This window comes from Schistocerca cancellata, chromosome 4 (genome assembly GCF_023864275.1).
Source record: "Schistocerca cancellata isolate TAMUIC-IGC-003103 chromosome 4, iqSchCanc2.1, whole genome shotgun sequence".
NCBI classification, from domain to species: Eukaryota; Metazoa; Arthropoda; class Insecta; order Orthoptera; family Acrididae; genus Schistocerca; species Schistocerca cancellata.
In genome coordinates, this window is record NC_064629.1 from 733,539,038 (window position 1) to 733,611,126 (window position 72,089).

The window sequence follows — 72,089 nt, forward strand, 5'->3', positions numbered from 1 at the left end:
TGTTGACACCCACCTAAGTAGGGAGAAATGGTCATCATAATAAAATAAGAGAAATAAGAGCTCGATCGGAAAGATTTAGGTGTTCTTTTTTTCCACGCTCCATTAGAGAGTGGAATGGAAGAGAAGTAGTATGAAAATGTTTCGATGAACCCTCTGCCAGGCACTTAAGTGTGAATTGCAAACTAACCATGTAGATGTAAATGTAGATGTAGAAATGAAATTCATGGCACAACTTGGATCTGATGACAGCATACATCGTGAGGCACCCAGGAATGGTCAGTTGGGTGATGGATTAAGGATGGAGGAGAGAGAGGGATAAAATTATAGACCAAGCAGTTTCAAATGTTTATAGGTTGCAATTGTAACGCAAAGGTGAATAGCCCAGCACAGGATTGTCTAACGTAGTAAAACCAGTTTTCCAGTTGAAGGCCACTACCACAATAACACCGACAACATTAAATTAAAACTTTAGTCACGTTATCGCACAACTTGTTCAAAGATAAAAAGTTAAAATTTCGTTGATACGAACTTCATTTCTGTGCGAAGCCGACCCATTTTCCCATTTGATTTAATAATACCTTGTAGTATTAAATTCACTGACAGAAAAAAATCCCAACACCGAAGAATAATTAATGGAGAATACTGAAATTTCGGGAATACATATTCAAGCGATTATATTGCAAGATCACAGATTAATGAAACTTCCTGGAAGATTAAAAGTTTGTGTCGGACCGAGACTCAAACTCGGGACCTTTGTCTTTCGCGGGCAAGTGCTCTACCAACTGAGCTACCCAAGCTTGTGCTGTAGGGTGAAAACTTCATTCTAGTCACAGGTTAATGTAAGCGAGAGATAAGCCATTGCAAATGTGAAATGCTGACACATTAATAACCGGTGTAATCGCCCGATTGTTGAATGAAAACATGCAAACGTGCCAGCATTGTGCTGTCCAGGTGTCGGATGTTAGTTTGTGGACTGAAATTTCATGCCTGTTGCAATTCGTCGGTCAATATAAGGACGGTTAATGCTGTTTGTGGATGACGCTGGAGTTATCGTCCGATGTTGTCCAATATGTGCTCCATTGAAGACTGGTCTGGTGACCGAGCAGGCCAAGGCAATATGTCGACACTCTGGACAACATCTTGGGCTACAACAGCGGTATGTGGGCGAGCGTTATCCTATTGGAAAACATCCCCTAGAATGCTGTTCATGAATGGCACCACTACAAATCGAATCACCAGATTTACGTACAAATTTGCAGTCAGGGTGCCTGGGATAACCACGAGAGTGCTCCTGCTGTCATACAAAATCCCACCCCAGACTCCAGGTGTAGGTCCAGTGTGTCTATCACGCAGATAGGTTGATTGCAGGGTCTCTTCTGGGTTCCTCCTAACCAACACACAACCATCACTGGCATAAAGACAGAACGAGCTTTCATCAGAAAAGACACCAGATCTCCAATCTGTCCCCTGCACTCCAATGAGCTCTCACTTGACACCACTGAAGTCGCAAATGACGGTGGTTTGGCGTCAGTGGAACGCACGCTACAGGGTGTCTGGCTCTGGGCTGTGCTTGAAGTAACCGATTTGTAACAGTTCGCTGTGTCAATTTCGTACCAACTGCTTCTCACGTTGCTGCAGTAGATGCAGTACGGTGCACCAGGGCCATACGCCGAATACGATGATCTTCCCTCTCGGTAGTGCCGCATGGCAGTCTGGAGCCCGGTCTCCTTGGGACCGTAAATTCGCGTCATCACCGCTGCCAGCATTCATGTACAGTGGCTAAATTCTTACCAAATCTTTCTGCAGTATCGCTGAAGAATTATCCAGCATCTTGTGGCCCTATACACGACCTCGCTCAAACTCACTGAAGTGCTGATAATGACATCTTTGTCGCCTTAAAGGTATTCTTGTCTAACATCAATTCACCACGTCCAATCTCAAAGACAACCAATTCTCACGACCGTTACAGCATGTATTTATGGCAAACCTGATTTGCTTCCACCGGTTCCACTCTTACGCGACTAAAATGGTTCAAATGGCTCTAAGCACTATGGGACTTAACATTTGAGGTCATCAATCCCCTAGATATAGAACTACTTAAGGGAGGGGGGGGGGGGGGGGGGGGTAGGACGTCAAACGGGCCAACTTGCAGCAGGAGAGGCACCACAGGACATTTCAATTTCTACTGTCTATACTTTTACAAATAAATTCATAAAACTTTGTCAGCATGACCAGGAAGGATTCAGAATTTACACTCATAGCAGTGGGAGATCTAAAACATAACGAAGTATTTTTTTTTACGTGTGAAAATTCATCATTTTTTTTCACTTACTAATGGCAGCATTTGTTGCTATAGGTACACATTTCTTGATAAGTAAGAGAGATTCTTCGATGAATTTTACACAGCATACAAACCATACTGAAAGGTGTATTAAACTCTATATCTTTCCAAATCTATTAAAAATTGTGGTAAAAATTGAGGTAATTAACTATAAAATTTGTGTTTTTTTTTCTAAACATGAAGTTTAAAATATAACAGTTCATTAGTTTTTTCATAAATTAAATAAATTCTAGAGTTTCATACACCTGTGAGTATGGTATGTATGCTGTGCAAAATTCATCGAAGAATCTCTCTAACTTATGAAGAAAAGTGTACCTATAGCAACAAATGCAGCCATTAGTAAGTGAAAAAATGATGAATTTTCGCACGTAAAAAAAATTATTTTGTTATGTTTTGCGAACTTCCACTGCAATGAGTATGAGTCCTGAATCCTTCCTGGTGATGCTGACAAAGTTTTATGAATTTATTTGTAAAAGTATAGACACTGGAAATTAAAATGTCCTGAGATGCCTCTCTGCTCCAAGTCGACCCGTTTGACGTCCTGCCCCCTTAAACCTTACTAACCTAAGGACATCACACCATGCTCGCGGCAGGATTCGAACCTGCGACCGCAGCAGCAGCGCGGTTTCAGACTGAAACGCCTAGAACCGCTCGGCCACAGCAGCCGGCTTTACGCGCCTAGAGAGAAATTTGAATAGACATCACGTTTCGGATGTAGAAACACGCCTACCAACTTCAGTTCATGTCGCACAAATCTTTCTTGGTGTTACGATTTTTTTTCCGTCAGGGTATTTATTTCTATCGTACAACGCATAAGTAGTTGCAGTTTTTTAAGTGTTTGTGTAGCTTATTATTTTCATTTTAGGATTTATGTCCAGCGTCCAGCACCAGTGATTCGGCCCGGATCTACGCTTCCGGAACTACCGTCTGCGACACGTTTGGCTCTAAACTGTTGACTAGAAACGGAGACGCAGAATGCGTAGGCGAGCTGTCCCGAAAAACCTGTGTGACACTACGCCCCAACGGCCTCGTTTGTAAATAAACAGCGCCCTTGATCGACGGGTTCAACTGGATGGCATGCGGGAGATGTTTGTGGCGATAAGCGGTGACTACGTGCGTCCGGCCTCGGCGACGGCGCCTCACCGTCTCGATTCCGGCGCCTACGAGCAGAGACGCACATGTGATTTTGCAGTTGCACAATAGTTATCGGAGAATAAAGCACCGGCTTTATCTCTGTGGGGCTCAGTAGACGCGCCTCCAGAGAGCCGACAACATGGATGTTGCCCGCTGCCTGCTGTGGCTCCTCGCCGCCTTGCCGCGTGAGTGCCCGCGGTCGCGCCGCTAGCTGCTAACTTCCAATCGCTTCACCGTGCCTATATCGCACAGCTCGCCCGTCAGCAGCTGACTCGGCTATTTGCCGTCATTTCCGAGAGCCTTCGTTATTCAGTATTAAAGACTGCCTCGCACGTTAACCGCACTGGGAGGTATATTGTCAAGAAATAAGCAATGACTTAGTTTAAAAACTCATCTCGGTCCGCAATCTGCACCGACAGTAGATGCTATAGGGGCATTGTAGCAAAACTGGTTTCTTTTCTATATGCGGAAACATAACAAAACAGAACAGATTAACTGAAAAGGTTATCCTTCTCGCTGTAGATGATTCACAGAAAATGTAGAATCATACAAATTGTCTCATTATCAGGTATGTGTATTTCATGGGCTAAGACGACGACATCAAAGTGAATTGATTCCAGGTTTGAATCGAAGAAATTTCCTCCCGCTGCCTTCAACATTTTTACATTTATTTTCGGAGTCAAAATGTGGCCTTTACCGAAAGTAATTGTATATCTTATCAGACATTCTGCAACATCAGTTATTTCGTGTTTTTAAATTTTATTTTTCAACAAGTGCACTAAAAGTTTGAGGTGTGTTTGAGTACTTAACTGAACACAAGCTGGTCGAGTTCCCGAGTTCGAGTCTCGGTCCGGCACACAGTTTTAATCTGCGAGGAAGTTTCATATCAGCGCACATTCCACTGCAGAGTGAAAATCTCATTCTGAGGACATGTGGATTGTCTACGTTGACAGTAAAAGTTGTGGTCGAGCGGTTCTAGGCGCTTCAGTCCGGAACCACACGGCTGCTACGGTTGCAGGCTCGAATTCTGCCTCGGGCATGGATGTGTGTGATGTCCTTAGGTTATTTATGTTTAAGTAGTTCTAAGTCTAGGTGACTGATGACCTCAGATGTTAAGTCCCAGAGTGCTTAGAGCCATTTAAACCATTTGGAAAGTAAAAATTGTATTTGTTATCAATTCAATGTTTGTAAAGAATTTCCTCACTCATAGCTGTTACAGTCTGTGTTGCAAGAAACCGAGAGGCAAGACAGAAATGTCCTCACCATTCTATAACTTTTCTTATGATATTTGCAAAAGCACTAGTCTACTCAGATAATTTTTTAATATTATTTTGTGCACCTAAAAATATACGCTTAAGTATATGAATCTGTTTCATTATAATGCAACAGAATTTGCAAAATGATATGTCTCAAGCAGACTGCAGATTTTAGTTTCCACCGCGGCTAATAATTAGGCCATTATCTCATTGCAACAATTTCAGTAATCACTCTCTTATTTCCCCGATTTGTAACAGTGACTGTGTTAGTTCGTTGTGAATTTCATAATAATAATAATGTATAAAGTCGTTGACACATAAGAAACTCAGATGATTTGTTTAGTATCACCACTTTATCATCTACTTTCGCAAATTTACGGTGGGTTAAATATAAAGAAAGTAAAACGCCGTTCCTCTTGCCATTTTTTAAAATGTACTCAAAATTATCCTATGATTATCCATGTCTCAGCTTCTTGACGGCTCTTTTCGTTCTCTCAGGCAGGTTCGTCTCGTGGTTGCGAAGGCTTGATCTCATACTTTCTTTCACTCTCCCTGCCCTCGAATCAAAAGAAAACTCGGGACACTCCACATGCCGTAATTATTTTTTCCTGCTGTGTTGAGCCGCGCTGTGAGCAGTTTTGTTTTCTTGATGCTACCGTCATTTAGTTGACCTACAACCCTGAAAGTACCTAAAGAGCTTCCCTCGACTATTAATAACTTGACGCTCAGAGCGTGCTATATTAATCTGATGATTACTGTATCGCCGTCGTCTGCCCCAACTAATGAAATTCAATCATTGAAATATCCATGAATAACACCTATGGTGCATGTTGATGATACCCATAGACGGGTTGAAAGCAACAAATGAGGTCCCAAATGAGATTTTCACTCTGCAGCGGAGTGTGCGCTGATATGAAACTTCCTGGCAGATTAAAACTGTGTGCCGGACCGAGACTCGAACTCGGGACCTTTGCCTTTCGTGCTTGGATACCTCAGTTGGTAGAGCACTTGCCCGCGAAACGCAAAGGTCCCGAGTTCGAGTCTCGGCCCGGCACACAGTTTTAATCTGCCAGGAAGTTTCAACAAATGAGGTAATAATTTCTCAAGATTTAGTTGTGTTACAGACTAGTCATGAAATAATATAGAAACCACGTCGACCACTGCACAATTTCAGATCACCAACACAACGAAGCAGTCAAAAGCATCAGCGACATTCTAAAGAAACCACAGTTCAGTTTAATGTAATTGCTGTCATATGCGAAAATAATAAAAGCGGTGAAAGGGAAATCGAAGACACCTAAAATAACGATTATTCGGCTCGAGTCACAGTACATGTATGGTCGACGGTATATGCGGTTCCACCACTATTTTCCTATTTGAGTAACATACATGGACTGTAAGATTGTATATCAGTCCTAATTTCCCTGTTTTATAGCCGTGGCCCTGTGCGAAACATATGTAGCAAATGGGACACTGCGTTTCTACAAATTGTAACTGAAGTAACTTGCTGCACTTGAAAAAAATCAGTGATGAAATTACTTCCTTTTGTAATTATTCTCCTAAATTCTTGATGTGAAAGCCGGCCGCGGTGGTCTAGCGGTTCTGGCGCTGCAGTCTGGAACCGCGGGACTGCTACGGTCGCAGGTTCGAATCCTGCCTCGGGCATGGGTGTGTGTGATGTCCTTAGGTTAGTTAGGTTTAAGTAGTTCTAAGTTCTAGGGGACTTATGACCTAAGATGTTGAGTCCCATAGTGCTCAGAGCCATTTGAACCATTTGAATCTTGATGTGAAAACTGAGTGTTATACCTCTGATTTTTCGATCACGTTGAGTACAAGTGATATGCATTAGAATAAATCAAGATTTTCATCGCACCTTGCTACACACTTCCAGTTATCTTATCGGTTACGTTACCAACGGGTAATGCTGAATCGTGTAATTTCGCTGTGAGAGATAGAGGGATAGGAGCCTATAGGACAGGAAGTGGAGTAACAAAAACAGGCAAGAACGGACATCTAATACCACTGGAATCACAGCTTTAGATTGCTAAAAAACCGTCATAAAGACAGTAGGAAGCGTTCCTTTCGCGAAGTCTCTCAACTGTTATCGTGATTTGGGAGTACCCGTGATGACGTCCTCAGCATTTCTAGATACTAAGTAGCGCTGATTTCATGAGAGCCATTTGCGTCAAAGTCTGGACGACTTCCAGCTGTGGGGAAGGGCTCGAGCGACGACGGCCGCTCCGTCTTGTGCTGCTCATAAGGCTTCCACAGTATGATGAAAGAGCATCGGGAAATGAGAAACACTGCCATTACTTTGCTAGAAAGTAGATCCATGTTTATCGTTCATTATACATCCGGTCACATTTCCTGCTGGAAATGCAGCTGCGTTTGGCACTCGGCAGGCTGAATAAATAACGACCATTCTGTAAGGAATCTTTTTTTTTCTAAATATGTAGACCGGTATATCAAAAACAACAGACATCAGTGAATAGATAACGTATTTCCAGTAACAGTATTGAATACTTCGATTCGTTAGTACAAATGACGCGTTTGTTCGATTACAATAAGTGAAAGTGAGGTAATAGCGATCTACGCGTTTCCTCACGTTACAAGATTCCCGCGCTTTCAAAGAAAATTTTTCGTTGAGACAACATCGAAGTTGTTACTGACTATGTTCGAACTGAACAAGGACAGAAGAGAAATCTCTCGTGCTTAGAGAACTACCCTGGCATTAACGATGTGATGTGCGGAAACGATGAAAAACCAGAGTGACTGGAATGGAATTTGATCATTGGGGGGTAATAGTCCACTGAAGCACCTCACATGAAACAACCATTCCATCACTGAGATAAGTAACTTCCTGCAGGATCAAAAATTAATGGCCGACCAGTGTGGCCAAGCGGTTCTAGGCGCTTCAGTCTAGAACCGCGCGACCGCTATGGTCGCAGTTTCGAATCCTGCCTCGGGCATGGATGTGTGTGATGTCCTTAGGTTAGTTAGCTTTAAGTAGTTCTGAGTTCTAGGGGACTGATGACCTCAGATGTTAAGTCCCATAGTACTCGGAGCCATTTGAACCATCAAAAATTACTGTGATGTTGGTGAGAATAAAAGCTGAATGTGTTGCCAGCGCCTTGCTCTGCAATGAGGAGTTAATTGTAAGACAATAATCATAAGGAACATTTTTTCTTACTACTCTCACAAAGTAACAAAATGGTTCAAATGGCTCTGAGCACTATGGGACTTAACTCCTGTGGTCATCAGTCCCCAATAACTTAGAACTACTTAAACCTAACTAACCTAAGGACATGACACACATCCATGCCCCAGGCACGATTCGAACCTGCGACCGTCGCGGTCACGCGGTTCCAGACTGAAGCGCCTAGAACCGCACGGCCACACCGGTCGGCCCACAAAGTAACAATGCACAATGGTTTGTGCCTGTCGGGTATTGTGGGCAAGGGAATTAATAATTGTTTGCTAGGTATGGAAGACGGTCTCGTTTTCTTTGCCGATGTCATGTTAGGGCATGTCGAACAGAACCTCATGTATCCGTTACGTAACTAATAAAAGACAGTTAACCATGTCTAGTGTTTTACATGATCCCTTTACAACATAATTCCCGTTTTCGCAAAACCACAACTTTAAGCAAATATAAATACAACACACCAGCTCTGGTAGGCCGTTAGAAAGTGAAATATATATTGAAAAAAGACGGAATGCGGGGAGGGGGAGGAGGGGAGCTCAGGAAAGATATATAAATTTTATTCTTCCCACGATTCAGTTGTCACACATTACTCATGCTTGGATTTTTTGCCAAACGTACATTGGCACTTATCCTATATGTAATCTGAGGTGGAAAAACTAACGACCAACAGTGGACAATGATTACTCCTGTGTAACAGGCACCTTAATTCTATGCACTTCGAAAACAGCTAATGTTCTTTGCGTAGCTTTATGTCACTATATTAAAATAAAGTCCTTTAGAATGCATTCAAATAGCTCACATTTAAGTCTGCTAACAAAATTTTTAATTCGTGCTTTCTCTGTTGTCAGTTTTTTGCCGAAACGCTGAATGCCGATCGCTGCACAGGCATCGTCGCATAGTTGGCGGACTGCCGGCAAATATTACGGAAGTACCTTATTCCGTAAGTATGATACATAAACTTTTATAGACACCAGCCATAAGTGGCCAATAGATTTCACATTTGCACTTATGGTCACTTTACTGTAAACTTAGTGAATTTCCTAGACAGTGGACAATTACAATTAGCTCCGCTTGATACGACGTTATTTCTTCATTCAACTGAGTTAAATATTAACCTATGGATGACTGGTCTTACGGTGTTATTGTTGTGGTCTTCAGTCCTGAGACTGGTTTGATGTAGCTCTCCATGCTACTCTATCCTGTGCAAGCTTCTTCATCTCCCATTTACTCTCTCCATTTGTTTCTTCGTGGTAAAACAGGTAGAAAATGCAAACGATTCACTATTTCCCATTGTCATGTAAGAACCAGGACATAGGAAAGCATATGGACGTCTTCAATTCTTCTGTAAAGAAACAAGGCCAAGTAATCCAGACCGGTGCATCACGCTTGAAAGGAAAACACGACTGTGACGTATTTCCGGTCATCCGTTTACTGTCTTCGACTGCCTGCTTGCGATTAAAGTATATGAATGCTTTGTGCGAATACCCAAAATGTATTAATCCAATCGTAATTTGCTTCCGAACGACTAGAAAACAGAACATTACACAGTTTCAAACTATTGATCACTTCATATGTCCTTGTCAGAGTTTCATCTTGAAGCTTGTTTCATGGCACACATTTCGTGTCTCTTGTCGAGCTGTTCCTCGTTTACAATTCTTCTGTAAAGAAACAAGGCCAAGTAATCCAGACCGGTGCATCACGCTTGAAAGGAAAACACGACTGTGACGTATTTCCGGTCATCCGTTTACTGTCTTCGACTGCCTGCTTGCGATTAAAGTATATGAATGCTTTGTGCGAATACCCAAAATGTATTAATCCAATCGTAATTTGCTTCCGAACGACTAGAAAACAGAACATTACACAGTTTCAAACTATTGATCACTTCATATGTCCTTGTCAGAGTTTCATCTTGAAGCTTGTTTCATGGCACACATTTCGTGTCTCTTGTCGAGCTGTTCCTCGTTTACAAATTTCGAACTGTGAACGAGAGATTCTAAGTACCTTTCGCTAAACACGCGACAACCGCTTTTTGTCACTGAACGTGTTTGTTCCTTATCAGTCTTCTGTAAGCATCATTTACTTTTCAGTCAACTGCAATGACTATCAATTGCTAAAGCTTTTGGGATATCTTGGATGTAGTCTAATTTTAATGGTTTGCCCAAGAGGACGAAATAAATTTTGTTACGTCTGCAAAAAGAGGAGAATGTGCTATTACCTGAACGACGACGCAACAAGCGAAGAATGGATTGTGTAATGCCTAGCCCCTATCAAGATGTATTAATATGCGGAAAGAGAATGCTGATCACCATGAATCGCCACAACATTTTTAAACTAATCCTAGTCAAGGAATATTCAGTTCAATGTAAGAAATTATATACTTTGATGGAAGATTGTCGGAAACATTGGGTGTGCGGAAAGAAAAATTTACATTTTACCAATTCCATCCAGGAAAAGAAGCTAATAACGACTATACAGGTGAAATTACCTTTAGGAGTATAAAAAATGAACAGGAGTATTGAAAAAGAATGCCAGTGAAATATTACAGACAACGTATCAGTTGGCCTCGTTGACTAGAGATGTTCATACCCGAAGGGTAGAAATAAAGTGCAGTCTGAAGCAAAATAACCAAAAAAGGAAATCACATAGGATGGTAGATGGAGCACAATCCGTTGGGGATATCGAGTTAAGGGAAAATGGAACTGAGTACACCCGAAGAGAAATTGCTGAGAGATGGAGAAAGAAAGACAAATATTGGTAGAGTTCCGTATATCCATCTTATATTTCGAATGGAGAGTAGGATAACGGCCTGTTAGTATATGAGAATTAATGGTAATATCTTCAGCCGTGTGTTTGAATCTCTTTTTCGGTGACACACTGCACCGTCATCAGGCCCCTCTATTGACAATAATTGGTCCTATAACCAACTTTCCATGCTGGAATAACGGAGGATATAAATCAGACTTAGAGTCAGCAGAGCTACCCATGCGTGAAGTGCCCGCTACACACTGAATTTTGTGCCAATAAAGCGGCCTGATATCAGAGCGGTGTGTCCGAAACGGGTCGCATTGCAATAAAGAGATTCAAAAACATCGATGAAGGTGTTACCATGAATTCTCATATATTGGTACAAGGTTCTCAGAAGAAGAAGATTTAAACTGGAATTGAAAATGGTCAGATTACGAAAATTAAATTGGAGTTCCTATAAGGTTCTCTCTCCGGACCTATAAGGCCAACTGATAACTAGCGACAGTATGCGGAATATGAAACAACAAAAATTTTAGCAACGACACTCAAAGCCCTAAGGCGAAGAGGTACGTTTGCAGGTAGTCGCTCGTAGCCAGCAGGTGTGAAAGTGTACTGAGGCTAGACATTGCGAGAGTAACACTTTAGATCTCTATAACTCCACAATAGTTCTTTGGAACAGACCTTAAAAATTAGAATCCCATTGTGAGTGAAATCAGAGCCTGGATCCAGACTGTTGCTGACTAATGCATGTGGTGTAGAACGCCAGTAGCCCTGATCTTAACTCTCTTTTCTCAGATTAAAATAATACATTGAGCATAATTACGTATAACATACATCGCAGACGATTCACACATCTCTGGTAGGTTAAATAAAAGTGAAAATTGTATTTTACTACATTTCTTCTTGCTTTTGACTGCAAAACTACAAATTATTTCCTGGGTAAAAAATGTAGTGCAATATACAAAGCAGGCAAAATTGTAAAACTCACACAATTGCAGTGTGCAATGTTAAAAATCTCTGTATGTATCTGTACGTAATTTTACATTTAGAACAGTTTACTACATATATTTATTGACTGAAGAGAAGGTTTAAGAACTATTATCTCAGTATAAAGAACCTTAACATATTTTATTTGAAGTGTCATGTTACTGTATATTCGAATTCCTTGGTTAAAATTAGAGGTATTGAAACTGAAAGCTCCTGATCTTTCAAAGAAAGTCTATATTTTACCCACATACTAAAATGAGGAAAATGAAGGTTTATGTTAACGTTACTCTTGGTTCTCTACAAACGTAAGCTTTTATGAAGAATTAAGAAACGTAAATTTGAGGGACTGAAATTTTTTAAGTTAAGAGTATAAGTATAAATTAATTTTTCACCGTGGGTTATTCTAACAGTTCTTTGTTGGATGATAAAAATATTTTCTCATTCTCCTACGCCAAGTACTAACGTGATTTTTATTATGTCACTACGTAAAGTAAGTATTCTGTGACGAATTGTTCCAGAGAAAGCTTATGGCATCGCACACGGATTTGAATTTTTTTCTCTCACTTGTGTGATAATCGAGATTATTTCGAAGCCGGGAGCCAAATAAGAGCACCTCCAGTGACAGTAAGGCTTTCTTCGTTTCAGGACTTCCTGTCTCTAAATGAGACCTCAGAATTTGTTTTTATTCGTATTAATAAGCTATTCCTTTAAAAAACGTTGAATTAAATTTGCTTATTTCTCCATACGTAAGTTCTTCAGTCAAATGTTACCAATGAAACGCATTTTGGCTACAGAGTTAACGCTTATGGAGAGAAAGGAACTGGCTCGAGTATGAAATCCTGCGTAGCACTTGGCCAATGTTCCAATAACTCGAGAAGTGAATTCTAAGGTTCCTAGTCTTGCACCCATATTTTCCGTATTCAGGCTCTAGGTTACAGAGCAGTGATTTCCAACCTTTCTGAGACCGTTACCCTCACGTACAATCAGGTGTTAGCTATTAACCCCCCTCGTCCCCTCACCGCCATCGACAATATCGCCTCACTAACCTTTAAAATGAAAAAAAATTACTTTGTACACTTTCATTTTTAAAACGACGTAAGATAAATGATTTTTATGTGTTGTAGGTGTTTTATTAAATCACGAACTAATGAATCAATGAAACTATTGGTACTGCTATTTCTATCTTCTTGCTAAAGAACTATGAAGCAATTTCCAGTAAATCGTAGTGCTACCTACATCTCCTTCCGAGGAAATGAAGCTAATTATCCACATTGAGAGTAAAAACATGTCGCAAAACATGGTTCCTCCGCACCACTCATCTTCCTAGCGATACCTGCTTCAGCGGCAACCTGCACCCCTATCTAAAACAACCAAATTAAAATGTGGGCACTACACTTAGCCCTACTTTTGCTAAATCACTTGATTGCTGGACTGCTTGATTCTGAACTGGCAGAAATTGGAATACTTCAGGCTGCCAATGCTTTGTGTGTGTCGACTGCCTAATAATAATAATAATAGTAATACAGAGTAGTGCAACAGCAGTATAGTAGCCATTACTTACTGTTGTGTTGGGATGTAAATTAGTTGGTTTGTTGTTGAGAAATTAATAACGAATCAATTTCTGATAAAAATGTAGTTACTGGCAACTTATGTAATCAGTATTACAGTATTACGAAACAGTGATAATAATAAAGATCCTTTAAAAATAATTTACTTTCGTGACCGAAACATAATTGAACATCTTTTTTACGGTTCAGAAAATTAAAATTGACCTCTAACGGTGTTATTACCACCAGGTTTGGGACCACTGTGACAGAGTGATTAAATTTAATTAGAATGCCTTTGATGCCACACTACTCAGGATATACACGCGAAGTTTTGAAATCCATAATCATTTACATACTTCAGGAAAGAAGTCAACTGCTCTGCGAATATGGTAAAACTTATAAAAATAATTTTTAAAATAAAAATAAAATATATTACCTCCTTCATCCGTTTTCTCATTTAAAAATTCATTGATGGCATAAAAAAGATAATTCTTATTTTTTCTGTCAGAGCTTCCTGTTTCATCGTCTTCTTCCAAGTCGATGTTCGGTCCTTGCAGTGCAGTTTTATTTCTTGTCGTGAGCAGAAACGTTGTATAAAAGCTTACTTTAAGTTTCTATGCCGGCCTATGTGGCAGTGCGGTTCTAGGCGCTTCAGTCTGGAACCGCGTGACCGCTACTGTCGCAGGTTCGAATCCTGCCTCGGGCATGGATGTGTGTGATGTCCTTAGGTTAGTTAGATTTAAGTAGTTCTAAGTTATTGGGGACTGATGACCACAGATGTTAAGTCCCATAGTGCTCAGAGCAATTTGAACCATTTAAGTTTCTATGTCTTCCTTTTGTTTCAGTTGTCGCTACAGTTAGATGGAAAACACATGTGTGGTGCTGTTATTATAAACGAAAACTGGGCAGTTACTACAGGATACTGTTACAACTTGTAAGTAGCAAAAACATCTGCATGAATTTGTTTACCATTCTCAGTTAACTTCATTTCTGCTATGAAGCAGAGCTTCAGCCAGTTTCATGATTGTGATCGATGAAATCTAAACATTCATTATCTCTAGGTTATACTACACCAACAGTAACACTTTGCAAATGCATGTTTTACGGCGATGTGCGTTAAATGTCACGGTTTCTTGTATTGTTGTGTTTAGGGCTGTGCCAGCACAGAACGTGACCGTAAGGGCGGGCTCCAGTGTTCGAGAGACAGGTGGCAGCGTGCACACTGTTGAAAGATTTGTGCCACATAGTCACTACGTCCCCGCCTATTCGGACTACGACATAGCAGTACTTAAGGTATGAATTTATCACTACTTCTTGTGGAATAAAAATAATAGTACCGACCAATGAAAATGGAGTTACATTGCTTCTTAAACCTGCGCTCCGCTATTTAAGTGCGCTATATTATGGGTTTGAACTGACCTAACGTGGTGCACGGCAAGCGAGAAAAATTTTGGGATTCACCATACCGCGATTCGTTTCCATCAGTTAATAGGCATATTTAATAACAGGAAATCGGTAAATGTTTGTGAAATGAATATGCTTTTCGCACTGATTCATTCTTAGATAACTACGTCTGGGATACACTCTACTAATGATTTTAGAAAAGTTAAGACACCCAAAGAAAACTTTATAATAATAAGGAGACTCAGGAAAGAAATTAATTTTTGCACTCTTAAGCTTAGGGACGCTGTTTATCTCTGAGCAGTGAAAACTTACAGCGAAAGCAGTTCTCACAGTGATTTGTGTTCACCCATAAGATAAATTAGTGACACACAGGAATCACAGTCCAGTGCAAACGAGGGTGACTGCTAAAACCGTAGTGTAGTTGGCTACGGGTTCCAATCAAATCTTAACCAATCTTTCACAGTTCAATATGTTACCTCAAAACCATCCTCGTGAGCAAGTAGTCAATTACATGCAATAAAATAATCACACGCAAAACTAAACAAAAACGTATGGACATAACAGTGAAATACAATTCGAAAAGTGGTATTTTGGAGAGGCCCCAAAATGCTAGGCAGCTACCCAAGGTCCAAAAGGAAACTAAAAAAATTAAGAACTCAATGAAATATCGTAGATGTCATGCAAAATTGTTAATGCTGTCCGAAAACTGTGAAGAGAAAATATAAAAACAGTGGGCCAGGATAGGCTGCCAATGACAAAGGACGCGATCGGGAAATACATATAAAATGTTAGGAAGAAAATCACGAGAAAAATGGCTACACACTTGGATGGGACTGTCAACAGAATAATTGCTAATGTTGACCACGTCCTCTGCCGAAGACAATGTAATTACTGTTTTACAAAAGTTTTAGTGGCCTACAAACGCACGCAAATGTGAAAATAATGTGGTACTAACAAGATATTCAAATTAAAACATGGTACTGTGTGATTTGAATTTGACAGAGACAGAGTGTGCAAGGTCTGTCTGTGCAGCTCCCCTGGACGGCCATCGTAGATGAATATGTAAATGAATTTTAAGGACTGTTGATGCCGTGTATAACGGTCATGTAAGGTGAATGTATAATGTTTATCCAGGACCGTGGAAGTTGTGAATATCTGTGTGCTGGTGGAAAACATAACATCAGAAATCGCTAGGTCTCAACGAAGCACGAGACTGCGAAATGAGCAAGTAACAAAGTCTCAACAGGGACTCTATATGGTCGAGCCATAGCAGTTGAACGGGGTTCTTCGTGAATGTAGCTGATCGTATCGTGAAACTGCAGACCGCAAGGGGTACTATGCCAGTATATTTACATTTGTATATTTATCAGTACCACGCCAGCCATCATTCGATGTGTGTCAGAGGTTATTTGTGGTAGCACTACGATTTCCCAACTAACTTGTGACGATCGTCAAAAGTACGCTGGACCAGACACTGTCAGGAAGCCGTCGGCTTAAGGGCCGTGCATTCGAACGTCAACGTTGAGCATGCCGAGTTTCTGACGTCATGGTGTGGAAAAGCACGGTGAGGAGTCTTTCCGAACGCGTAGAGCAATATCAAGAACGGCAAATATTCTGAACGTACGTTTGAATGTAGACCAATAACGTGGAAAAACGACACCTTCGTCACAATCACGGAATCTCCTTTCCGGTACTGAGTCTGGGGGCGCCATATTAGCCTCAGTTGAACTCATATTTGGTGACTTTTATATTACAACTTACGTTCTATGAATATATGCCGTTTCGAAGCATCAGAAAACTGATCTTTCGAAAACCCGTCGTTTATTGCTACGATCTGTTGTGACAAAACGACAGGAAACGTCGTATTGGTGGTTAAATAATTTTCGAATTGTAATTTGCGTGTTATGAAGGTATGCCATTCGTAGGCAAAGGCACATAAGATTCATGTAGAATGTGTGAAATTTTATGGGACTTAACTGCTAAGGTCATCAGTCCATAAGCTTACACATTACTTAACCTAAATTATCCTAAGGACAAACACACACCCCCATGCTCGAGGGAGGACTCGAACCGCCGCCGGGACCAGCCGCACAATCTATGACTGCAGCGCCTTAAACCGCTCGGCTAATACCACGAGGCCAAGATCCATGAAAAACACATTTTCTTGGTACAGTTCGTTATAATTAAATATCAGTTAATAAGATAAAGTAAGATATCTGCCATTATAGCCATCAGAAGATGGTAACCTACAAGGCAAGGTCGCATGATACAAAAGTTCTGTACAGTGTAATCAATAGAGATGTAGAGTTACAAAGTGATGTGTGGTATGTTGCAGGTTTGCGTCTCATCACGCCCTTTTTTCCCCCTTTCCGCGTTTTCTAATAGGTTCTGAGACTTTCGTTCTGTTTTAGTACAACTATATTCTATATATTGGACGCTATGTAAATATAATTCTCCTCTCTCTCTCTCTCTCTCTCTCTCTCTCTCTCTCTCTCTCCCTCTCTCTCTCTCTCTCACTCTCTCAAGAATGTGAGTATATTCCGTTCGGAGCCGGCCTTGGTGGCCGAGCGGTTCTAGGCACTTCAGTCCGGAACCGCGCTGCTGCTACGGTCGCAGGTTCGAATCCTGCCTCGGGCATGGATGTTTGTGATGTCCTTCGGTTTGTTAGGTTTAAGTAGTTCTAAGTCTAGGGGGCTGATGATCTCAGATGTTAAGTCCCATAGTACTTAGAGCCATTTGAACCATTCCGTTGGATTTATCTACCAGAGAGCTTGCACCCAGTAAGATATTTTGCGTATTATTGCTTAGTCTTCTGTTTCACATGTTGTAAGGTTTCTGCTACTGAATAGAAACAACGATAGAATAAGAATGACCTTAGGCCATTACTAAGAAGTGATAATTATGAAATAATTTTTATCTTATATGGAAGACTATTGTATACCTGTATCGCACTATTTGTAATGGAATTTTTGTAAGCTGATGTTCTTAGTGACTGTACACGGAGCTTTCCATTTTGCCTTATAACATGTTCATGGATACTTAAGTTTTTATTTATATATACTACCGACAGAACAATGTAAGGAACATATGAACAACGGAAGATATGTGCATTTTAATAGTGCTGACATAGGAATTTTACGCCCGTCCATTTCGTAAACAAACTGTGTGACTTGCGAGCCATATACAACCGACAACTGCCGCTGGAGTGCTCTGCGATTGCGTGCAGCACGCACAACCCTCATCGTTTTTTGAGCGTTCAGCAACACGTTGAGCTCGGCACGCTCAAAGTTGACGTTCGAATGTTCGGTAAATGTGCCGTTGGCTTAAGGCTCTTTATGAGCTCGAATGTGCCGGATTTTAACGTCATGATCGGGAGAACTAACATGCTGCGTGACTCTGCCTGGAGCGGATGCTCTCGGAATTTTAACAGAAACCTCTCGGCGATTCATAACGCCTCTTATACGGCTCTTGTAACGTCTGCCATATTCTTCGACACACATCCCCGTGACGCTCTCGTGCATGCTAAACGAAACCGGGAGGAAACCTGCAACTGTTGCATCGAGTATTTCTATCTCCTGTATTAATCCTACGCGGTAAAGGCCCCACACTGATGATTATGTAAGTTACCTCTTTCGTGGGTGGAATATTGATGCATGTATAGAGGACGTGGACCCGAGAAGGTAGAAAAAAGGGGAAACGTCAGGATTTAGAATGTCATAGACGATTAGGTCATTGGAGATGGATCACGAGTTCGAAAGAGAAAATGTCTTCGTTGTGTGACTGTAGGAGGATACGGAATTCCTCAGACAGTACTTTCGTTTCGTATAAAGAATCGTAGCTCGCTCTAAATGTATAAAAACTTAAGGTAATGCAGATGAGTAGGGAAAACGACGTTGTAATGTTCTGACACAGTCGGGGTGATTAAATATCTAGGCATAACGTTGCGAAGCGATGTGAAATGGAACAAGCACCTAAGGTCGGTAATAGGGAAGACGAATGGTCGAGTTTGGTTTGTTGGAGGAATTTTAGGAAGGTGTAGCTCATCTATAAAGAAGATCGCATACAGTACATTAGTCGACGCAGTCTTGCGAACTGCTCGATTTTTTGGGATCCCCACATGGTAAGATCCAAGAAAAATTTTGTAGCAATTCAGAGACGTGCTGCTATATTTGTTACCAGCAGGTTCGATCAACATGCCAGTGTTATGGAGATGGTTCGTGAACTCAAATGGGAATCCCTGGAGGAACGACGACGTTCTTTTCGCGAAACACTCTTCAGAAAATGTAGGGAACAGGCAGCTGACTGCAGAACGATTTCTCTGCCAGCAACATACATGTTGCCCAAGGACCAGGAGGAAAAGATAAGAGAAATTAGGGTCCTTACGGGGGCATATAGACGAGTGGAACAGGAAAGGGAATGACTACTAGTGGTACAAGGTACCCTCCGCTATGCTTGCGGAGTATGTAAGTATATGTGTGTGTAGGGGAAGAGAAACGGCCTTGTCCTTTGCTTTTAAGAAACCATTTGCCTTAATAGACGTGTGAAAACCACAGAAAACATAAATCTGGATGTCCAGACAGGAATCTGAACGCCCACTGTCTTAACCACGTCGTCCTCGGCGTGCACGAGGAGAACGGACCAAGTCGTATACCTAGCAGTTGACCACAAAATGTGACACAGGCACAAGGTTCCAAGCAATACGTGATTGCACTTACTTTGGAATGTTGTACCAGATATATGCTGAAGTAAAGATGTGGCTCTGTCACGTGCTGGAGACAGCGATTGCCATTCTGAGTCATTTCATTACTGATTTCTCTAAGTTATCAATGATACCCGATGGCTGTCCACACGATCACGTTTCCAGCTTGTCGAGTATGACGTTACAAAAAGTACGTGGATCCTGGCGACCTTCTGATGCAAAAGTATGACTCAAAATATTCAAGATATTCGAAAATATGACCTGTTAGCAGCTTGGACGCCACTTTCTGCCTGAAGCATACGAAATATACACTAATTACCTACAGTACTATTGCCCATCTGATGTCTATAGCATGCAAGATAGGTGTAGTTTCTCATGGAGTGGATTTTATAAGCAGGTGGTAAGTGGACAGAGAAGTATGGCAACAGCTGTTCACGCAAAAGTCATCCAGTTCCTATAGATTACGAGGAAATTGTATGTGATCTCAGCACGTGTGCTCAATGACATACCATATGTGTTTCAACAGGATTAATAACTGGCAGATTTGAGTACCAGGACATCAAGTAGAACGACAACTGTAGTCTTCAGACCCACTGCAGGACAGTTCTGGGCTTGTACACGCACAACCGTTCTGTTGAAATGCGACGTATCAGGGCGCGAGAGCCATCCTAACACACGTCAGTTACGCTACAGATTTTCAGTGAAAACGGGTGGTGGTAAGTTCCTATGGAACGAAGCTGCTGAGGTCATCGGTCCCTAGGCCTACACACTACTTAATCTAACCTAAACTAACTTACGCTAAGGACAACACACACACCCATGCCCGAGGGAGAACTCGAACCTCCGACTGGGGGAGCCGCGCGACCCGCAACGCGCCTCAGACCGGGCGAGAGAAAACGGGGTTCTTACGTCCACGTTCTTGAACGAAGCGAAGCATACAGCGCCTTGTCTTCCACTAGTTGTATCAATATCGTCGTTCCGCTGAAGACAGATGGTAATGACCGCAGCTACCTAAAATACGAAGAACTCGAGCTTTTCCACCACATTCGCCTAAATCAGGAGGCCATCACAACCTGCCTATTGACAAAGTTGCTTAAACGAACAACTTTCACTACCGCCTGTACAAGGAACCGGTGCTCTGATTCCGTTTTGCCGATGTGGCAGAGCGGTTCTAGGCGCTTCAGTCTGGAACCGCGCTGCTGCTACGGTCGAAGCTTCGAAAACTGCCTCGGGCGTGGATGTGTGTGATGTCCTTAGGTTAGTTAGGTTTAAGTAGTTCTAAGTCTAGGGGACTGATGACCTCAGATGTTAGGTCCCATAGTGCTTAGAGCCATTTGAACCATCCTTTTTGCCTCTATCATCTTTTGTACTTTTACTGTAGCATATCCCTATCCTTCACATTACTCAAAAATATTCATTCTTACATTAAAGGAAGGAAGATTAGGGTTCAACGTCACATCGACAACGAACCATTAGAGCCAAACCACAAGCGCGGATTGTGAAAAAGTGGGAAACGAAATTGGCCGTATGCTTTGCAAAGAAACAATCCAAACATTTTCCTCGAGCCATTTAGGAAGACTACGGAAAACCTAAATCTAGAAGTCCGGAAGTCAATTTGAACCGCTGTCCGCTCGAATGCGAGTCAAGTGTCCTGCCACCACAACGCCTCGCTCGATCCCCATAGTAAAGGGCTAGCCATAATGTTCTGGTTGGCCAGTGTAATGCCATTTCCAGCTAGCATTTTGAAGTGGTATGCTGGACAAATGGAAGGGGTGACGTTGAGGGACAACATACGCTTACCCAGAAGGTACCTGTAGCTAGGATGTGCGGGTACTATCAGTTATCATATCCATTGTCCACGGCTCATGGTCTAGCGGTAGCCGGCAGGGGAGCTCAGCCTGTTCGGTCAGCCGTCCAGCCATCCTCTGTAACAAAAAACCGAGTAAAGTTTTCATTCAAGGAATTTGAGAGATGTAATGCGACAGCCGCACAGAACTGCATAAGAAAAACGACGAAGAAACAAATGGAAAGAAGACAATAAATTGGGCAGCGTTGCTGCCTCTAGATCCTGCGGTCCCAGAATCGATTCCCGGCCGCGATGGAGATTTTCTTCGCTCGGGGTCTGAGTGTTTGTATTGTTCCGATCATTACATCTCATCGTCATCACCGCGCAAGTCGCCCAAGTGGGATCAAATAGAAAAGCTTGCACTAGGCGGCCGAACTACCGCAGGCGTGCCTTCCTGGCCAATAATGCCATAGCATCATTTCATTTTTTTTATCATCTCCGTCTTAGGAAATCAGTAAAAATCTAAGTTCTAATCTTCCTCTGGAGACTCTACTCTCAAAGAACTCTAAGAATGTGGCTCCAACCCTACACTGCTCCGACGAGGTTACCTCTGTAGTACAACAAAACTCAGTTCTTTCGTTGTCAACTTAATCGCAAGACATTTTGCTGACTGAACAAGTATGAGCAACAGTCGCTCAGTAATTGGCCTGCTAGTGTCCTTCAACAATTTGGACCAACGACCTGTGATCTAGAGTAGACTTGACAGACAGTACCATAAGAAAACACCCATTTCCTCTTTTATTTTATTTCATGACTAACTGAGCACGCGGCGTTACATGGGTATGTATGTATTCCAATCTTTTATTAGCCAGTATCCCTCTTTTTCGGATCATCTCCTCCTTCCACCTCTCTGACCACTTCCTCCTCCCCCTCTCTCCGTCTATCTCCTCCCCCCACTAAGTCCATTTCTTCCTCTCCCCTGTCTTTGTGTGTGCCCCTCATCTCCCTCTCTGTCCGTCCAACTGCTCCTCCCCGTTCTCTCTCCATCACCACTTTATTATCCCCATCACAACAGGAAGTTGGTGGTTCTTACCCCAACAATATTTCTTTCTAGGTAGTAAGTAATAAATGTACCAAGTGTGGTTGCAATCAATGCAGGAGTTTAAGAGGAGCTTTTTTACCTTAGGTTTTGCACGGGTACCCACATCTCACATACATTTCATATATATTTCACATATTTAACAGATATTTGTACACATATTTCACCTGTATCTCTAGCGAGTTTCGCCCTACAGTTTCGTTTTCATGCACCTCCGGGTTAATGACGTCCTATCTCCTGAACTATGCGTCGTACAGTGATACAATTTCGCAAGAAGCTTCAGTGGTATATCTGAATACTGTCTGAAAAACTTGCGAAAAGGGTTAGTAGTAAAGAAGCAGTAAATTAAAAATCATGCTTAATGCGGCAGTTTTTCGCGCATCTCAGTGTTTATGTCGTTATATCTTCTTAGATATGTGTTGCATAATGATATTATTTTGCAGGTCATTCATTTATACATGTAGATAATGTTTGCGAAGTTTGTTGCGAATAGAGACTCCGAGGAAAGAAGAAACAAATTAAAACGTCGCGCATGATGCGCCAATTTTTCTCGTATCTCATTGTTTATGACGTCATATTTCCTGAAATATGTGCCGTACAATGAGATATTTTTGCAGGTCCATTCAGTGATATAAACGAACACTGTCTGCAAAATGTGTTGCAAATAGACCACGTAGTAAAGCAGTAATAAATTAAAACGTTGTGCGTGAGTAGGCAGTTGTACTGCATGAACAGCGAGAATGTATTAACCGATAAACTTCTGTTCCTTTCTCTTATCATTTTGTGCGACGTAGGGGGGGGGGGGGGGGGAGAGAGAGAGAGAGAGAGAGAGAGTTATGTGCATAGTTTGATGCAAGTCTGCAAGTCTCTGGGTGCTCGCATTCTCAAATCCTGGATGAATATACTCTGGCTATTTGCGCGTCGTTACGCTTCTTTTTCGCCTCTACTCCCACCCCTTTGACAGGCAGGTGGTTGTTAGCCCCACAGTGGTGCCTTCCAAACAGTAAGTAATATATATGTACCAAGTTTGGTTGAAATCAACCCAGCGGTTTAGGAGGAGATACATACATACATTTTTACAATGTGCTTATGGATAACATAATGGCACTGATTTGAAATTCTAATCTTTTGGTAGAATCACTGACAGTCAGTTATAAATTATATTACTTTGTAAGTTTTTCAATGAACTGTTTATAGTCTCTTGATTAAATTTTCTTTATATCCAGACGAGTGTATCTATCAGAATTCCTTCAGCATTGAGAGCAAAATTCACTAAATTGCCACTGACATTAATCATACCAAACTTCAGCACTGTGACAATGTAAATAATCTACGCGGTTGGTCTCTGTTCATCATCAGAAAAGCTAATCAGATGGAAGAGGACTGTCTGTTATGAAATCTTGACTAGCATTCGTATAAACTTACCACTGTCGAATCTATACAACTCTGCAATACCATAAAACGTGATTGGCAAATGCTCATTTTTCTTTTAATGAGTCACACTGCCATTGTAACCAAAAAATCGAGACATAGTTCTCTCAAAAAAAAGTTGTGAGGACACATACATTGTTCATACACATATCAGAAGCTATGATTTACTGCAAAAAGGTTGATCCGTTAATTCTGTTGCACGAACTGCATATCACACTCCTGCTTTCCCTCTGTGCAGTGACTCTTTTGCAACTGATGAGGATATTCGGCTTCGATTGTTCTACGAGTTCATTTACGCTGATGAATGCAGACACGATTCAGGCGTCAAATCGAAATACTTGCACTTGGCGCACACACGGCAAAATGACCACTTTAGGCTGCCAAAATTCAAATATGTTAAATAATATGTGCATTTATACTTAGAAAGGCTTCTGACCTTAGGGTTGATATGTATTCAGACTTGACAAGATTCTGAAAGTACCTAACAACCTAAAAGGTGATTTATAGGTAGCTAAAAATGAAAAAGTAGAATGAAAATCAAATTAGTATATTTTACTTAAAGTTTACAGAAAGTGAGACAGTTAGTATCTCTCATCATAATTATCCATTATTCTGTCGTCGTCGTCGTCGTTGTCGTCGTCGTCGTCGTCGTCGTCGTCGTTATCATCATCATCATCATCCATTGTTTCTTCGTCACCATTATCTTCGAGCATTTTCACAACAGGTTCTTCTAACATTAACAGTACCTCCTTAGGAAAGGGTTTTCTTTTTTTAATGTGCCTCCTCCTTTTTGGCGCAATGATAGGATCTGAAGCTATCAGCATCCAGAGGACAATATCCGTATTGGTATGCATTCTTGAAGTTTTCCTTGCATGGAAAAGTCTTAAACCCTTATATTCTTTCTGACTAGATTCCAATACATCTTCTGAAAAAAGCCCCACAGGCAAAGGTAGTTCCATTATTATGGCTGCGCCCTGTATTAGCAACTTGTGCACAGACGCACTCATTTTGTACCACTTGTACGTTTTTAAACAGATTTTTGCTGTTTCGACGCAATAATTTTTAAAGTTACTGTAATTAACATTAAAACCGCAAGACAAAACGCTTAGGATGTTTGCAAATCTTTTTATAATTTCGGGCTCTAGACCTGTTACAGTCGTAGATTTCGTGGGCTCTGCAAAAAATTTTCTTGCAGTATTCCCGTCATTGGAGTTACCTCCTCCTTGCATGGGCTGGTCTACCACTTACCCCATTTCACGATAGATTTTAGTGGTTATTTCTTCTTTTCTTCTTTTTATATTTTCTTTGGCTTCTTTACCTCTTGCTTGCCACTCCTTCAGTTCCAATTTATATGATATATGTAACAAGTATTCGTAACATCTAAGGTATGAGTGTAAAACAGATATCCCAAACTTAAATGAACTAGTCGTAGAATATTGTTTTTGCAAAAGTTGAGAACTCTCTTCAAAAGATTTTTCAGGCCTTCCTCTAGGTTTTTTTCACTTGTAAATCTTCGTTTGTGGTTGTAGTGCTTAGAGCTGGCAAGACCATGTCGTTTTTTAACCATTCTGAATTGGGTTTGGTAAATCTTTCCATATTCCAATTGGATTTTTTCCACTTTGGTAGCAATTTTGAGACAAAAGCTTTTAAAATTGACTTAATTTTACATACACTGTCTTTTGACTGTTTATATTCACTACATTTATCCAATATGTGAGTCGTTAATCGTCCTATACACTTAGACTGTGATTGTTTGTAAAAGTTCTCCTTTTTTAACACTAAAACTAGATCCATTTTCCTCATATTTAATTCCGAGTAACTTGGTCCACTCCGACTACCTGTAAAGAAAAGAGTCTGGTGTCACAATGCGTTGGTTTGAGTTCCTAGAATTTACAATACTAATAGTCAACAAATGCACAAGTGTAAATATTTAGGACAGAAAGCGGTACTAAGCGGAACTTTTTTTGAAAGTCTAAGGAAAAATATTTTTTATAAAATCGTCATTTACTATTAACAAGGTTTAAAAAATTGAATTGTAACGTTGTCTATTTGATGAACACACCTGTGGCTTCCACCTCCATGATATATATTGAGATTTTCGCATGAGATGTTCAAAAAATTCACGTTATAATACTTTTGAGTTTCGAATGCTACTTGCCTGTCAGACTCTCACACGCCTTTATTGTCAACATAACTAAGGATATTTTACGGCAGTGCGATGGACCAATTACCTGAGGTGAAGAATACAAGGACGTTTAGACCTAATCTATAAGTGTGAAAATCGATTTTTGGCCGCCTAAAGTGGTCATTTTGCCGTGTGTGCGGCGAACGGTCTACCCGAAGGGAGGCCCTAGTCACACGACATTTATTTTCATTTATCAGGAAAAAAAAGAAAATTTCAGGCATAACCTCTCTATCATGCACAGACTGCAATAGCCAGCTGCAGGACGGGTGGCTCAGAGTAGTATCTGTACTGATCAGTCGATGAGTTATCATTACTTTATAAGTTTGTAGTTTGTGCACAGTCCTAGAGCAGATGGCACTGACTAAAGGGCCCCCTGACGGGCCAATATCCTCACCCTCCCACCTGTGAAATCTGGAGTACAGAGATTTTATTCATTAGAGAATTCTCACACACTTTTAGAAGTGAGTGAATAACTGCAATATCTCTGGGATATACTAAGTTCTTTGTGTACCTATAAACTTTAGTTTTTGTGGTATGATACGTCTTGAAAGTGCTCAACTCATTCACACCGAGGATGGTAACTTTAGAGCTATGCCGGTGTGAGTTAATGAATTCACTAAATCTAAATGCAATAGCTAACAGAATAATTTACCAGCAGATTAGTTGTACAACTTCAAATGATGGCGATGAATAAACATAAGGTGACAGTCCGTCCCGCTCTTTTTGGGACAGTCACGATGTTTTCACCTCTGTCCCGAATTTTTCCACTATCCTTCATTAGATTATTTCACCTATACCTGTATGTATCGGTTGTTGTTGTTGTTGTCGTCTTCAGTCCTGAGACTGGTTTGATGCAGCTCTCCATGCTACTCTATCCTGTGCAAGCTTCTTCATCTCCCAGTACCTACTGCAACCAACATCCTTCTGAATCTGTTTAGTGTATTCATCTCTTGGTCTCCCTCTACGATTTTTACCCTCCACGCTGCCCTCCAATACTAAATTGGTGATCCCTTGATGCCTCAGAACATGTCCTACCAACCGATCCCTTCTTCTGGTCAAGTTGTGCCACAAACTTCTCTTCTCCCCAATCCTATTCAATACCTCCTCATTAGTTATATAAGCTACCCATCTAATCTTCAGCATTCTTCTGTAGCACCATATTTCGAAATCTTCTATTCTCTTCTTGTCCAAACTAGTTATCGTCCATGTTTCACTTCCATAGATGGCTACGCTCCATACAAATACTTTCAGAAACGACTTCCTGACACTTAAATCAATACTCGATGTTAACAAATTTCTCTTCTTGAGAAACGCTTTCCTTGCCATTGCCAGTCTACATTTTATATCCTCTCTACTTCAACCATCATCAGTTATTTTGCTCCCCAAATAGGAAAACTCCTTTACTACTTTAAGTGTCTCATTTCCTAATCTAATTCCATCAGCATCACCTGACTTAATTCGACTACATTCCATTATCCTCGTTTTGCTTTTGTTGATGTTCATCTTATACCCTCCTTTCATGACACTGTCCATTCCGTTCAAGTGCTCTTCCAAGTCCTTTGCTGTCTCTGACAGAATTACAATGTCATCGGCGAACTTCAAAGTTTTTATTTCTTCTCCATGGATTTTAATACCTACTCCGAATTTTTCTTTTGTTTCCTTTACTGCTGCTCAATATACAGATTGAATAACATCGGGGAGAGGCTACAACCCTGTCTCACTCCCTTCCCAACCACTGCTTCCCTTTCATGTCCCTCGACTCTTATAACTGCCATCTGGTTTCTGTACAAATTGTAAATAGCCTTTCGCTCCCTGTATTTTACCCCTGCCACCTTCAGAATTTGAAAGAGAGTATTCCAGTCAACATTGTCAAAAGCTTTCTCTAAGTCTACAAATGCTAGAAACGTAGGTTTGCCTTTCCTTAATCTAGCTTCTAAGATAAGTCGTAAGGTCAGTATTGCCTCACGTGTTCCAATATTTCTACGGAATCCAAACTGATCTTCCCTGAGGTCAGCTTCTACCAGTTTTTCCATTCGTTTGTAGAGAATACTCGTTAGTACACTCCTGGAAATGGAAAAAAGAACACATTGACACCGGTGTGTCAGATCCACCATACTTGCTCCGGACACTGCGAGAGGGCTGTACAAGCAATGATCACACGCACGGCACAGCGGACACACCAGGAACCGCGGTGTTGGCCGTCGAATGGCGCTAGCTGCGCAGCATTTGTGCACCGCCGCCGTCAGTGTCAGCCAGTTTGCCGTGGCATACGGAGCTCCATCGCAGTCTTTAACACTGGTAGCATGCCGCGACAGCGTGGACGTGAACCGTATGTGCAGTTGACGGACTTTGAGCGAGGGCGTATAGTGGGCATGTGGGAGGCCGGGTGGACGTACCGCCGAATTGCTCAACACGTGGGGCGTGAGGTCTCCACAGTACATCGATGTTGTCGCCAGTGGTCGGCGGAAGGTGCACGTGCCCGTCGACCTGGGACCGGACCGCAGCGACGCACGGATGCACGCCAAGACCGTAGGATCCTACGCAGTGCCGTAGGGGACCGCACCGCCACTTCCCAGCAAATTAGGGACACTGTTGCTCCTGGGGTATCGGCGAGGACCATTCGCAACCGTCTCCATGAAGCTGGGCTACGGTCCCGCACACCGTTAGGCCGTCTTCCGCTCACGCCCCAACATCGTGCAGCCCGCCTCCAGTGGTGTCGCGACAGGCGTGAATGGAGGGACGAATGGAGACGTGTCGTCTTCAGCGATGTGAGTCGCTTCTGCCTTGGTGCCAATGATGGTCGTATGCGTGTTTGGCGCCGTGCAGGTGAGCGCCACAATCAGGACTGCATACGACCGAGGCACACAGGGCCAACACCCGGCATCATGGTGTGGGGAGCGATCTCCTACACTGGCCGTACACCACTGGTGATCGTCGAGGGGACACTGAATAGTGCACGGTACATCCAAACCGTCATCGAACCCATCGTTCTACCATTCCTAGACCGGCAAGGGAACTTGCTGTTCCAACAGGACAATGCACGTCCGCATGTATCCCGTGCCACCCAACGTGCTCTAGAAGGTGTAAGTCAACTACCCTGGCCAGCAAGATCTCCGGATCTGTCCCCCATTGAGCATGTTTGGGACTGGATGAAGCGTCGTCTCACGCGGTCTGCACGTCCAGCACGAACGCTGGTCCAACTGAGGCGCCAGGTGGAAATGGCATGGCAAGCCGTTCCACAGGACTACATCCAGCATCTCTACGATCGTCTCCATGGGAGAATAGCAGCCTGCATTGCTGCGAAAGGTGGATATACACTGTACTAGTGCCGACATTGTGCATGCTCTGTTGCCTGTGTCTATGTGCCTGTGGTTCTGTCAGTGTGATCATGTGATGTATCTGACCCCAGGAATGTGTCAATAAAGTTTCCCCTTCCTGGGACAATGAATTCACGGTGTTCTTATTTCAATTTCCAGGAGTGTATTTTGCATCCGTGACTTATTAAACTGATTGTTCGGCAATTTTCACATCTGTCAGCACCTGCTTTCTTTGGGATCGGAATTATTATATACTTCTTGAAGTCTGATGGTATTTCGCCTGTCTCATACATCTTGCTCACCAGATGGTAGAGTTTTGTCAGGACTGGCTCTCCCAACGCCGTCAGTAGTTCTAATGGAATGTTGTCTACTCCTGGGGCCTTGTTTCGACTCAGGTCTTTCAATGCTCTGTCAAACTCTTCACGCAGTATCGCATCTCCCATTTCATCTTCATCTACATCCTCTTCCCTTTCCATAATATTGTCCTCAAGTACATTGCCCTTGTATAGGCCCTCTATATACTCCCTCCACATTTCTGCTTTCCCTTCTTTGCTTAGAACTGGGTTTCCATCTGAGCTCTTGATATTTATACAATCGGTTCTCTTTTCTCCAAAGGTCTCTTTAATTTTCCTATAGGCAGTATCTATCTTAACCTTAGTGAGATAACCCTCTACATCCTTACATTTGTCCTCTAGCCATCCCTGCTTAGCCATTTTGCACTTCCTGTCGATCTCGTTTTTGAGACGTTTGTATTCCTTTTTGCCTGCTTCATTTACTGCATTTTTATATTTTCTCCTTTCATCAATTGAATTCAGTATTTCTTCTGTTACCCAAGGTTTTCTACTGGCCCTCGTCTTTTTACCTACTAGGTCCTCTGCTGCCTTCACTACTTCATCTCTCAAAGCTACCCATTCTTCTTGTACTGTATTTCTTTTTCCCGTTCCTGTCAATTGTTCCCTTATGCTCTCCCTGAAACTCTGTACAACCTCTGGTTTAGTCAGTTTATCCAGGTCCCATCTCCTTAAATTCCCACCTTTTTGCAGCTTCTTCAGTTTTAATCTACAGTTCATAACCAATAGATTGTGATCAGAGTCCACATCTGCACCTGGAAATGTCTTACAATTTAAAACCTGGTTCCTAAATCTCTGTCTTACCATTATGTAATCTATCTGAAACCTGTCAGTATCTCCAGTCTTCTTCCATGTATACAACCTTCTTTTATGATTCTTGAACCAAGTGTTAGCTATGATTAAGTTGTGCTCTGTGAAAAATTCTATCAGGCGGCTTCCTCTTTCATTTCTTAGCCCCAGTCTATATTCACCTGCTATGTTTCCTTCTCTCCCTTTTCCTACTACCGAATTCCAGTCACCCATGACTATTAAATTTTCGTCTCCCTTCACTATCTGAATAATTTCTTTTGTTTCATCATACATTTCTTCAATTACTTCGTCAACTGCAGAGCTAGTTGGCATATAAACTTGTGCTACTGTAGTAGGCGTGGGCTTCGTCTCTATCTTGGCCACAATAATGCGTTCACTATGCTGTTTGTAGTAGCTTACCCGCACTCTTATTTTTTTATTCATTATTAAACCGACTCCTGCATTACCCCTATTTGATTTTGTATTTATAACCCTGTATTCACCTGACCAGAAGTCTTAATATAAATGAATATGCTTTTTCTAACGAATTAAAGCGACATCTTGCATTTATACGTTTCATTAAGATTTTTTTGCAATATTAACAATTTTTAATGTGTCCCAAATGTACATCTCGAAAATATGGTTATGTAAGAGTATCTTAAATTTCTTCCGAACAACGTTTCAGATTCAAAAAGTAAATAATATACCGTGAAAAACTTCGTCTTGAGTGGCAATGCTACCTGTAAATCACTTGAGTTTACCGGTGCGTAGTGCTGAAACCTATTGCAGTGCTAGTGGTTGGCTACGATCTCACCGTAATATCATTTGTTTGCTGGTCGAATGCACTGTTGGCTACAACGTGCTGCACTGGGCAACGAACAAGGAAACAATTTCTTTGCCCAGCATACCGAGGTGAAACAAGCCGAATTCTGCCACCTAGCATTCTCATTTGCCAGACCATGTCAGAGCTCTCCCCTCGCGCCAAGACAGAGGATTGTACTTTCTCGTTTTGGTGAAAATACGTAGTTTTAGCAGGAAGAGGCGACGCCTGGCTGAATGTATGTGATCAGACAAGTGACTTTCACCGAATACTGAGCAATTCCGCGGCGCATGAAAGGCGCCCGTTCCAAAACGGTCGTCATTCAAAGGGTGATTTTCTGAAGATTATAAAACCAAGACCGTCCATGTGAACCCACCACCACAAACGAGCATTATCGCTTGCACACAGACTGTCGGCAGAGATGACACAGCATATGGATTTCGGCGGGCCCAGTAGATGGAAACAGAATGCAAAATATTAACCTAAATTGGTCGCAGTCGCCTTCGCACTCTATGCAAGCGAGGTGATAGGGTGCATTCCATGAACAACATGATACTGCAGTGCTCGAAGATTCAAATGGTTCAAATGGCTCTGAGCACTATGGGACTTAACATCTGTGGTCATTAGTCCCCTAGAACTTAGAACTACTTAAACCTAACTAACCTAAGGACATCACACACATCCATGCCCGAGGCAGGATTCGAACTTGCGACCGGAGCGGTCACGCAGTTCCAGACTGAAGCGCCTAGACCGCACGGCCACACCGGCCGGCAGTGCTCGAAGACATTGGGTCAATAGTTCCGTGGATGAACGAACACGAAATAAACACACTATGGCACCCACATTGTACCAGATCTCTCGATAATGGCAATGTTACCCGAAACGGATTTTTAGTGAAAATTAAAGAAATAAAAGTCAGTATCGCACAGCAGCGAGTCTGGACATTCTTCATAAATAACTGGCAAGAAGTAATCAGTAATCTTGCTAAATCCATATTTTACTAGTGAGAGGTGCTGTTGGTCTTCTGCGGTGAGCGCATAACGCATTAGGAGATACATATTATGACTCCATCACCTTTTTTTTTATTTAAGTTGTTCCATAGATGTAAAACTTTTCTGTCATTTATTGTATTATATGGATAGCAAGTACAGAATACCTACATCAATGAATCAGGGTAACAAACTTGATCTCAAAGTAAATCCTTTTATCAGTGTGAATTAAAATCATATTTATGTTGTGTCATCCGTTAACGGTTTTTGTGAAATTTGACATCTCCCTGATCTCTGGATGAAATCACAGAGTGACAGACGATAATTTCCAACCTACTAAACAAACGAGTGGGTTATAAAAAAAATCTTCATCATACGAACACCAATTGTATCTTTGTTTTGCTGTGCACTCTTTCGCGCGATGATCAGAGAATAAAGTTGGGTAGTGCTGCGGGCTGCCTCAATCCTCAGTAAATGACAGCAAGAGTTTCAGCCGCATAAAAGGACGAAGTGAAACGTTCTCTGCACGGCACAGAGAAGGCGTTGGTATCAAAGCAATTCTATTTTCTAACATTTTAAAGTAACCATGCTGCATGTGTTCTGTTCAAATAGATGAGCTAGGTAACTTTGCCGCAATAAAGCTCACTGTTGGAAGTTCATCCAAGTAAGTGAAGACTTGATGCTTCAAGCCCAGCAATAAAAAATCGAGTGGCTAAATTCAATGTCTTGACGATGACCCACAGGGACGATGTCCCAAAAATTCAACAGCTTGAGAAACCATCGAGAAAGTGCACAACGAATCATTTTAAATCTTATCCAAAAGCATGTTCTATGGCGAAATTGTCAGTAATATTTGCAATATTTCATAAAGAATCCAACTGATTTTGTGTGCCAATTTGTTGCTCAGAATAAGACGTGGGTTCGCCACTACACGCCACAAACAAAATAGCAGCTGGTGGAAGCCAGTGTCCCTGCAGCAAAAACAAGTGAAGTCGATTTCATCCGCCAGAAACACACTGATTAGTGTTTTCTGGAACAAAAAAATGGATTATTTTTACCGATACTAATTTCCCTGCAAGAGCAAAACAAAGCTAGCAAAAAAAAAAAAAACTGCTCAAATCTACCGGCCTGACTGAATGAAAAACTACGTGAGAAGGGGCCTCAGCTGCAAATGGAAAATAGTCACATTTAATCAGGACAACCCAGCAGTCAAACATGGTGATTTGGAAGTGGGGAAACTGAGGGACATCAGTACTAGCTTTCTGACGAAAATATCAGTCTGTCAGGAAATTTTCGCCTTGTGTTTGTATACGTAGATCTCTACTACCAACAGTAAAGCATTTACTGTATCTTAAACGATATCGACAACTAAATGAGAGTAGTCTCTTAAAACTGCACTTTCTCTGTTTAAGATGCAACGTGAAATGACAGACAATTTCTTTCGTCGTGTTTTAACCAAGTGTCGATGTTCTAGAGTTGCAACATCTTTGCAGCAGAAATTTAGCGCCAGATATGTGGGTTGCCCGTCCGAGTTAAACGAACAGTATATTTTAAATTCTCTTGTGTAATGTTCCTTTGTGCGTGTGTGTGTGTGTGTGTGTGTGTGTGTGTGTGTGTGTGTGTGTATGTGTGTGTAAGAAGACAGTTCTTTCAGTTTCTTAATTACAATTGGTGTATTTGATTACAGGTGAAGCCCGCATTCAAGTTTAGTAAGAAGGTGAAACCAGTGAAGTTACCAAAGCAGGGTGAAGAGTTCTCTGCTGGCACCGTCGGAGTGGTTGCAGGATGGGGGACTAAAAACGTATGTGTTGATTTGTTACGGAAAGACCACTGACTTCACATGCTCTGGTTCAGAGTACTCATGTTCAGAAATTTTAAAAAATACGTGTAAATCTTATTTCAGTTTGGTGTTCCCAAGTACACTCGAACGCTGTACAAAGTGGAAGTGCCAATAATCGACTTCGCAGAATGTGATAAATCCTACATGTATTTCGGAGGTGTCAACAAAAGAATGATATGTGCTGCATACCCGTCAGGTGGAAAAGACAGCTGCCAGGTAATGTTCCAAACGAAGACATAGGGTTGGACAAAAATATGGAAAAACCACGAAAAATGCATATCTGAACATGAATGTAGATGTTAGCCACACCTGCTGTTGTATTTGATCACGAGCGGCACGTAAGTACGTTGCAAGTGTAAGCTGCGGTCAGAATAGTGTTCTGAGTAGTTTTGAGTGCATTCTGTCGAGGCTAAGTCTATTCGAGCGTGGGAAAATTGTTGGTGCTCGTATGATGAGTGCTTCCGTATCCAAGATATCCGATGTGTTTAGTGTTTCAAGAGGTGCCGTACCGAACATTTGTACCGCATACAGGGAAAGCAGAAAAACATAACACGCTGTCAGGACACCGACCAAACTGTATTGAGTGACGGTAACACTTGGTCACTGAGAATATAGTGACGAAAAATAAGAAGTCGACAGCTGTAGTAGTCACTGCATAACTGAAGGCCGCACTCGCGAAGCGGCACGAAAAGAGCTCCATAAGTGCGGAACTGCAGAGAGAGCTGGAATTCCAAAACCACCCATCAGTGTTGTAAATGCCGTAACAGAAAACCGTGGTGCTTAAGCCGAAAACGTGGGCTGTCGAACAATGTAAAAAAGTTATTTGTTGCATGAGTATTTTTTCACTCTATTTAAAACTTCTGACCGAGATTACGTCCCAGTAGTGAAACGTAGTGAGGGTTCGTTGATGATTCGGGCAGCCGTATCGTGGTATTCCCCCCACGGTTAATCTGTAAGGTCACGTTAGTGCAAAGGAATATGTGACCATTTTAGCTTTCGGGTCCATCCCATACTACAATGTTTGTTTCCCTATGGTGCTATTGTGTTCCAAGACGACAGTGTCCCTGTTTCAACAGCTCGCGCAATGACTGGTTTAGTGATTATGAGGATGAGTTGTTGCATCTCCCCTGGAAACCTCAGCTTTGGAGAGAAGGGTGCGTGATCACTTATCCACCTCCATGATCGTTTCCTGAACTTGTCACTATTTTGCAGGAAGATTGGTAAAACATTCCCTTGCAAACCATACAGGACCTGTATATATCTATTCCAAGATGACTGGAAGCTGTTTTGAATGCCAAAGAGTTTCTATGCCGTAGTAGGCATGGTATTGTGTTGTAATAATAATAATAATGTGTGTGAAATCTTATGGGACTTAACTGCTAAGGTCATCAGTCCCTAAGCTTACACACTATTTAACCTAAATTATCCTAAGGACAAACACACACACCCATGCCCGAGGGAGGACTCGAACCTCCGCCGGGATCAGCCGCACAGCGCCTTAGACAGCTCGGCAAATCCCGCGCGGCTATTGTGTTGTGCTTTTGGTGTTTCCATATTTTTGTCCACCCCTATATATAGTCATTAACAGTAACGATTAGTGAGACAAAATATTTTTAATGAAAAAATTTGTTTCTCACGGTTGAGCTCCAAGTTCTTTAAATACGATTACACGATTTAATGTCTAAGCACATATTAGTGATTTGCATAGTTCTGTGTTCTTTGAAGTTAATGGTGGTGAAGGCTGCTGTTAAATGTAGGTAAGAGATGGGTGCAGATGGGAGTGGAGAGGATATGATATGAAATAAGAGGCAGGATGTGGTACAGTGAAAGGAACTGTTTAGTGGGATGTAGTAGTTGTATGTTTCTAACTAGGTATGAAAAAGATGAGAAAAGCCTTCATGTAGTATGGGATGAGTAGCATATGTCGTAACTAGCAGAATGAGTAGGCAAGAACGTGGCAGGAAATTAAACGTAATCATTCTGAACGATCATTTACACATTTGTCTGAGTGATATAGTGTAAACGTGAAAGACCTATAATGGGATGGTCGGAGGTTTTTTGAGCCCAGATCCTTCTGAATGTGAGTCAACTATAGTAAAACGGTCTAGAAAAACGTGATAAAAAATCATGGAAGCAAAACACAGATGTCGAATACTGATGGTCGTCGGTTTAGCTCACTTGATAAGATGTGACAAAAATTCAGTAGCATGTTTTGATGTTCGACATCCAGTGACTGAACGGTCCCATTTTTGAAAATGCTTTAATGGTGCCATTCTTATAGGGTTTGTGCTCGTGAGATGTTAAATTTGGTGGTAAAACTTCAGATAACAGTAGCTTGGCACTGTTCACACGCTGATCCTACCTGCACGTATTTGTTCTGAAAAGCACTGTGGCGCAACAGCAGTCTCTGCGGACCCTTGTTCCGATTTTTTTGTAGTGCTTTTATAGTACTTCATATGGAGACGAACGTTGAAGTAGTTCGTCTCTGGCAATGCAATTACTTAAAAGTTTCTCTCTGAAATCCACTATCAGCTCTGATTGGATGAAGCCTTTAAATATAGCCCTATGTTGCCTTTTATTCGTTAGCTGCTCGCTAAAAAATTCAAAACACAGTTGTTTGTTGATCTAGATACCATACCGCTGTTACCTGCCAGAGCGAACTGAAGACTTTTCAGGATGGAAACCAAAGAAACAAATACCGCAGAAAGACAACACAATAAAAGTTTCATCGAGACAATTTACTTATATAATCCTGATACACTTTAATAAACAGCTGAACGTAAGGTAAATCCATTGTCGACCCAAAAGTTGGTTTGCACACAGCAGTGCTTTATTAAGCACCGTACTACTAGAAGTAGAATGCCCTTTCCTCCCTCCAAATTCTGAACTGATCTGCCACGCCAGTGATACCGTAATCTACAGTTTAACATGGGCTCTAAATCATTGTGTAACTTGGCGTTTTTCACATATAAATGTCTTTTCCACTGGTTTTTGATGTGACAAGTGACTGACAAAAATCATACTGTCTTCTTAAGGTAGTCCACCAGGCTTTTGGACTTATAGTCCAACACCTCACCCTCAGAGCCCCAAGCCAAACAGACCTTTCTATAAGAGCATAACATCAGCAACAGAAAATGTATCTTACTTCAGAGTAGTAGTTATTAAATTACTATACTTAACTAAGATGTATTTTGTAACACTCTGTATAAGAGAATATAGACTAAATTGTTTCTAACTTCTATTCATATCTTCTATAGGGTGACAATGGCGGTGGTTTGGTAGCAAAACGGAAGCTGGTTGGACTCGTGTCATGGGCAATTGGTTGTGCGAGGAGTGAATATCCACATGTGTACACTCGAGTTTCTGCTTTCAGTAACTGGATACTCAATAACACAAATGTCTGAATGACTAATAAGGCTGACTCAGTGACTGTTCTATGCACATACAACTAAAATAAATATGTTGTTACTTAAGATAAACTATATTTCACTGAAACCAAATGTGTAAATAAAACTAAATATCACATCTCATCAAATGGTGCGTGGAAGTGGAGCAGAATGACTTTGTCAACTGCAACGAGTTTGTAAAAAAGAATCATTATTGCCAGAATTGTCATTCCAATGAACACATAGTCTTCATTTTTCATTCTGTGATGTTGATGAGCTGTTTTTATACTTCATCTGTGACTGTTACAATGGTTTCTTTTTTAAAGTATATTTTTTATAAAGTACAATGTGTTTGAATGTGGACTGATTTTTGTATTATTTATCAGTGTGTTGTATGTCATTAGTGTCATTTTTAACTGTATAAGTGATATTTGCTAACAACTATTTAATTCTTCTGCAATATTGTCTTCTTATGTATCATAGTGAAAATGATAGTATTATTTAAATGTTAATCTGAAAGAATGTATTGTGATTTTTTAAATCAGAATATTGTTCCATTAAAGACAACGTTCCAAATTTCCAGAGTACTTAAAGTTAGAGTTCCATAGTATATACATCTATTACATTCGTTACACATTTTTCCTATGCAAAGGAAATCTGAAAGGTCAGAGTAAGGAGTGATTACTGAAAGTCTTTACTTTACATACAAAAATCAAAAACACAACTGAATTTTTATTGTCCAAAAAATATTTTAAAAAAATTAAATGGAATATAATTTGCATTTTCAAAGGGTGGTGAACTAAGAAAAACTTTTTTGCACTATTTCTACTACTAAAAATTTATCAGTGGTGTTAAATAATGTCCACAGGAATAAATTTCTGTTAAGTGTACACTAAATTCATTGGTATACTATGAAACTTGTCCATTAGAACCTATTATTTTCTTACAAAATAGCTTCCACATACTTCTCAGAGCCTGTTATTTTTGTAACAGTTACATGTTACAAATATACACGCAGCAGCGTTTGAGATTATCTATCGCCTTTCCTTCAGGAACTTTTTCATATTATTAATAGAACTATTACAATAAGGAAAGCAAATTACTTATATTTTCCTATTCTGACAATAATTAATATTGTTGAGAGCAAAGATTAAAAAAAACCTTCAGCGTATTAGCCTTTATTCCATTCTGTTATCACTGGCCATCTCTCAGATTTTTTTCCATACTTGAATTTTTCTCAGAAACTGATGTTAAACTAGGTGGAATCTGGTCAGGTATTTACAGTCATATGTGACACTGGACTCAGAAACAGCTGTGGGAATAATGATCCACAAATAAATAAGAACAAGATTAACACTAGGTACTTTATTAACCTAGTAATGAAAAGCATGTAACACGCGAAATATACACATTACACAAATGAATTACTCGAAGACAAGGTGGGAAATGGAAAGTACTGCACACTCTGTACGTAAATCAAAGTAAAGGCGTTGCACGTTTAGTCTTAATGGTCGACTATTTGCATCACCACACAGGCATCCCTGCCCTCTGTAGAACAGACCTCCCATGATGAATGAATATGTGTGCCAGATGATTCTTCATCCCTGATGAGTACTGATAGTAGGGTTGGAGAAACAGAGTGATTGTCCTGGGAGTGTTCTTTCTGTGGCTGTGTAGCATTGGTAGAAGCTATGTCCACTGGCATAGGTAGAAGAGGTTGGGCTCCTCCTGGCCCCAGTGTATATTGGTCAGTTGCAGTAGACCGAGCGAGCATAGTGACACAGTGGTTAGCACACTGGACTAGCATTCGGTAGGATGACGGTCCCTACCCGCTCCCTCTCATCCTGATCTAGGGTTTCCATGATTTCCCTAAATCACTTCAGGCAAATGCCGGGATGGTTCCTTTGAATGGGAATGACCGATTTCCCTCCCATTTCTTCCCTCATCCAATGGGACCGATGACCCCACTGTTTAGTCCCCTTCCCCAACCAGCAAACCAATCAGCTGCAGTACACTGCAGTGTAGGCATCAGACGATATTAGAGCAGGAGGCCTGCAGCATTGCCCATCTGGACCAGTTAGGCCAGGTTTATGCACTCAGTAAAACCTTGGTCAGTTTGTTGTTGATCGATATCGTCAGTGTCTGGCTACTAGGATCCAAAACTGGGTACAGATCCATGTAAGGTGACTGTGATGGGGGCCTTATGAGGTCTGTGCATAGCATCACATGTGTGACCGTAGACAAGTCTGTTCGGATAAAAATGGGTCTGCATGGTGGGATGCTGAAGACGGATGGAAATTACAAATGCAGTTTTTAATGTGATGGATTAAGAATGGTGGGTCTCAAGGGAGTTTGCCTCGTTGTTGACTGAAAAATTTCTACATAAGTCTGATTGTCTCGCCATTTCCAAAATTGTGCTGCTGCACTAAGATCGGTTTGAATACAGTACATAAACAAACTGACACGATGGGCAGGACCTTCAACCAAGAAAAGTAGTGATACATAGGGGTTTACTTGAAGGTCTGGTGCCGACATTCCACCGTACCATTACTGGTTGTGTGGTAGCTCATGGCACGATGATGCATAAAACCACATAAATCTGCCACTTCATGAAACAAAGTTGACTCAGATTGACGGCCCTGGTCAGTCCTCATGTTCATAGAGCAGACAAATTGCGCCTTCCATGAACTTAGAAATGTTTGTGCGGAAGCCTCTGTCGAGAAGTCTGTGGTGGGTACAGCTTCTACTCATTAGGTGGATCCACCAGTAGCAATGAACACATATTTGAAACCTTGCACGTCGGTGAGCGGCCGATCGAGGTCGATATGGATATGAGAAAAACGCTGTGTAGGCTCTTGGAGAATCCAGTTGGTTTGTGGACATGATGTCCCACTTTAGCTGACAGACAAGACAAACCACTTTAGCTGGCAGACAAGACAAACGAGTTTTAATCCATAGCCGACACACCTGGCCATACAAATATGTCCATCACCATTCGTGTAGTGGCGTTGACTCCTGCATGCACAAGCCTGTAGATGGCATTAGACACCTGTTTCCAGAAACATAATGGAATGAACAGTCGTGGTCTGTTTTGGGAGAAGTCACACAACACAAGAGAGTTGGTCATTGGTAATGTCTGCAGACACAGTCCTATGTTCGATTGATTGATAAACTCCTGTTTCTCTTCATCATTTTTTTGTCTACCATAGCCAGTTGCGTGAAATCGATGCCCACGGAAACTGCATTTAAATGGGAGAAGTCATCAGTCACAATATCATCAGTTCCCTGCAAGTCACGAATTTGGTAGTAAACTGACCTACGTAGTGGAATTTCTGTGGTGAGAAGGGGTCGTGGGGCTTCTGAAACCTGAGGGAAGGGTTTGCGAACACTAAGAGCCGTGAAATGTCGTGGCTAGGCATCTGGTCTAAAATGCTTAATGCCTCACAGACCACCAAAAGTTTCCTATCATCGGCACTCCATTTTGTATGTACTTCTGTCAATTTATTTGAAAAGAACCATAATGACTGCCACATACCATTCACTTCCTGTGATAGGGCTGCTGCAAACACAATCTTCCTGGCTTCAGCGACAATAGCTAGTTGTGTAGAAAAGAGAGTGTGTGCTAGGGCCACAGTATTTCTTAAGCTGGGTTTGACAGCGCCGAATACAGACAACATTGCCGAGTACCATGTTACTGAGCACTGACGTTGTGAAGTCAAACCAGTGAGGGCAACAACGAGTGGTGCTTGTATGGCCGCGGAATGGTGCTGGAGGTGTCTGTAAACGTTTGCCTTATCCGAAAAGGCATAACTGCTGGAACTTCTGTTGGTGGGGAACCAACTGAATAAAGTCAACATTAGTTTCTAAATACGATACTGCAGTGCCTGTGTCATTCCGAATTATGATGCAAAGTTCCTTTGGCCTTCAATACCGTATTTATCCGTCGACACTGGGCAAGTGGCTTTCAAGAAACATGTCTCACCAGTACAGGAATATATACACTCATGGAAATGGAAAAAAGAACACATTGACACCGGTGTGTCAGACCCACCATACTTGCTCCGGACACTGCGAGAGGGCTGTACAAGCAATGATCACACGCACGGCACAGCGGACACACCAGGAACCGCGGTGTTGGCCGTCGAATGGCGCTAGCTGCGCAGCATTTGTGCACCGCCGCCGTCAGTGTCAGCCAGTTTTCCGTGGCATTAGGAGCTCCATCGCAGTCTTTAACACTGGTAGCATGCCGCGACAGCGTGGACGTGAACCGTATGTGCAGTTGACGGACTTTGAGCGAGGGCGTATAGTGGGCATGCGGGAGGCTACGCTCAGTAGCTCGGTACGGGCTTTTATTGAAGTTTCGAGAACATACCTTCACCGAAGAATCAAGCAGTATATTGCTCCCTCCTACGTATATCTCGCGAAGAGACCATGAGGATAAAATCAGAGAGATTAGAGCCCACACAGAGGCATACCGACAATCCTTCTTTCCACGAACAATACGAGACTGGAATAGAAGGGAGAACCGATAGAGGTACTGAAGGTACCCTCCGCCACACACCGTCAGGTGGCTTGCGGAGTATGGATGTAGATGTAGATGTAGACGTACCGCCGAATTGCTCAACACGTGGGGCGTGAGGTCTCCACAGTACATCGATGTTGTCGCCAGTGGTCGGCGGAAGGTGCACGTGCCCGTCGACCTGGGACCGGACCGCAGCGACGCACGGATGCACGCCAAGACCGTAGGATCCTACGCAGTGCCGTAGGGGACCGCACCGCCACTTCCCAGCAAATTAGGGACACTGTTGCTCCTGGGGTATCGGCGAGGAACATTCGCAACCGTCTCCATGAAGCTGGGCTACGGTCCCGCACACCGTTAGGCCGTCTTCCGCTCACGCCCCAACATCGTGCAGCCCGCCTCCAGTGGTGTCGCGACAGGCGTGAATGGAGGGACGAATGGAGACGTGTCGTCTTCAGCGATGAGAGTCGCTTCTGCCTTGGTGCCAATGATGGTCGTATGCGTGTTTGGCGCCGTGCAGGTGAGCGCCACAATCAGGACTGCATACGACCGAGGCACACAGGGCCAACACCCGGCATCATGGTGTGGGGAGCGATGTCCTACACTGGTCGTACACCACTGGTGATCGTCGAGGGGACACTGAATAGTGCACGGTACATCCAAACCGTCATCGAACCCATCGTTCTACCATTCCTAGACCGGCAAGGGAACTTGCTGTTCCAACAGGACAATGCACGTCCGCATGTATCCCGTGCCACCCAACGTGCTCTAGAAGGTGTAAGTCAACTACCCTGGCCAGCAAGATCTCCGGATCTGTCCCCCATTGAGCATGTTTGGGACTGGATGAAGCGTCGTCTCACGCGGTCTGCACGTCCAGCACGAACGCTGGTCCAACTGAGGCGCCAGGTGGAAATGGCATGGCAAGCCGTTCCACAGGACTACATCCAGCATCTCTACGATCGTCTCCATGGGAGAATAGCAGCCTGCATTGCTGCGAAAGGTGGATATACACTGTACTAGTGCCGACATTGTGCATGCTCTGTTGCCTGTGTCTATGTGCCTGTGGTTCTGTCAGTGTGATCATGTGATGTATCTGACCCCAGGAATGTGTCAATAAAGTTTCCCCTTCCTGGGACAATGAATTCACGGTGTTCTTATTTCAATTTCCAGGAGTGTATAATGGATGCACGAGTACAGGTTGTAGACACATGGTTGACGACACATGGAAGCTTGGGTGTCGCTGTGAGTCATGCTCAGATAACCTAATGGTAAGGTGAACACTTTTGTTAAGCGGGAAATCCGGGTTCTAATCCTGGTCTGACACAAATTTTCGTTGTCGTCATTCCAATAAATAGTGGGTGGTTGTCCATACTCGTAACTGTGAATACATTCATGCATCAGTTTCTAAAGGTCAGATGCCTGAGGGGGGACCCAATGTCCCGAATATTCCACCTCTTGTTGTCTAAGCGCATCTTTGTCGATTGGCAGTCCATAAGGAGAAACTCTGTCAAAAATAATTTGCAGATGTTTGTCATATTCAACAGCAGAGACGGAGAAAACCAACACATCGTCGAGATATGAGAACCATAACGTAGACCACGAAGGACTTCATCAACAAATCGCTGCCATGTTTGAGTCGTGTTCTGTAGGCCAAACGGCATTTTGGTACATTCGCAGAGGCTGGCAGACGTAATTATTGCTGTCTTTTGTATGACCACTGGTGCCACCTGAATCTGGCGATCTCTTTTTTTGAAAATTATCATGTGAAAAAGCTGTAAAATGTGGCTGTAAAATCCTGAAGATGTGCAGTGGGGTAGCAGTCACGTATAGTTTGCACGTTTAAGGCGCAATAGTTCCCACAAGTACGGTAGGACCCTTCTTTCTTCTTAGTGAGCGTGGGTGTAGCATCGATGAGGTGGGTAGTGTTCCGCTGTATTCTGGGGAGTGACGTGGACTGCTGTCTCACGTGGTCCAAGGTTGCTGGAGGAGTGATGTCTACCTTACTTATGTGCACATGGCCTATTTAGAGTTCAGCGGTGCGGCCGTTAATGAAAGTGCACAATACATCGTTGACCACAATAAAACGTGTTTTCTCTTCTTCCACAGTTGTCACTACCCCGGTAAGCTCAATGAAAATGTTGAAATGTGTGTGAAATCTTATGGGACTTAACTGCTAAGGTCATCAGTCCCTAAGCTTACACACTACTTAACCTAAATTATCCTAAGGACAAACACACACACCCATGCCCGAGGGAGGACTCGAACCTCCGCCAGGACCAGCCGCACAGTCCATGACTGCAGCGCCTGAGACCGCTCGGCTAGTCCGGCGCGGCGGTAAGCTCAATAACTGTGTTCAATATGATAAGAAGATAATTTAATAATAGTGATTTCGCATGGTCAGAGGAGTACATTGGAGCAACGTCCATCCATTTTTCCACATCATGTGAACATGCAGAATTTCTATAAATAGTCTTATCGTTCAGGCCTAGTAGCGCCGCTCATACAGACACAGCAGTGTGACAATGAAATAGAAAGTCTGTCCCAAGGAGAGGCTCAGCGATGCCCGCAATCGGGAGGTTTCACCAGAACTTTTGTGTGAAGCCCCTCAGAACCTCACTGCGTCAAAAAGCAGGTATTCGAGTGTTGTCTGCAGCCGTGAGCCCAGATTCAAATGAAGAGCAGTCTTCGAATGTTGCCGCTAGGACACTAACATCCGTTCTTTTCGTGCATTGCAGGTGTCCCGAACATACAAACGGTGTGAAGTAGGAAATCTGTGAATAGCAGAGTATTGCCAGACATGTCACAGACAGGGATGAGATGCGCTTTTTCACGATGCAGGGTTCACTGCAGGCGTCGGGCTGTATGATAGGGAACTGTTTGTAGCGGTGTGCAGCGGTCAGTCATGTTTTATTCCGATTGCTGTCTGCGTTTGGGATTACACAGAGGGGCGTATTTCTGAGCCAGTCGTCCAAAGCGGTAATGATACCAACACCGTCTGGGGCACTGGTTGATGCCACAGAGAAGGCTGCATCGTTTTGCAAGCTGGGAGCCGCTGGAGATTGTCAGAGTTTTCGCTGGAGAGCGTTGACGTCGCCCTGTAATAAACAAATTTTTTCTGCTAGTGGAAGCTGTTCCCCTCTAGCGGCATCCGCCGTAACTACACTCGGAATGCCATATCCATTTTGCGGGATCCCACCAGCGTATTCATGTAACATAATGTTACATACACTGTGTGATCAAAAGTATCCGGGCACCCACAAAAACATGCGTTTTTCATATTAGGTGCGTTGTGCTGCCACCTACTGCCAGGTGACCTCAGTAATCATTAGACATCGTGAGAGAGCAGAATGGGGCGCTCCGTGGAAGTCACGGACTTATAACATGGTCAGGTGACTGGGTGTCTCTTATGTCATACGCCTGTACGCGAGATTTCCACACTCCTAAACATCCCTTGGTCCGCTGTTTTCAGTGTGATAGTGAAGTGGAAAGGTGAAGGGGCACGTACAGCACAAAAGCGTACAGGCTGACCTCGTCCATTGACTGACAGAGACCGCCGACATTTGAAGAGGGTCGTAATGTGTAATAGGCAGACACCTGTCCAGGCCGTCACACAGAAATTCCAAACTGCATCAGGATCCACTGCAACTACTATGACAGTTAGGCGGGAGGTGAGAAAACTTGGATCTGATGGTCGAGCAGCTGCTCATAAGCCACACATCACGCCGATAAATGTCAAACGACGTCTGGCTTGGTGTAGGGAGCGTAAACACTGGACAATTGAACAGTGGAGAAACGTTGTGTGGAGTGACGAATCACGGTACACAATGTGGCGATCCGATTGCAGGGTGTCAGTGTGGCGAATGCCCAGTGAACGTCATCTGCCAATGTGTGTAGCGCCAACAGTAAAATTCGGAGGCGGTGGTGTTATGGTGTGGTCGTGTTTTTCATGGAGGGGGCTTGCACCCCTTGTTGTTTTGCGTGGCACTGTCACAGCAAAGGCCTACATTGATGTTTTAAGCACGTTCTTACTTCCCACTCTTGAAGAGCAATTCGGAGATGGTGTTTGCATTTTTCAACACGATCGTGCACCTGATCATCATGCACGGCCTGTGGCGGAGTGGTTACACGACAATAACATCCCTGTTATGGACTGGCCTGCACAGAATCCTTACCTGAATTCCATAGAACGATGATGATGATGATGATGATGTTTGGTTTGTGGGGCGCTCAACGGCGTGGTTATCAGCGCCCGTACAATTTCCCAACCTTTGCTCAGTCCAATTTCGCCACTTTCCTGGATGATGATGAAATGATGAGGACAACACAAACACCCAGTCATCTCGAGGCAGGTGAAAATCCCTGACCCCGCCAGGAATCGAACCCGGGACCCCGTGCTCGGGAAGCGAGAACGCTACCGCGAGACCACGAGCGGCGGACAATTCCATAGAACACCTTTCGGATGTTTTGGAACGCCGACGTCGTGCCAGGCCTCACCGACCGACATCGATACTTCTCCTCGGTGCAGCACTCTGTGAAAAATGGGCTGCCATTCACCAAGAAACCTTCCAGTTCCTGATTGAACGAATGCCTGCGAGAGTGGAAGCTGTCATCAAGGCTATGGGTGGGCCAACAACATACTGAATTCCAGCATTACCGATGGAGGACGCCACGAACTTGTAAGTCATTTTCAGCCAGGTGTCCGGATACTTTTGATCACATAGTGTACTTGGCAAGCAATAAGGAACTGCAAGTCCAAATTCGAGGTGTTACATGAAGCTGCAGCACTTTTTACTGCTAAAGGCAAACATTTAAATGCGCTTGGTGATGTACACTGTCCTTTAAGTGCATATATTTGTTCACTTGGGGTGTGCTGTGTATAATGTCAGATAGTAATAATGAGTCTAATGCTCTGACTGTCAATATGAGTTGGTGGTTGTAATTCGTCTTACTGTAGGCTTCAAAAGAAAGTTCTTGGAACCAGAACCGTAGATCTGGTTGTTGAGACGTGTACGGGTAGGCAACGAATTTTCCATATGGCATAAAACAGGCGATGCAGCTTGTTAGCAAATTCTCTGCAAGCTACATATTACTCGAAGTGCCCGGCAGTTGCCTGAAATTAAACACCAACTGCACAACAGTAGTAGTTTTCCTTAATTCACGAAACATCTGTCCTGAAGAGGCAGCATCCTCAGTAGCCAGAAAAGTACCCTCACTTTTTATGAGTTTGCCATCTGCCATTGCGCTTGTTGGGGTCACCACTTGTGGGAACAATGATCCACAATTAAGTAAGAACACTATTGACACTAAGAACTTTGTTAAACTGTTGATGACACGCATCTGAAACACAAAGTTACACACATTACACAAGTGAATTACACAAAGACAATGTGGGAAACGAAAGTACTCCAAAGTCGGTATACAGGGTGTAAATTTTAAGTTGACAAGCCAGAATAACTCGAAAAATACGCTTCACACGAAAAAATGTGTAGAATCCAAAGTTGATTATTTTAGAGGGGAATATCAGCTGGTGCTAAAATTAGCCCGCCACCCCAGCCCCCTGGGGATGGGGCGGGAAGTAACTTTAAAATTTCAAATGGTAACCCCCATTGCCGGCCGATGTGGCCGATCGGTTCTAGGCGCTTCAGTTTGGAACCGCGCGACCGCTACGGTCGCAGGTTCGAATCCTGCCTCGGGCATGGATGTGTCTGATGTCCTTAGGTTAGTTAGGTTTAAGTAGTTATAAGTTCTAGGGGACTGCTGACCTCAGATGTTAAGTCCCATAGTGCTCAGAGCCATTTTTTAACCCCCATTATTTATTGCAGAATCAGATTCTACATATAAAAGTACGTACTTTTTGTCTTAAACATTTGTTTTGATTCTTGTTAGTTGGCGCTATAATTCAAGAAAATCCATGTTCTCATTTTTGTGTGGAAAATAGTTACAGATAAATAAAAAATACTTATTTACTTTGTAAATTTTGATTCGCTAAAAATAATACTCTCCCTCGCCCCATAGGGTGGGGTGGGAGAGAGAGGAATTAGAGTTTTACAAATTTTGACCCAAATACTTGGGAATCTGCGTAAAAAATTAACCAAAATCTGGGTGCCATGTTGCTCTACAGAGACGGAAGGTCACCGCGTTTGGCGTATGGCTCTGGCGCATCGTACTGCATCTGCAACAGCAATATGGGCAGCAGTGGCACAGCGAACTGTTACAAATTGGTTACTTCACGCACAGCTCTGACTCAGACGCCCTGTAGCGTGCTTTCCGTTGATCCCGATTTGCGACTTCGGTGGCGTCAAGCGAGAGCTCATTGGAGGGCAGGGTGGGAGTCTGTTGTGTTTTCTAATGAAAGTTGGTTCGGCCTCGGTGCCGGTGATGTATGTGTGTTGGTTATCAGCCGGCCATTTCAGGGGCTGCAACCAACCTGTCTACGTGCTAGACACACTGGACCTACACAAGTGTATGGTCTGAGGCAGCAGGAGCACTCTCGTGGTTATCCCATGCACCCTGACTGCAAAACTGTACGTCAGTCTGGTAATTCGACTTGTCATGTTGCCATTCATGAGCAGGTTTCCACGAGGTGTTTTCCAATAGGACATCGCTCACCCGCATACCGCTGTTGTAAAGCAACATGCTGTACATCCTGTCGACGTACTTCCTTGGCCAGCACAGTCACAAGATCTGTATCGAATCGAGCACAAATGGGACATAATTGGAAGATAACTCCAGCATCGTGCACAAACAACATTAACCAGCCCTGCACTGACTGACGAAATGCAACACTCATGGAACTCGATTCAACAAACTGACGTCTGGCTCCTGTACAACACAATGCATGTTTCCGTTCAACAGTCTGTTGGTTACACTGGTTACTGATGTAGCAGCATTTCACATTTGCAATGGATTATTTCGCACTTCCAATATTCTGTGATCTTGTGATGTTTATCACTTAAATATGTTACCTAGACAAATGTATCCCCGAAATGTCATTACTCTAATTATTTTTTGTTGCTACAATTTTTTTCCATCAGTGTAGATTCTTGAATAAGTCTTTTGGAGGGAGCTATAAATCAACTTTGGTTTTGCTTCTTTGGATTTAATTTTCGTTGCTACCACACTTCCTTCATCCTTTGAGAGTGTCATTCATTTCCTTCCTGGGTCCACTTTCTTCGTTTGGAGACCACTTTTTTCCTGAAATCTTGCCTTTTTTGTTGCTTCTCTAAGTATTCTCTTAACTATTATTTCCATTCTGATTCCTGTGTTTTTCATACCTTTGTCAATTTCAGTAAACCATGTGGATTTGAATTTCTAGTTGTTTAGTAAATTGAAGATCTGCTTGGTTAGTCTGTTGTTATCCATTTGGTATATGTGGCCATAAAACTGTAGTCTTCTTTTCCTCATTCAATGAGTTAGCTTTTCCATTTTCAAAGAGTGCTTTGTATTTGATCTTAATTTGTGTTCAGTGTTAGTATTAATTCCAGGTCCCAGTATTTTTCTTAGAATTCTCCTTCCAACTTTTTCCAGTTTCTCAAGATCCTCAAATCTTGTCAGTTTAAGCGTTTCTGCTGCATACAGTGTTTCAGACCTTACCATTGATTAATGAGCTCTTACTTTTGTGTTCGAGGACAAATTTTTTTGTCATATATGTTTCTTGCCATTTGGGATGTCCTTTTCATTTTATGTACTCTATTTTCTATGGCTATCTTTTCTTTTTGTTGCTTGTTATCCGTTCTCCTAGGTATTTCAGACAGTTCGTTTTAGATGTTCTGTTGTTATGACTTTTAAGGTTCGGAGGGGTATCACTGATACTGGTGGTAAAATGTGTTTTTTCAAATAATATTTTTAGTCCTCTTGTCTACTTCTTTCTGTACTTCTGTGATTTGTTCTTCAGCATATCCAGTGAGTAAGTAATTAATGCCATATCATCTGCAAAAGCTAGACAATCTATGGTGACTTTATTTTGGTTTCTTCCTAGTTAAACACCACTAGTGTTGATGAATTTTCTCTATTCTTTCACTACCTTCCCTAATGCGCAGTTAAAAAGTAGGAGAGATAAACCACATCCCTCTTTTTCTTCTGATTTTATTTCAAAAGGTTATGGCAGTACCCCCCCCCCCCCCCATAAATGTTACTTTTGACATTGTGTTTGTAAAAGTCCCTTTCATTATTTCTGTTGTTCAGTCTGAATTCCTTTAAAATATCAATCAGTGCATTTCTATCAATTGAGTCATATGCTTTTCTAAAATCTACAGAGTTGTTACATATTTCATGTTTCTGATTTTCCCCATTTCTGTTGTGTTCTTTAGATTTAGTACTTTCTTTGCACCAGACCTTCGTTTCCTCAATCCTGCTTCATACTCTCCTAGTTGTGGGTTGAGTATTCCTTCGGAGCACATATATTACTTGTCAGTCTGTACCCCGTGGATAAGAGCTGACTGCAAGAACAAAGGTGAAGATTGTGCGTAATTGGCGGCAATGCAGTTGATTCAATCAACACAACTCGGGTTCCAGATAGGATACACAAGGTTTCATGAACAAGTGGAAGTGCTGCCAACTGTGGTACAAGGTATTGCTGCGATACTTGGTTTAGACTTTCTGGTTAGGCATCGTGCTCGAATCGACCTCTGGCAAAGGATGGTTGAACTGAATTATTTCCGATGGGGACAAGTATTGCAAATATTCCTATATCACAAGCCGCACCCATTGCAAATGTGGTATCGAATAAACTGTGTACAGGTGCATTAAAAGTTGTTTTGGATGACTGAATACCAGCAGGTATAGGAAAACTCTTCTGGGTACTGCTAAATAGTAACATTACACTGGACATAGTGAGTATTGTAGAACCAATAGCAAAAAATGACATGTTGGTTGAGCAACATTGTTTTGTACGTAGGTGTATAACTCATACAAGGGAAATTAAGGATCAGGTTATGGTACCAATAAGCCTGGATAATTTTGGGTTGAAAAATGCAACAGCTGCGCTTCAACATTTATTAGCTGGAGTTCCCAGGGGTTTAAGACCAAACATGTGCATGGTCTATAGAAATCATATCATTGTATTCTCCAAAAGTCTATAAGAGCATGTTCAACACTAGGAGATGGTATTTGACTGGTTGGAAAAAGCTCGACTTACACTTAGTATTGATAAGTGTCACGTTGCACAATCACAAGTAAACTATCTGGGACACATGATTAGCCAAGTAAGGGTAAGAACAGATTCACACCTTGCGTTAGCAGTACGTATCATTCCAGTCTCTCAAACAATTAAACAATTACAGTCATCCCTTTGATTAACAAATTACAACAGAAAATCCGTGAAGGAGTTTTCTGAAGTGGCACAACCACTAAAAAATTATTGCAAAAAGGTATTACATTTAGCTGGATGCCTGAGTGTAAAACAGCCTTTCAGAATTAAAAAATTGTGTTAGCTTTGAATCCAGTTTTGATTCTTCCAGATTTCAGAAAAGAATTCATATTGTTCTGTGATGCAAGTGATACAGCTTTAGAAGCAGTTTTGGGGCAAATCACTCATGAGAAAGAACACACAATTGTGAACCCATTTCAGAAGCTTAATAACGATGAGCAAAATCATTCTACCACCGAAAACGATGTGTTGGCATTAATATATGGCATTTCTTATTTTAGATGTTTTCTGTGCGTAAGTTCACAGCCATTATTGATCATGCAGCTTTAAAATGACTGCTAAGGCTAAAAGATCCTTCAATGCAATCCACAAATCAGGTGTTAAACATACAAATGTTGGTACACGTATTAGGAATATTGAGACGTTGAAAGTGTCCGCATGTGATCTCAACGATCTGAAGAAATCACAAGCAAGTGGTCAAGAGTGTCAGATGTATTGCAAACAGCCACACTTTGTCATACAAGATGGGATATTTTGTACAACAACCAAGTGTTGACCATGTGTTGTAGTTCCAGCAGCTTTGCAGACAGAAGTATTATGGCAAGCACATGATTATATGTTGTCGAGAAAAGAGAACAGTGGATACAACAGTAGCAGAAATATTCTGGTGGAGAACAAGACAGGCTGATGTTCAGCAATATGTCAAGAACTGTATTCTGTGTGAGCAACATGTTGATTTACGCCATCAAAGTATAAAAATACGAAGACTACTAGAGTCCAACTACCAACTTCAAATGATAGGATCTGATATTTTAGGGCCATACCACAACAGTCAGTCGGGTAACATGTATTTATTAATAATTATCGGCCACTTCTGATGGTATTTAGTAATGGCAGCAGTACCAGATCAGAAAGCGAGCGCAGTACCTCACGCTATGGTAAATCATTGGATATTTAAATTTGGAGTACCACAAACGATTATTACACAAGAAAGGACAAATTTCATGTCCGATCTCATTAAGTAGCTGTGTCGCTTACTCAAAGCTAAGAAATTACGTACGAATCCACTCCAACCACAGGCAAATGATCTCATGAAAAGAGTTAATAGGACTATATCAAATATGTCAAGCCATTATGCGAATTCACGACACTTAGACTGGGGTGTATATGTAGATTTTGTAGATAGTGTCTACAATTCAAAAACTCAGATAGGAACAGTGTCATCACCTTATGAGGCTTTATGTGGACGCAAAATGCCATTTCCGTTTGATATGTCTTAACTAAAGTTGGGAAAAGAAGTTGAACACATTAAGGTACCTGCAAAAACTCTAAGAGAAAATTTACCACAGTATCATATAGGTGAGTGGACATTACATACGAACCCTTACACTCCAAAGGGTAAGATAAGAAAATTTTTGACGAAGTTTCAGGGTTCTTACCAGATGATCGAGATAAAGTCTCCGTAAGGGTACAGTTACCAGGAGGAACTTCACTAGTGCATATCAGTGGAATTAAACCTTTTCAGGAAGCCATAGATTCCTTTCTTCAACTACCAGCTGAATTTACATGTACTAGACCGAAGAAGCAAAAGAGTAAAGAAATACCACAGAATAGGCCATACGGGTTGAGACCAAGGGATACATTGTTAGAAGTATAGAATTTTTTCTTTATTTTCATCGATTCATATAGCGTACTAGAAGCAAAAGAGTAAAGAAATACCACAGAATAGGCCATATGGGTTGAGACCAAGGGATACATTGTTAGAAGTATAGAATTTTTTCTTTATTTTCATCGATTCATGTAGCGTACTTAGGAATATAGCTTTTTTGTGCTTTTCCCCAATTTTTTCTAAGGAGGGAGGGGCAACATGTAAATTATTTGTTCTAGGTGATGGTAAGGATGATGCTGAGATGGAGCTTAGCGAGTGTTATGATCTTGCTCATCTTCAGAGCAGAAGCAATTGTCAATCAGCTTTTGAGGAAAGGGGTTTTGTTTGCGCAGCAGCCGGGTGTAGTCCTCATGAATCACAAATGATGGTTGAGACTACCTTCGACATCTGGTGGGTAAGGAACGAAGTGAGAAGGTTGCAAGATATGTTCTTAGAAGTGCTAATGGAAGCAAAATAGTGTAATACGACAGGAGATATACGAAATGAATATTATGAACTATGATAAACTGAGAGAGCAATCGTAGCAAAGAACAGGTACAACCCCATATCCTCTAGTACGGAGATAGAAAGGGTGGCTGAATGCAAGTGGTAAACTACTAAAAACCGTGTTTGGCACAGCAGATAATGATGATATTTCAACTTCGAATAGTATAATAGGCTAAATGCAAGACGTTGTAAGACATACAAAAACAATAGTGGATTGGTGATGAGGTCTCATACTCCAGGAATGAGAGTAGGTGACGATGCGGAAGGCCCGCACCGCTGTACTAGGCAAGGTCCTAGCGGAGGAGGTTTGCCATTGCCTTCCTCTGACCGTAATGAGGTTGAATGATGATGATGAAGACGACACAATACCCAGTCATCTCGAGGCAGAGAAAAATCCCTGACCCCGCCGGGAATCGAACCCGGGACCCCATGCGCGGGAAGTGAGAACACTACCGCAAGACCACGAGCTACGGACAGTGGATTGGTATACGTCGAAAATTACAGGTATGGATCAAGGATTGTTAAATGTAACTAAAACGATATGTAAAATAGTAATTGAATTACAGTAATATGCTATTCATACAATGGTTACTGTGAATAAGTATTTAGGTATAATACAGAATCGTCTAAAACATTAGACAGCAAAGTAGGGTGATATAGACTATTGAGAGAATTAGTAATCACTTTAAGTTATGCTAGAATATAAATGAAAAGCATTCAAGAAGTTGTCGACGATGCTACGCATAAACAATTAAGCACTACGCTGTAAACACAAAAATATTTTTTCAAGAATTACTGGAAGCAAAAAAGGAATTTCCCGCTGGTCTGCAGCATGTTAATTTTCTAAATGAGAGCAGCTTAGCATTGTACTATCATGTTTCCATAGTTAAAGTTTACTCTGATAAAACTCATATTTACATTAATGTGCAATCCCCAGTAACTAGCTTTAAGGCATAATTAGAATTTTATATGATTCGTGTATATCCAGTTGGACGGAGTCGTATTGACAGATTAAATTCTCGGTTAATGAAGTGTCACTTGAACCTAAACAACGGGATATGCACGTAGTTCTAACAATATAAGATCTTGGTAAGTCTGTTAATGAAGTCATTACTTGTACATGAATGCGTGGTATCTGTTCTTTCAGTCAAGTCCGAAATAATAGGGACCACACAGAATCTGCGGCTTTTATACACATTATTTAAATTGGAGATATAGGTGGGGGAGTGGAGTGGGTGGGAAGGAAAGGAGAGAAGGAACTGATGGTATTGCTTTTCACAATATATATAAATGACCTAGTAGATAGTGTCGGAAGTTCCGTGCGGCTTTTCGCGGATGATGCTGTAGTATACAGAGAAGTTGCAGCATTAGAAAATTGTAGCGAAATGCAGGAAGATCTGCAGCGGATAGGCACTTGGTGCAGGGAGTGGCAACTAACCCTTAACATAGGTAAGTGTAATGTATTGCGAATACATAGAAAGAAGGATCCTTTATTGCATGATTATATGATAACGGAACAAACACTGGTAGCAGTTACTTCTGTAAAATATCTGGGAGTATGCGTGCGGAACGATTTGAAGTGGAATGATCACATAAAATTAATTGTTGGTAAGGCGGGTACCAGTTTGAGATTCATTGGGAGAGTTCTTAGAAAATGTAGTCCATCAACAAAGGAGGTGGCTTACAAAACACTCGTTCGACCTATACTTGAGTATTGCTCATCAGTGTGGGATCCGTACCAGATCGGGCTGACGGAGGAGATAGAGAAGATCCAAAGAAGAGCGGCGCGTTTCGTTACAGGGTTATTTGGTAACCGTGATAGCATTACGGAGATGTTTAGCAAACTGAAGTGGCAGACTCTGCAAGAGAGGCGCTCTGCATCGCGGTGTAGCTTGCTCGCCAGGTTTCAAGAGGGTGCGTTTCTGGATGAGGTATCGAATATATTGCTTCCCCCTACTTATACCTCCCGAGGAGATCACGAATGTAAAATTAGAGAGATTCGGGCGCGCACGGAGGCTTTCAGACAGTCGTTCTTCCCGCGAACCATACGCGACTAGAACAGAAAAGGGAGGTAATGACAGTGGCACGTAAAGTGCCCTCCGCCACACACCGTTGGGTGGCTTGCGGAGTATAAATGTAGATGTAGATGTAGAGATCAGTTGTATCGGGACCGCATGCGATAGCGGCAGCGCCGAGTGAAAATGTCTGTCGGACTGGGATCCAAACCCGGGATCTCCTGCTTACCAGGCAGTTACATTAATGGGGACTGCGGACAGGTGGCGCTAGGTGAAAATGTGGTCTTCAGCTCTGTATAGGGAAAGACGGCCAACTTGCCAGTGGCCGCCATTTTCGGCCCAAACTCCGCTGGTGATACATGCATCACCAGCGGCGCAGTGGGTCCAAAATGGCTGCCATTGGCAGGTTGGCCGTACTTTCCCTATCCAGATCTTTAATGTGTCAGCTAGAGAGAGTGCCAATATAGTCCATGCATTTGCCGTAAACACTGTGTCCAGATGGCGCAATGCTTAACGCAACTGCCTAGTAAGCAGGATATCCTTGGTTCGGGTTCCAGACCGGTAGATATTCCCACTCGTGGCCAACTATTCCGCATAAAGTCCTGATACAGATGATATCATCAGTTCCTTCCATTCCCTTCCTTTTTCACCCTTCCATCTTCAGTTTACAAAAATTATTAATACTTGTCCTGCGCGACTAGTTGAAACGGACGGTCGTGTGAAAAACAACTACACTCCTGGAAATTGAAATAAGAACACCGTGAATTCATTGTCCCAGGAAGGGGAAACTTTATTGACACATTCCTGGGGTCAGATACATCACATGATCACACTGACAGAACCACAGGCACATAGACACAGGCAACAGAGCATGCACAATGTCGGCACTAGTACAGTGTATATCCACCTTTCGCAGCAATGCAGGCTGCTATTCTCCCATGGAGACGATCGTAGAGATGCTGGATGTAGTCCTGTGGAACGGCTTGCCATGCCATTTCCACCTGGCGCCTCAGTTGGACCAGCGTTCGTGCTGGACGTGCAGACCGCGTGAGACGACGCTTCATCCAGTCCCAAACATGCTCAATGGGGGACAGATCCGGAGATCTTGCTGGCCAGGGTAGTTGACTTACACCTTCTAGAGCACGTTGGGTGGCACGGGATACATGCGGACGTGCATTGTCCTGTTGGAACAGCAAGTTCCCTTGCCGGTCTAGGAATGGTAGAACGATGGGTTCGATGACGGTTTGCATGTACCGTGCACTATTCAGTGTCCCCTCGACGATCACCAGTGGTGTACGGCCAGTGTAGGAGATCGCTCCCCACACCACGATGCCGGGTGTTGGCCCTGTGTGCCTCGGTCGTATGCAGTCCTGATTGTGGCGCTCACCTGCACGGCGCCAAACACGCATACGACCATCATTGGCACCAAGGCAGAAGCGACTCTCATCGCTGAAGACGACACGTCTCCATTCGTCCCTCCATTCACGCCTGTCGCGACACCACTGGAGGCGGGCTGCACGATGTTGGGGCGTGAGCGGAAGACGGCCTAACGGTGTGCGGGACCGTAGCCCAGCTTCATGGAGACGGTTGCGAATGGTCCTCGCCGATACCCCAGGAGCAACAGTGTCCCTAATTTGCTGGGAAGTGGCGGTGCGGTCCCCTACGGCACTGCGTAGGATCCTACGGTCTTGGCGTGCATCCGTGCGTCGCTGCGGTCCGGTCCCAGGTCGACGGGCACGTGCACCTTCCGCCGACCACTGGCGACAACATCGATGTACTGTGGAGACCTCACGCCCCACGTGTTGAGCAATTCGGCGGTACGTCCACCCGGCCTCCCGCATGCCCACTATACGCCCTCGCTCAAAGTCCGTCAACTGCACATATGGTTCACGTCCACGCTGTCGCGGCATGCTACCAGTGTTAAAGACTGCGATGGAGCTCCGTATGCCACGGCAAACTGGCTGACACTGACGGCGGCGGTGCACAAATGCTGCGCAGCTAGCGCCATTCGACGGCCAACACCGCGGTTCCTGATGTGTCCGCTGTGCCGTGAGTGTGATCATTGCTTGTACAGCCCTCTCGCAGTGTCCGGAGCAAGTATGGTGGGTCTGACACTCCGGTGTCAATGTGTTCTTTTTTCCATTTCCAGGAGTGTATTTTTCGGGAATAAGAATGCACCAGAGTATAAGAAGATAATTATGAAGCCACGATCACGTTTTCAGCGGATCACAGTAGCAGCTCAGTGGTATATTAATCAATGGAACAAAATGTGATATAGTGGGTATAGACTTTCATCTACCAGCAACCATCACAGTTACTACAGCAATTATTAGTATGCAACCAACATTTTATTGGCCAGAAAATCCGTTCAACATTTCATCTACTGAGAATATCTCCTTTCTAAATCATTCTCTGGATGCTACTGTACTACATGGCGTAGGTAAATTAACTCATGCAGAAAATGGGCAAAGCGTTGTCTAACAAATTTTAAGATGTGTTCCGGAAATCACCGTGAATGAAAGCAGAACATGATTCCAGTTAGTGTAACAGCCACTAGTATAATCGCCGTACTAGCAGTCATTAGTGCAGTTTATCTTTTCCTAAGCCTTAAAATAACGCAAGCAAAGTTATCAACCACACACGAGATCCCTCTGGAATGCGTTTACCACAAAAAACGAAAGTAGTAAAATAGGTTAAGTTGCTAAAAAGTTTCGTAAATAGAGTAAGATTTTTATATGAGAGATAAGATTTTTTTGTTTTTCCTAAAATCATGGACGATTTTTGTAGAGGAGAGGGGTATGTTGCACGCCAGCCTTGCACAGGACAGCAAACACACAAATTTTTCTAAGTTCCAGGGTCTACATCTACATCTACATGTCTACTCCGCAATTCACATTTAAGTGCTTGGCAGAGGGTTCATCGAACCACAATCATACTATCTCTCTACCATTCCACTACCGAATAGCGCGCGGGAAAAACGAACATCTAAACCTTTCTGTTCGAGCTCTGATTTCTCTTATTTTATTTTGATGATCATTCCTACCTATGTAGGTTGGGCTCAACAAAATATTTTCGCATTCGGAAGAGAAAGTTGGCGACTGAAACTTCGTAAATAGATCTCGCCGCGACGAAAAACGTCTTTGCTTTAATGACTTCCATCCCAGCTCGCGTATCATATCTGCCACACTCTCTCCCCTATTACGTGATAATACAAAACGAGCTGCCCTTTTTTGCACCCTTTCGATGTCCTCCGTCAATCCCACCTGGTAAGGATCTCACACCGCGCAGCAATATTCTAACAGAGGACGAACGAGTGTAGTGTAAGCTGTCTCTTTAGTAGACTTGTTGCATCTTCTAAGTGTCCTGCCAATGAAACGCAACCTTTGGCTCGCCTTCCCCACAATATTATCTATGTGGTCTTTCCAACTGAAGTTGTTCGTAATTTTAACACCCAGGTACTTAGTTGAATTGACAGCCTTGAGAATTGTACTATTTATCGAGTAATCGAATTCCAACGGATTTCTTTTGGAACTCATGTTGATCACTTCACAGTTTTCGTTATTTAGCGTCAACTGCCACCTGCCACACCATACAGCAATCTTTTCTAAATTGCTTTGCAACTGATACTGGTCTTCGGATGACCTTACTGGACGGTAAATTACAGCATCATCTGCGAACAACCTAAGAGAACTGCTCAGATTGTCACCCAGGTCATTTATATAGATCAGGAACAGCAGAGGTCCCCGGACGCTTCCCTGGGGAACACCTGATATCACTTCAGTTTTACTCGATGATTTGCCGTATATTACTACGAATTCGACCTTCCTGACAGGAAATCACGAATCCAGTCGCACAACTGAGACTATACCCCATAGGCCCGCAGCTTGATTAGAAGTCGCTTGTGAGGAACGGTGTCAAAAGCTTCCCAGAAATCTAGAAATACGGAATCAACTTGAGATCCCCTGTTGATAGCGGCCATTACTTCGTGCGAATAAAGAGCTAGCTGCGTTGCACAAGAACGATGTTTTCTGAAACCATGCTGATTACGTATCAATAGATCGTTCCCTTCGAGGTGATTCATAATGTTTGAATACAGTATATGCTCCAAAACCCTGCTGCAAACCGACGTCAATGATATAGGTCTGTAGTTCAATGGATTACTCCTACTACCCTTCTTAAACACTGGTGCGACCAGCGCAATTTTCCAATCTGTAGGTACAGATCTATCGGTCAGCGAGCGGTTGTATATGATTGCTAAGTAGGGAGCTATTGTATCAGCGTAATCTGAAAGGAACCTAATCGGTATACAATCTGGACCTGAAGACTTGCCCGTATCAAGCGATTTGAGTTGCTTCGCAACCCCTGAGGTATCTACTTCTAAGAAACTCATGCTAGCAGCTGTTCGTGTTTCAAATTCTGGAATATTCCATTCGTCTTCCCTGGTGAAGGAATTTCGGAAAACTGCGTTCAATAACTCCGCTTTAGCGGCACAGTCGTCGGTAACAGTACCATCGGCACTGCGCAGCGAAGGTATGGACTGCGTCTTACCGCTTGTGTACTTTGCATACGACCAGAATTTCTTCGGATTTTCTACCAAATTTCGAGACAATGTTTCGTTGTGGAACCTATTAAAGGCATTTCGCATTGAAGTCCGTGCCAAATTTCGCGAGTCTGTAAATTTTAGCCAATCTTCGGGATTTCGCGTTCTTCTGAACTTCCCATGCTTTTTTCCGTTGCCTCTGCAACAGCGTTCGGACCTGTTTTGTGTACCATGGGGGATCAGTTCCACCTCTTACCAATTTATGAGGTATGAATCTCTCAATTGCTGTTGCTACTATATCTTTGAATTTGAGCCACATCTCCTCTACATTTGCATAGTCAGCTCGGAAGGAATAGAGATTGTCTCTTGGAAAGGCTTCTAGTGACACTTTATCCGCTTTTTTAAATAAAATTATTTTGCGTTTGTTTCTGGTGGATTTGGAAGAAACGGTATTGAGCCTAGCTACAACGACCTTGTGATCACTAATCCCTGTATCAGTAATGATGCTCTCTATCAGCTCTGGATTGTTTGTGGCTAAGAGGTCAAGTGTGTTTTCGCAACCATTTACAACTCGCGTGGGTTCGTGGACTAACTGCTCGAAATAATTTTCGCAGAAAGCATTTAGGACAATCTCGGAAGATGTTTTCTGTCTCCCACCGGTTTTGAACAAGTATTTTTGCCAACATATTGAGGGAAGGTTGAAGTCCCCACCAACTACAACCGTATGAGTGGGGTATTTATTTGTTACGAGACACAAATTTTCTCTGAACTGTTCAGCAACTATATCATCGGAGTCTGGGGGTCGGTAGAAGGAGCCAATTATTAACTTAGTTCGGCTGTTAAGTATAACCTCCACCCATACCAATTCGCACGGAGTATCTACTTCGACTTCACTACAAGATAAACCACTACTGACAGACACAAACACTCCACCACCAATTCTGCCTAATCTATCTTTCATGAACACCGTCAGAGACTTCGTAAAAATTTCTGCAGAACTTATTTCAGGCTTTAGCGAGCTTTCTGTACCTATAACGATCTCAGCTTCTGTGCTTTCTATTAGCGCTTGAAGCTCAGGGACTTTCCCAGCACAACTACAACGATTTACAACCACAATTCCGACTGTTCCTTGATCCAAGCACGTCCTGTGTTTGCCATGCACCCTTTGAGATTGCAGCCCACCCCGTACTTTCCCGAGGCCTTCTAACCTAAAAAACCGCCCAGTCCGCGCCACACAGCCTCCGCTACCCGTGTAGCCGCCAGCTGAGTGTAGTGAACTCCTGACCTATTCAGCGGAACCCGAAACCCCACCACCTTATGGCGCAAGTCAAGGAATCTGCAGCCAACACAGTCGCAAAACCGTCTGAGCCTCTGATTCAGACCCTCCACCCGGCTCTGCACCAAAGGTCCGCAGTCGGTTCTGTCAACGATGCTGCAGATGGTGAGCTCTGCCTTCATCTCGTAAGCAAGACCGGCAGCCTTCACCAAATCAGATAGCTGCTGGAATCCAGAGAGAATTTCCTCAGATCCAAAGCGACACACGTCATTAGTGCCGACATGTGCCACCACCTGCAGCTGGCTGCACCCTGTGCTCTTCATGGCATCCGGAAGGACCCTTTCCACATCAGGAATGACTCCACCCGGAATGCACACGGAGTGCACACTGGATTCCTTCCTCTCCTTAGCCGCCATACCCCTAAGGGGCCCCATTACGCGCCTAACATTGGAGCTCCCAACTACCAATAAGCCCACCCTCTGTGATTGCCCGGACCTTGAAGGCTGAGAATCATCCTCTGAAACAGGGCAGGCAGCTGCATCTGGCTCATCCAGAGACAGTGCCTGAAACCTGTTTGTCAGACGCACTGGGGAGGCTTTCTGATCAGCCTCCGGGGACGTCTTTCGCTGTCTGCCACGCCTTGGAACGACCTCCCAACCGGGGCAACCACAGCGGCAGACCGATCTGGGGACAGACGGGACGTGGTTGACATCCCCGTGATACCCAAGTCCGGCTCCCCACAGTGGTGCCCATTGGCAAAAGCCTCAAGCTGCGCGACCGAAGTCAGCACCGCTCGCAGCTGTGAGCGAAGGGATGCCAACTCAGCCCTCATTCGAACACTGCAATCACAGTCCCTGTCCATTCTAGTCGATGTTGAACAACAGTTACTGAAACACGAGTCAGTGCCTAGATAACGCAAGGGAAACACGCAAAGAATGTATTAACTAACCGGTACAATAACGACTGCGCTACAATCTGCCTGAATTTACGATTACAGTAACTAAAACTCGAAATCACACCTCCTATACGAAACTCACACGCAATTTAAGTAAGAATCTACGAAGTAAACACTAAAGCGCGATGCTACAACTCTCAAATACTATAATACACCCGAAATTTATGAATTAAACAGTGCAAGTACCCAAAAACACGCAAAGAAATTAAGAATTAAACTACGTAACAAATAAGTAAGCTAGGAGTATACGACTTGCTGCTGGCAGCTGCTGATCCAACGGCGGCAGGGAGCACACTGGCTGTGACCAACCGACACTGGCCGTTCAAAACAAAAACAGAAGACAAACGACTACGCGAATTTACACTATTCAGGTACTAAAGCGCGATGCTACAACTCTCAAATACTATAATACGCTCAAAATTTATGAATTAAACAATGCAAGTACCCAAAAACACGCAAAGAAATTAAGAATTAAACTATGTTACAAATAAGTAAGCTAGGAGTATACGACTTGATGCTGGCAGCTGCTGATCCAACGTCGGGAGGGAGCACAGGGTGAAGCTATCTCGCTTACATTACGGTGGTGTCGACACGAGATGGGCGTGAAGAATAATGTTTCACCACCGAGACCGGATCAGCGTAAACACAACATCGGTGCATCTGGCGAGCCAGACAGTGGACCTCAGTAGGAATGTACTGTTACAGAGCAGCTGGACAGGATCATGTCACCTTCATTACATGACGAAAGAAATGCCTTTGCTAATGCAACAATGCCTACCAAGAGCTTTTAAGAACCAGTTCTATACTATAATAAACTCGTTAAGCAAGCACGAGTGAGTGAGAAGCCCCAGTACCTCCGTAATAGCAAGACCTATGCCGTCATGAGAAGTGGCATAGGATAAACATTAGCTATTACTTTGCTCCATAAATACCCCAGGATTTTATCTCATAAGGCAGTCGATCAAATGGATCGACGACGTGCATAATGTTCGCACTCCATTCCCTGATTACAGCAAAGTGACATCTGGCACAAGTATGGTGTAGATTTCCTGCTCGCTACCAAGCAACGACAGCCGCTACTAGGAGAGAGGTCATAATTGCCAGTCGCAGAGTTCAATACCACAGCCCGTTGCTGTCGGAGATGGGTGGACCTGTGGTCTTCCCTATCGTCCTGGGTCAGGACACCAGCTCTCCCTGTACTTCAGCGGACTAACAAGCGCCTACTTGAAAAGCAGGCCAGTTGTATTACACGGCAACCATCATTGCGGTTCAACACATGTAGAAACAAATTATAATTATATTAATACTTTCAGCTGTTAACGGGCGTTGATATATATCAACGGGAACAGGTGAAAATATGTGCTCCGACCGGGACTCGAACCCGTAATCTCCTGCTTACATGGCAGACGCTCCAGCCAGCTGAGCCACCGAGGACACAGAAGACAGCGCGACTGCAGGGACTATTTCGCGCACGCCTCCCGCGAGACCCACATTCTCACCTTGTATGTCCACATACTACATTGGTAGTGTCCCACCGGACATGTCCGAAAGAACAGACACCATGTCCATATAATTATATCGTTCTGGCAATACCGGCCACGACCTTCCTCTTCTGTGCGGATACACACATATTCCCCGAACTCTTAATGGACTTGGTAAGAATGTCTTCCACGAGTAATAAGTGTGTTGGGGTGGGACACTACGAATGTAAAACTTCCTGGCAGATTAAAACTGTGTGCCGGGCCGAGACTCGAACTCGGGACCTTTGCCTTTCGCGGGCAAGTGCTTTACCAATTGAGCTACCCAAGCACGACTCACGGCCCGTCCTCACAGCTTTACTTCTGCCAGTACCTCGTCTCCTACCTTCCAAACTTTACAGAAGCTCTCCTGCGAACCTTGCAGAACTAGCACTCCTGAAAGAAAGGATATTGCGGAGACACAATTTATCCATTAACACGTTTCTACAAGCATTTAATACTTGTCCTTAATGCACATTACTATCAATATACATCAATTTTATGCCCTTAAAACGCTATTTTAATAATCTGCGATTTTTCCATCCCCTGCTATGCAGAAACCAATAGTCCTAGAGAAATAATGAATAGGACCTTTCTCGTAGGAAAGTAAATGTAGTTTAATTTTGTAATGGGAAAGTTTTTTGCCAGAAGCCGCGGTTTTTGTGGAACTCAAGAAAAACCTAAAATAGTGACCCGTAAACACTCTACCCACCACCATGCTCACACCCCATTCATAAGGATTTTTAGTGTGTTATTCATCGCACTCCCCTCTACAACTGTATAAAATTTTGAGACTACACAAATTTTTCCCCTAATTTTCCTTCATTGAGTGGATTATGTCTCAACTCTTTCAGCAGGACAGGTGGCTGTGGTAAAAGGACTGAATCATGTTAGATTGCTTAGAGGACGTATATACACGAAAGAATCACAGAAACTGGTACATCTGCCAAATATCGTATAGGAACCCCGCGAGAACGCGGAAGTGCCGCAACACGACGTGGCATGAACTCGACTAATGTCTGTAATAATGCTGGTGGGAACTGACACCATGAATCCTGCAGGGATGTCCATAAAGTCGTAAGAATATGCAGAATATGACGGGATGGAGCACGTTGCAAGGCATGCAAGATATGCTCAATAATGTTCATGTCTAGGGAGTTTAGTGGCCAGCAGAAGTGTCTGAACTCAGAAGAGTGTTCCTGGAGCTACTCTGTAGCAATTCTGGGCGTGTGGGGTGTCACATTGTCCTGCTGGAATTGAACAAGTCCGTCAGAATGGACAGTGGACATGAATGGATGTAGGCGATCAGAAAGGATGCTTATGTAAGCGTCACCTACGAGAATTGTAGCTAGACGTATCAAGGGTACCATATCACTCCATCTCCACACGCCCCACATCATTACAGAGCTTCCACCAGCTTGAACAGTCCCCTGCTGACATGCAGGGTCCATAGATACATGAGGTTGTCTTCATACCCACACACGGCCGTCCGCTCGATACCATTTGAAAAGAGACTCGTCCAATCAGGTAACATGCTTCCAGTCATCAACAGTCCACTATTGGTGCTGACGGGCCCAGGCGAGGCGTAAAGCATTGTGGCGTGCAATCATCAAGGGTACACATGTGGGTCTTCGGCTCCGAAACCCAATATCAATTATGTTTCGTTGAATTGTTCACAAGCTGACACTTGTTGATGGCCCAGCATTGAAACCTGCAGCAATTTGCGGAAGGGTTGCACTTTTATCACTTTGAATGATTCTCTTCAGTTGTCGTTGGTACCGTTCTTGCAATATCTTTTTCCGACCACAGCGATGCCGAAGATTTCTTGTTTTACTGGATTCCTGATATTCACGGTACACTCATGGACTGGTCATACGGGAAAATCCCCACTTCATCGCTACCTCGGAGATGCTGTGTCCCATCGCTCGTGCGCCGGCTATAACACCACGTTCAAAGTCATTTAACTTTTGATAACATACCTTTCTAGCAGAAGTAACCGACCTAACAACTGCGCCAAAAACTTATTGTCTCATATGGGCGTTGCCGACCACAGCGCCATATTCTGCCTGTTTACATAACTCTGTTTTTTAACACGCATGCCTATACCCGTTCGTTTGGCGCTTCAGTGTAGTTCACTTTTGTGGCAGTCTCATATAGTCCTGTCACTTCTATTACCCGCCACGTTAATTGTGTACTATTGAGCGTATGGTGTTGCAGTTACGTATAGATGGATTACAGAGAACGTCCTACTGTGAAATTCTGTATCAAGCTTCTAGCAGAATCTTCTCTGTCACATCTAGTACGCCTGTAGGCGGTTTGGACATACACAGAATAATTCTATTTTCATTGCTGTAGCAATTATGAGCTACTGACAAGTATCGGTATGATTCTGCAATCACTATGCGTACATTTCTGTGACTCACTGCTTGACAGTTTTATTGTGAGAGATACATCGAGATGAGCTAATGTTCTGTTCTGTTCATGATGTTAGGACAATATCAGCAGCATACCGTTAAGTTGAAATCACAAACGCTGCTGTCCTGTACACGTCTGTTTCAGGCAAATAGTTAGCTCCCACTGCATTGGCCAGTGAGATATGTATTGATAATTATTGTCGTTTTTTCTGTGAGTACAACCGATGAACTACTGTGACAAATGACAAGATAACAGCTGACCGTAGGCATTGGTTGAAACGAAAAGCATGTTTCAAATACGTGAACACTGAGTACAGTTCATTCTTGAGATTTCCAGAGTTTTGAAAGGTACAGAGTGGTTCCGTGATAAACGTTACAAACTTTCAGGCGTAATGGAGAAGGGTAAATGCATCAATCTGAGGCACAGGATGCTGGTCGAGAAGTGGCCGAGTCGAAAGTTATAAGCGAAAATTATTTCTCTGACAGTGGAATACATGTGCCAGTACTCTTGTTGGTAAAATAGAAGGGTAGGTGGCTTTCAGAGATAATATTATGGACCAAAAGAAGAAAAAATGTCCAGTAAACATGGGCTTTAAAATTCATACTTTAAGAGCTACGAGCACTTGTTCGTCTTAGATACTGTGAAACACATTTGTTCTACTTAAAACGTGCCCATAGCTCTTCGGGTATGCAGTTTAGAGCCCATATTTATACGACATTTTTTAGTTTGGTTCCTACTACCTCCCCAAAAAAAATATGGAAACCAAAGAGCTTGCAGTACAATGTGAGCAGCTGCAAAAGACATTTGAATTTCTCTGCAAAATGTGTGTATGGGCTATAGGTCAAGTTTAGGTGTATTTCCAGATCCCACCCGCCATTTAAACTAGTGCTACGTGTGCCATCGCTTCACAACAACATACTAGTGGTGGAAGCTGGAACTTTTATCCTCCCCTCATGTTAGGCTATCGAATAGGCAATATTTGTGTTGTGGTCCTGGGAGCTCTGTTCCAGTCACATGCAGTGGATCGGATGTTTTTGTTTCTGTCCTATTCCTGCTACACACTACATACTTTTAAACATAGGCCACATGAACTGTAACGTTATAGGAGTGGGGAAAACCAGAGATTTTTTAATTTCCTGCCCCTTTAAACTGAGGACAAGATTCTGTACTTAGCACAAATTATGTGGCAACCATTCAGGTTGTACACATATCCCTGAGTTTGCCAGCTTGGATGCTGAAATCACAGGGCTGCATTCATATTCCCAGGTCGAGATCTTGGATTCTGACATCACAAGGCTGCACTCATATACCACAGGTAAACCATATTGAATTTTTAACCACCAGGACAATACCTCAACTTGAATTTTTTAATTTGACTTCATTTTAAACTTCCCTACTTCCACAGTGAAGTCATAGGAGTAGGGCAAAAATCTTCAGCATAATTAGGCTATGTTGAATTTCCCACATTTTTTTTTAAATTTCCTTCAATTTTCTGAATTCCCGCCATTTTATACATTGGGCAATTGACCCATATCACAGGGATTGCGGAGATGGAGGAGAGAGGAGGGAAGGGGCAGGGGGAGGGAGAAGAGGGTGGGGAATGGTAGGAGGAGTGGGAGGGAGAAGGAACAGAGAGGGAGAAGGGAGGGGGATAGGAAAGGGAGGAGATGGGGGCGGCAGTGAGGTGAGAGTGAGGAAGAGGAACTGACCTTGGGAGAAAATACCCTTTCTCACAGAACTGTGAAACCTATGGGGAAGGGGTAGCAGTGTCCTTTGTTCCAGAAGTGGGAATCCCAATGGGAAAGAGGGTGACAGTGTCAGTGTTCTTTTGTCTCATCACTGGGAAAACCAGGGGGCGAGGGGAGGGGTTCACTGTGAGAACAATACTCTTTGTTCTGGAACAATATAAGGGAAGGTGATAACATTGAGGACTATGTCTTTTGTTCCAGAAGAATGGAGTAGGAGGGGGATAGAGGTGGTGACATTCATTGTTCCAGAACCCACACAGCGATATTTATTACGTTCAGTAGTACAGAATATTGAAACATTTCCCATGAAAGAAAATTTAAAGGCAGTTGAATGACAGCATCTAACATATTTAAGTGCTCCTCATCAGTTACAGAGATTGGGACATTTTCCATATTAATCTATCAAGCCCAATCTTATCCTCTTAAAGGTCTTTTGTTCCTTGCATGTACCCATTACAATCTGTTCCACTTTGTACCACAATGAGTTCTTGCTTTAAACTGATGAGAGTATGTTTCATACCTTCTTAATAACTCCTTAGCATCTTGAGAGGTATCACTAAACCACTTGCATTTATCCATCGATGTTTCTTCTTCCATAAGCCGAACTGCATTTTCTAAGCCATTCAAGTCTGATTTATATTGGTCCAGAGCTTCTAAAAATTTTTTTAATGATATCATCTTGCTTTCAACTGTTAGTGTTTTATTTTAGGAATTCAATTTCGGCGTTATGACATTTTCAGGCAAAATATTTTGATGCATGGCTTTACATAAACCTACATGTCAAAATCTTATGCTCGAAGACGGTATATGTATGGTTTATGGAAACCTATAGTCAAAATCCTATGCTTGAAAGTGGTATAATGCCGAAATTTTCAATCGAAAAATAAAACACTTAGAGCTAAAAGCGAGATGACATCATTTAAAAAATGTGTTTTTAAGATTAATGGGATCCCTACTTCCATGTGCAATCACTGTTAACCCCATTAGTTCGTGTCTTATTTCTTCAAACTGGAATGTTAATGCATTACATATAAGATGGGATGTTGTTGTGGTGGCTCTACCGGCGTTTTCGCAAATTTTAAATTCAAATATAGAAAACTGTAGCTTGGAGTTTTTAAAGGATCCTAATACTGAATCACAATCCTAGCCTCGTCATTTTTATCAAGTGTTGGAGACACGAAAGGTTTCTCTGAGAAGTATTTATAATGTATAATTCAGTCATCATATTTGACTAGGCCAGTTATGTCGAGTGACATTATTGTACAGCTTCTAGCCTAGTTCTGTTATGTTATGTTATTGCATTGTGTTTTCACTGTGAAGTGGTACACTGCTGGTTGTGCACATTGATTTCACACCGTATGTCCATCCTGTTTTCAGTGTGAATATATTACGATTTCTTCAAAATGAAACTCCATGAGATGTTAATCTTCGTCTATAATATTCAACTCGAGATGGTATAATGCCCGAGTCATTGGGAGATCAATGGTATTGGTTATTGTCCAAACAATTCTATATCCTGGGCCAACTATAGGGAAGAATGTGTAGATTGTGCACATCACAATTCATTCTTGAGAAACGCATTCATTGCAATATTGCACTATGCGTGACTTGCGTTAATCGACAGAACCTGTACTGACTGAACTGACAAATCAAATTCATTAGGGTTTGGCTGCAAAATTTGTTCATTTGAGAAGTCTAATTGCAACTGTACTGAATATTGTTATGTAAAGTCTACTACCTCCTTTGTTTTTCTTATTTCCGTTTTAAGCATATTGATGATCACAGATAATTTCAATCGTGGTACAGACTGTGTTAAATATATCTTAAAATCATCAATATCTCATGCACCATGGAGTATTTGTACGACTCTACCACTTGCTAGACATATTTTGCAGTTAGACGCTGTTATACTAGGAAATCTGTTGTATGTTTTCAATTCAGGCAATGCAGTACTCCACTCCCCTTTTCTTAAATCGATTGGTGGAAAGTAATTCACACCCAGAACTGACGATAACTCTTTTAATGTCAGTGTGTATGACATCACTCCTGAACTCAGCTGAGAAACTGATATGTGATGATTGGTTTTATCCATGATTCTTCTTCTTTGCTGCCCTCGGGAAAAACATGAGACATAAATGTCGACACAGGTGCTTACCGAAGTTTTGATAGCATTGAATAGCAGAACACATTGTTGTTAGTAAAATGGTGGTGTAATTCTTCAAGTGGATGTAGGTCCTCAAATGAATAAAAGTAGTAGATCCCATTTCGATTTTTTTAACATTTGCCACACAGTGTGTTATGGTTCTCCCATATCTAAATTTACAAGTCCACATTCTTCAGACTTCCACATAGTTCTAGGCGGTGTATTTTGCAGAAACACTCCCAAAAATCATAGAATGCAAAACTTTTTGACAAATTTAAGCAGATCGATATTTGTAAGCAGTCTGCTGGGCAGTACAATGAGAAGTTTTCTTTACAGTCCCTTCCCATTGCAGTTTTAGATATACGCTGACGGAAAAAAATCACAACACAAAAAATAGTTTGTGCTGGCATACGTTGGCCCCAGCACACCATGCGGTATAGAGGTTAGGAGAGTAACGATAGAGGCCAACGACAACACTCGCTGGAAACAGGCCGCCAACTCCCTCTCAGCCGTCAGTATCTAGAATCGCCACCGCGGATTGGAGGGCTGGTTTAGACAGTCAGTTTAGCCAGTTAGTTCCAGTGTGTCATTGAGACGGAGCCACAGACTTAGTCTCTAGCACAGAGACAGGCAGCACATAGCAGCCTTATAGTGAACATAGTGGACTTCTACTTCAACAACATTGAGGCTACGTGGACTGTACAGAAGAGAGCTTCTACCACAGCACATGGTAACTAAAGTTAAGTAGCTCTTTGTTTATGAAGAAAGAACCGAGTTATTAATTGCGTGCAGTTTGTGTTATAGAACGAGGATAAGAGCCACCAACCAACATCCTCTCCTTGCTTCCCATGGGACAGCTCTACAGAGACACTGAGACAACATAAATGAGCCGAAAGAGAATACAACATGGCTAATGTAGAGTAATGAAATTCCTGAAATACATTTGTCCGGGTAACATATTTACATGATTCATATTGCAAGATCACAGGTTAATGTAAGTGCGAGACAAGCCATTGCAAACGTGAAATACTGAGACATTAATAACCGCTGTAACCTCCAGAATGTTGAATGCAAATATACAGACGAGCATGCATTTTGTTGTACAGGGGCCGGATTTCAGTTTGTGAGATGCAGTTCCATGCTTGTTGCACTTCGTCAGTCAATAAAGAGACTCTGGAGTTGTCGTCCGATAATGTCTTGTATGTGCTCGATAGGAGACAGATCTGGTGGCCAAGCAGGCCAAGGCAGCATGTCGACATTCTGTGGAACATGTGTTACAACAGCGGAATGTGGTCGAGCGTTATCCTGTTGGAAAACACCCCCTGAAATGCTGTTCATGAATGGCAGTACAATAGGTCGAATCACCAGACTAATGTACAGTTTTGCAGTCAAGGTGCATGGGACAACCACGAGAGTGCTCTTGCTGTTATACACAACCGCAATCCAGTCATAGCTTCAGGTGTAGGTCCAGTGTGTCTAGCATGCAGATAGGTTTGTTGCAGGCCCTCAACCTGCTTCCTTCTGACCAACACACGTCCAATACTGACATCGAAGCAGAATCAGCTTTCATCTGAAAATACAACAGACTTCCAGCATGCCCCAATGAGCTTTCGCTTGATACCGCTGAAGTCGGAAACGGCGGTGGTTTATGAAATGCACAATACGGGGGTTTGTCTCGGAGCTGCACTTGAAGTAACAGTTCGTTGGCTCACTGTGGTGCCAGCTGTTGCCCAAATTGCTGTTGCAGGTTCAGTACGATGCACCAGAGCCATACGCCGAACGCGATGGTCTTCCCTCTCGGTAGCCCCACGCGGCCGTCCAGCGCCCAGTCTTCCTGCGACCGTACGTTCTCGTGACCACCGGTGCCAGTAATCATGTACAGTGGCTACGTTCCTACCAAGTCTTTCTGCAGTACCACAGAACGAATACCCAGCTTCTCGGTGCCCTATTACACGACCTCGTTCAAACTCAGTGGGGTATCGATAATGGCGTCTTTGTAGTCTTAAAGGCATTCTTGATTAACACAGCTCACCACGTCCAGTCTCACAAGTAACTCTCAAGGCGGTTTCAGAGTATATTAGAAGCAAACCTGATTTGCTTACTCATAGCGGCGTTACTAGAGCCGCTCT

The 72,089-nt window shown here is 42.8% G+C and overlaps 1 protein-coding gene across 1 annotated transcript; it reads left to right on the forward strand.

Annotated features, from left to right (window-relative positions):
- Positions 1-3,572: 3,572 nt before the first annotated feature.
- Positions 3,573-37,671, forward strand: LOC126183623 (trypsin-1-like). The gene is made up of 7 exons (XM_049925742.1): positions 3,573-3,660; positions 8,785-8,876; positions 14,061-14,149; positions 14,367-14,508; positions 33,772-33,885; positions 33,988-34,140; positions 37,182-37,671. Exons 1-7 carry the CDS (start codon positions 3,615-3,617, stop codon positions 37,326-37,328), a joined length of 783 nt encoding a protein of 260 aa, XP_049781699.1. The 5' UTR covers positions 3,573-3,614; the 3' UTR covers positions 37,329-37,671.
- Positions 37,672-72,089: the final 34,418 nt, after the last annotated feature.

Excerpts from the sequence above, each read along its gene's own strand:
- LOC126183623 (XM_049925742.1), top strand. The coding sequence starts at position 3,615 with ATGGATGTTGCCCGCTGCCTGCTGTGGCTCCTCGCCGCCTTGCCGC. Across the intron at positions 14,150-14,366 it reads ACAGGATACTGTTACAACTT|GGCTGTGCCAGCACAGAACG; the intron begins GTAAGTAGCAAA and ends TGTTGTGTTTAG. Across the intron at positions 34,141-37,181 it reads GTGGAAAAGACAGCTGCCAG|GGTGACAATGGCGGTGGTTT; the intron begins GTAATGTTCCAA and ends TATCTTCTATAG.